This window comes from Prosopis cineraria, unplaced genomic scaffold, assembly GCF_029017545.1.
Source record: "Prosopis cineraria cultivar Desert tree isolate PC_DT_omini unplaced genomic scaffold, ASM2901754v1 PC1, whole genome shotgun sequence".
Classification (NCBI taxonomy): Eukaryota; Viridiplantae; Streptophyta; class Magnoliopsida; order Fabales; family Fabaceae; genus Prosopis; species Prosopis cineraria.
This window is the reverse complement of record NW_026555332.1, coordinates 45227654-45288601: the sequence shown is the minus strand read 5'-3', so window position 1 is coordinate 45288601 and position 60948 is coordinate 45227654. Positions and strand designations below refer to the sequence as shown.

At 32.9% G+C, this 60948-nt stretch overlaps 5 protein-coding genes and 1 pseudogene across 10 annotated transcripts in view; 1 reads left to right on the top strand and 5 right to left on the bottom strand.

Annotated features, from left to right (window-relative positions):
* Positions 1 to 295: 295 nt before the first annotated feature.
* On the bottom strand, positions 296 to 6262 carry LOC129321494 (protein NPGR2). Of its 2 annotated transcripts, none has more exons than XM_054967277.1 (6): positions 5842 to 6262; positions 5156 to 5436; positions 4239 to 4500; positions 2721 to 3937; positions 1183 to 1336; positions 296 to 694 (listed from the first exon to the last, which is right to left on the bottom strand). In XM_054967277.1, the coding sequence occupies exons 2-6, from the start codon at positions 5411 to 5413 to the stop codon at positions 369 to 371; spliced, it is 2217 nt and encodes a 738-aa protein (XP_054823252.1). In that variant the 5' UTR covers positions 5414 to 5436; positions 5842 to 6262; the 3' UTR covers positions 296 to 368. The 2 variants fall into 2 exon arrangements, with proteins under 2 accessions (XP_054823252.1, XP_054823245.1); XM_054967270.1 differs by having other exon boundaries at positions 5954 to 6262.
* A 16731-nt stretch (positions 6263 to 22993) lies between these two features.
* On the bottom strand, positions 22994 to 24171 carry LOC129287781 (uncharacterized). The gene is made up of 2 exons (XM_054924030.1): positions 23930 to 24171; positions 22994 to 23806 (listed from the first exon to the last, which is right to left on the bottom strand). The coding sequence occupies exon 2, from the start codon at positions 23794 to 23796 to the stop codon at positions 23287 to 23289; it is 510 nt and encodes a 169-aa protein (XP_054780005.1). The 5' UTR covers positions 23797 to 23806; positions 23930 to 24171; the 3' UTR covers positions 22994 to 23286.
* A 10648-nt stretch (positions 24172 to 34819) lies between these two features.
* Positions 34820 to 41492, top strand: LOC129305704 (succinate--CoA ligase [ADP-forming] subunit beta, mitochondrial-like; annotated as a pseudogene).
* On the bottom strand, positions 39513 to 43491 carry LOC129305702 (long-chain-alcohol oxidase FAO2). The gene is made up of 3 exons (XM_054945702.1): positions 43167 to 43491; positions 42752 to 43024; positions 39513 to 41342 (listed from the first exon to the last, which is right to left on the bottom strand). The coding sequence occupies exons 1-3, from the start codon at positions 43368 to 43370 to the stop codon at positions 39615 to 39617; spliced, it is 2205 nt and encodes a 734-aa protein (XP_054801677.1). The 5' UTR covers positions 43371 to 43491; the 3' UTR covers positions 39513 to 39614.
* A 7617-nt stretch (positions 43492 to 51108) lies between these two features.
* Positions 51109 to 55443, bottom strand: LOC129306075 (glutathione gamma-glutamylcysteinyltransferase 3-like). The gene is made up of 8 exons (XM_054946418.1): positions 55301 to 55443; positions 55030 to 55186; positions 53941 to 54179; positions 53693 to 53856; positions 52994 to 53045; positions 52430 to 52657; positions 51752 to 52276; positions 51109 to 51516 (listed from the first exon to the last, which is right to left on the bottom strand). The coding sequence occupies exons 1-8, from the start codon at positions 55373 to 55375 to the stop codon at positions 51451 to 51453; spliced, it is 1506 nt and encodes a 501-aa protein (XP_054802393.1). The 5' UTR covers positions 55376 to 55443; the 3' UTR covers positions 51109 to 51450.
* Positions 55444 to 56379: 936 nt separating this feature from the next.
* LOC129293406 (glutathione gamma-glutamylcysteinyltransferase 1-like) overlaps positions 56380 to 60948 on the bottom strand; it is a 4651-nt gene continuing 82 nt past the window's right edge. Inside the window, exons 1-9 of one of the 5 annotated variants that reach the window (XR_008589154.1) lie at positions 60786 to 60948; positions 60345 to 60501; positions 59558 to 59796; positions 59090 to 59253; positions 58424 to 58475; positions 57820 to 58047; positions 57244 to 57741; positions 56841 to 57008; positions 56380 to 56732 (exon numbers count right to left, since the gene is read on the bottom strand). The exon at positions 60786 to 60948 is cut by the window's right edge and continues 82 nt beyond it. Coding sequence is in view for 4 of the 5 variants with exons in the window: in XM_054931365.1 (XP_054787340.1) it covers positions 56895 to 57008; positions 57244 to 57741; positions 57820 to 58047; positions 58424 to 58475; positions 59090 to 59253; positions 59558 to 59796; positions 60345 to 60501; positions 60786 to 60860 (1527 nt within the window). In the remaining variant the exon portion in view is untranslated. Of the gene's footprint in view, positions 57056 to 57243; positions 57742 to 57819; positions 58048 to 58423; positions 58476 to 59089; positions 59254 to 59557; positions 59797 to 60344; positions 60502 to 60785 lie in introns of all 5 variants that reach the window. The other 4 variants (XM_054931365.1, XM_054931382.1, XM_054931352.1 and 1 more) reach the window with 4 other exon arrangements.

Genomic DNA, 60948 nt, shown 5'->3' with positions numbered 1-60948 from the left:
TATTCAATACGAAAGCAACAAGCCTTGTCTTACCTTAAAGTCAATTACATGGATCGCATTATATTATTTGCTCTATTCATCACCAACTCCCCCCATATCCCAAAAATATAGTCAATTTAATAATTAATAAAAAAAAGTGTTTGTGGATTTAGACTGCTCTGAAATTATCATGAAAATAAATTCTTTAAAAAAGTTATTTGATGATGTGTGTGTGTGTGTGTTTTTTTTTTGGGGTATACACTCAATCAATAATTGAAGGGGGTGGCAGCAGGAAAAAGAAATCAATCAAAGCAAATAATGAAACAAAGAGTTTCTTATTGACCTTCGAACTAAGTCAACAACACTTAAAAATGAAGAAGTCGTCGTCGTCATCTGAAAGGTTCAACAGGCGAGGTTTCTTCAAGAAAATGAGCGGCCTCGAAACATTCCGCAGCTTCCATTAATGACGAGACCGAACCCTCATCCCTGTGAACAAGGCCAAGATTATACCATGCACCAGCATTCAAGCTATCATGGCGCAGAGCATCCATCAAAAAGCTTCTCGCTACAGCATGTGATTCCTTACTACCACTGCACCGTCTCAGAACCAAGGCAGTGGAAATCAAGCTTGGGACATAATTGGGATCAATGTTCAAAGCATCATCAAAAGCCTTCAAAGCCTCTTTGTACAAACCCTTTGCTTCACACAGTATTCCTGTAAAATCAAACAAGACAATAAAGCCCATTTATGCAAGTACGAGAAGGAAAACAACTGTCCGACTACTTCACTTCGTGACTTATTTCTGCTACTTCTGGCTCAGAGGATAACATATAAGTGCAAAAAACAAGATGCCTCTAACTTTGTCATCTCTCTCTCTAAATGTTTATCTGATATCTGGTACTGCCCTTTTCTATAAACTTTGTCATCTCTTTAATGCACTAAACTTGTTTTTAACTTTGATTAGGCAGCCCACACGAAAACTCATTGTCAAACATTAAACTACTGTAATTACACCTAAAATGGAATCAAATGTGGCTTAAAAGGAACTCCTAGTTTCTAGCCTTCATTATTAATAATCAATCCGGTATTGAAAAACGAACTGTACAATCATCAAATCGAAGTGATGTAAATTATTTCCCCCTCACAGAAAAAATAAATGGAAGAAAATAAAATTCATACAGATAAAAATCATGCATATTTACCTGTTGTATGGCATCTGGAAGCAGAGTAAAGCTTGATTGTCTTAGACTTAAAAAGACACATCTCAGCATCATGCCACTGAGACAGGCTTATATATACACAGGCAAGATCATGCCATACTTCGACTTCCAGGTTCCTAGCATGATCTCTGTTCTCCTAGGACAAGTAGCACCAAAAAAAGAAAAAAGAGGTAAGCAGCCAGCAGTAACGGTTCTTTTCCAAACAAAATCTCTTGGATAAGCAAAACTAAAAATGAGTCCAACAAGAGAGAGAGACATGAAAATTTCTATACACGCACCCACGCGGACATATTTACAGATTTTACTTATATCAATGGAGAAAGGATTTTGCTTTTAAATTTTCAGATACCAACAGCTTCCATAATTCAACCTGAATGAAAAGAGCATGTGCTTTACATACATGAACCACATAAACCTAAAGCATCTGACAGTCAAACACATTCATTCACCAAACATGCCTGGGACAGTTGGGCATCACTCAAATAGATCCAACAAAAAAGATGTCAAGAATAGTCACATCCCAGTAGATTTCAAGTAAGAAATGAATCTACCTTATAGACATCAACCATTCAACCATGGAACCTATACTTGCATCATAAATGGTTTAAGCAGACCCACAGAAACTGTAGAGGCAAATGCAACAGGATGATTTCATCAACCATTTAACAAATCATTTGGCATGAAGCATGATTCATTTACAAGATACATCCCAAGTTTTTGTACTTGAACCATGAAGAAAGAGTCAAAGAATTTCAATGCAGAACACAGTTAGAACCCATTCATTACTAATAAATAATTTGAATTTGTGTAGTCATGCTTAGATTCTAATGCTTTCCCATATTTTGGTTAAATGTTCTTCACTTCAGGCCACTACAATGACCTTTTCATATTTTAGTGGGGAGGGAAACATGTTGAAACTTGTGACCTGCCCACTCTGATACCATCATAAAATACGTGCTCTTTAACAGTTAAAATTCATCAAGGGCATAAGACTTCAGTCAGTTAAAGGTTATAAAAAGTATATAATGGAGAACTTAGCAAAAATTAGAATATCTAGAATGACTTTGAAGGTAGATCATATTTCGAACATTCCCAACGTCCTTGTCAAAATATCCAAAACTTTTAGGAACTTTATGCATCCAACACTTGCCTTTCCAAGCATGTATCCATGTCAAACTCATTGTTACTACAAGGTCTTTACACTGCATTTTTATTTTAATTTTATTTAGCGATAATAGCAGATTGTGAGTTTTCAAATAATTATCCAGTATCCACTAACAATAACTTCCTTTTTAAAGGTTTGCATCTTGGAGACAGCCAAGACGCAAGATCCACATTCTGCCATTCGTATCACTATGGTTAGTTACAGACTAGCAGGTTATCCACATTTACAGACAGGTGATCGTGGAGATTGTATCTCTATGTGAGACCATATCCAGCCAATTCATGCAAGAACTAGTCCCAAGAACAAAGGCTCAAGATTTGTAATTAATCAGTGTCAGTTGGTACTATCAACAAACCTTTAATAGCTTCTTCCCAGAACCAAATGCTTTCTTTTGAACTTGAAAAACAGCAAGAAGTTGCGTATATGTCTCAATGGCACTCCTTAATTGGCCCTGTGCAATTTGAAGTTTAGCTTTTGTTCGCAACAAATCCCCTTGATCCCATTTCCCAGTCTGATCCAAAGCAGCGTTGATAATAGATTCAGCATCTGAAAACCGTTTTTTAGCCGATAATATCCGAGCTAACAACAGCCATCCTTTGACACTAGACCCGGCTTCTAGTTTTAGAAGGCATTTTGCATAATAAAGTGCAGCATCTAACTTCCTCTGTTCCGCATTTTCTAAACTTAGATGGTATAATACATTGTGGTCTCTCATTCGAGTCATTTTGCCAGCAGTTTCCAAAGCACGAAGTGCCTCAGATTGACTCTCAAACCTCTCGGAATCAGAAATGGCTAATTTTGAATTTGCTGAATTTGAAATGCCAAGTAAGCAATGGGCTACACTTTCTAACTTATCACATCTATCATCCAAGCTCTCAAGCACTCTGGAAGCAAAGTTTACCCCTTCTTCTGCAAGACAAGGGTTCTTAGAACATATTTTAGATGCCATTAACAAAGCTGGAATATGTTTTGGATCCTCTTTACTACTCAACACTTTTCTGAGAAGATCCAGAGCTATCAAGTCCTTTCCAGCACCAAAATAACAGAGAGCAAGAGTAAAATACCTTTCTCTTCGGTTGACAGTCCCAGGGAGCAATTCTTTATATTGATAAGCTAGAGTTGTCAAATCCCCAGAAACAGATAGAGCAAATGAAAGATGGTCTAAAATTGAAGGATCCCACTCAATTCTTTTTAAAGTGATTTTTCTTACCAAAATCATCAAAAGAAGTATAGCCTCTTCTATGTTGTTTCTGGGCACAAACGAGCTGTCCATTTGGGAACGGAGATTTGGGGGGCTTGCTTCCCCCCCACTATATAGAAGAAATATGACGAACTCTTTCTGAATCTTTGCTGTAGTCTTTGCATCAAGATTCCATTGGTGAAGGAGTGCCCGCCTATAAGACACAATAGCTTCACGTGGACTATCAGCAAGTTTCCATAGTTCTGGAAGCAACTCAACTGCATTGCTCAGAGTCTCCTGCAATTTACATTCAGCACCAAAGTTTTCAGGCAAACCTTCAGGTAATGAAGATTCAACTATGTCCAGAATAACTTTGCAAGACTGGGCAGCTTCTGCAAGAATAATGAAATATACATTAGATAACATGTTGGCTTCTTAAAATTAAATAGCTCTGAACTTCCACTAATTTCAATCTTCAAAAGATTAATTGGCTACTGGATCTAGTTGATAAAGTTTGAGTACGAAAGGCAGATTATTTAACAGCTAACAACATTGTCAGCCCCATAGTAATGGAACAAGTTCCAGATCCCAAATTGTAAAGCAGACAAGTGAAGCTAATACAATAATATGGAAGTGTTTATGCATCTGATTTTATTTTTCTTATAACTCTTTGAAGTGAACAAACAAAGGTACCTTTAAATCTTCCAAGAGCCTGCAACGATTTTGCTTTCAGGAGGACTGCTTCCAACAGCAGGCCAACAGCATGTATTGACATTGGGGGTGCAGCATAATGCTGGGAATGTCTCTTATGTCTCTTAGGTTGTTCTGCCCTTTGGGCAAGGGAAATTTTGATTTTAGGAGTCACAGAACCTATATCTATTCCTTCAAAAACATGTAAAGCAGCTTCAATGTTGCCTTTCTGAAATTCATATCTTCCCAACAGAGCTCTAGCTTCCTGCATATTACATACACAGAGACATATTACTCCTGAAAAGGGAGCCTGGCCTATGAGTTTATGGCTGTAATTATTTCAAGATAGATGAATAGCTTATCAAGCACCAATATGATATCAACTTGCTCCAAGTGAACAAAATGAGGTCAGGCGCAGAATTATATGTCAATGTAAACTACTAAATTGACCAGCATAAACATCATATTTACAAAACATGATAACAATGTTGTGATTTGTCAAGGTTACCACCAAAATAACAAAGGCTAATCATAGCACATAAGCTTAGCGCATGATAGTCTATTTGATCTGCAAGAAACCACTGCCCATATCACATTTAATGCCACAATCAGGTAAGGCGGAGATTGTGTCCACCACCAAGGTGCTCGAGGCTCACTCAACTTTCCACTGATGAAGGAATAGGAAGAGAGATAATACACACACACACACACATTTATAGTTTATGTATCAATGATTTGCGTCTCGAGAAATAAAGTAAAGAAGAGAAACATGAAAAAAAATTTCTTGGGCAGATGCACGTGCGTGTGTGTGTGCGCGCGCGCGCGCGCACCCTTGACAGCTAATAAGGAAGAGAGGAGCTTATGGTAAAGACTATGTCTGGCAGCAGACTTTAAAGCGTGGAATTTTGAAGAAAACCAACCTCATAATTCAAGAAACCACTCTCACGAAGGGATGATTCAGCTTCTTCTATATTACCAGTGTCTGGCCTCTTCTTGTCAACTTGTCCAGCTGGGCAAGAATCCCCACTTATTGAATAATCCTTGGTTGCAAGAGATTCAGATGAAGGAACCATTTCGTTTGCTCCTCTTAACTGCTCCCCTGAACATAGGCACTTCATTATCTTCCGCAAACTCCTGCTGATATCGCCCCTCCTCCTTTCTCTGATTCTACTTTTCATACTGTTTCACTTGACTCAAGAATCTGTCATGGAGCGAACATTAGAAACGAACCAACCAGTCATGCATTACTCCTACAATACAACCATCCCAAAACCAGTAGTTTCCCATCATATGATCAAAAGAACAAGTCATTAACTTCAGATCACCGTTCATAAATATAGAATGAGCAAAAAGTAATAGAATTACGATTGCCAATCAAATCCGTCATAATTGTGCTGTATGGGAAGTATAACTGAACTTCCATAAGCGGAAGCACGTTTGGCTCGAAAAAATTAAGACATAAGAGAAAAATTCATGTCCAGCATGCATCAGACTGCAACAGAATTTAAAAAGTGAGACAGAGGCGACAAAGAGAACCAGGATGACAAATTCAAACCGATCCCAATGACCCACCCAACATAGACGAATAAAAACAAGATATTCTTACACAATTGGCTTCTGAAGTCACTCCAGAAAAGCAGTAAGAACCCTAAAAACCAGTGGAACATTCCAATCCCCCAAACCAAATACATATGAGAACCAAAAGAGAGACCACTCGCCTTTTAATTTTCCAAAAAGAAAAGCAGTATCTCGGAGACCAGGGGATATGAACAGAAAGCCCCATTACTGAGGAATATCAGCAATCAAAACCAGCTTTGAATTCTCTGAATCAAATAAAGCATCTAAAAGCTTCGGGAACCTTTCTTTCTTCCCTGGGCTTTTTCTCTTTTTTGCTTTTTTTTAAAAGAAAAGTTAATAATTAATTGGGTGAAATTGTTGCACAGTGGGAGAGGGAAGGAATGGAATTGGCAAGGAAGCGTAAGCAAGAAGATCAAAATTAGAGAGAAGAAAAGGGAATAGTAGTTAAGACGATGAAGAAGTTGAGGGAGGAGGGTAAAACTAAAAGGAAGGAAGAGAAGAGAGTGAGGATTAATTTGGTGGGTCCCACTGCAGGTATCGGAGTGAGGAATTGCATCCGACGCTCATTTCTTGCCACGGTGGATGCATTTTGGTGCTGAATGCGCTGGCGGTAAACGGTCATTAACTACATTCTCACCACGTCACCTACCCCTATTTCTCCTCCCCTGCTCTCTTTCAAATAAAAATAATACTTGAATCTCTTTTAAAAAACACTAAACACCTTTGATTCAAAATATATAATATTAAACAATTTTTTAATTTTTATTTTTATTTTTTTATTCCTTATGGCCATACATGTAAAAAACTTAAAAATATAAATGAAAAGATGTGAATATTTAAAAAAATAAAAATTTAATTAACATTTTTTTAAAAATTATAAATTATTTAATAATGAAATATATTATAGTCAGGAGGAACTAAATAAATTGTGTCTCCTATAATTTAGTTCCTCTAGCTAATTTACTAAATGATACTCCTCTTTTATAAGATATTTTTAATTATTTTACTTGAACTGAAAAAAATAACTAACTCATTAAATATATTTTAAAATGATAAAACTACAACTTTACTCCTATCAAAGATTGAAAGAGATAGCTCAATATAAGATCAATCACAAAATTAAATTCACATCAAGGATAAAATTTAAAAATAATGATAAACATTTCATGTGGCTTGTATTAGAGGCTAAAAAGAACATAGTTGCTTATGATTGGAAATTAAGGGGGAAGTGTATTACTATATTGCAGTTCAAGAAATAAAATAAATTATATGCTAGGGTTCTATATGTTCCATGAAGCACGAGTAAGAGATCTTCTTTTATTATTTACTATGATACAAAAATAATGTGATTTATTATAAGTCGTATGATAATGCAACTAGAAATAAATTGTATATTTTCTATTAATTATATTATTTGCATATAAATAATATTTATTTTACTAGAAATTTTATGTGTTTAATCACATAGATTTACTAATTTAATTGGTTGTTATTCTAATAATGCTGCAGGCATTTTTTGTATGTTACTTGTTAATTCCATTTAATTGAATTTCTTATATTCCAAACAATATTCTGTTTTTTTTTCTTTATTGGATGACTCTATATAATAGAAAAAGAACATCGAAAAGGTATGTAAAAAATAGATCTTATTTCTGAAGCTTTGGATAGATTATCTGTCTCCACCCTGCGAGCAACTTGAAGTAGTCTCGTGAAAAAAAAAAAAAATTCCTACTCTTTATAAGTTATAAACAATTCAGCTTAGATCAAATTTGATACCATAAACCAAAGAAGTTTTGTCTAATTGATTGTTAAAATGTTATAAAAACTTTGTATAAATTTACGGAGTATAGTTGTGGGTGGGTTTTAAATAAACTTAAAAGTCAATTGGTTAGTTGATAAACCTCATTATCAGGCTGGACAATGCACGCCATTCTTTAATACTGAAAATGATAATTGATTGCACCTAGCTCCTAGAAGCTTCGGATTTTCAGTGCCAATTATCTCTCTCTCTTTTTTTTTAATCTCTTAATTGAAATAGGGATGATACGTGGGAAGAGAATGTCTCCATTTCTCTTCCACCACCCTTGGATTGTAACTTTTTAATGGCTTAAATTTAATTTTTCATAAAATTATTATTTTAATTTTATATAAAATATTATAATTTTATATGATTTAGATTAAACTTTAATCATTTAAATTTATTTATATATCTTTGTATAAATAAGATAATAATTTTATCAAAGCTTCAACCTGAATCGTTAAATTTTTTATCCAAGGGTGATGGGAGAGAAATGGAGGAAAATGGAGACACCCTATTCCCTGGTACATGGTATCAATCACTTTAGTGTTTTCTAGCTTGAACCAACCCCTATAGTCGAACCATCATTCAGAGAAAAGAGCGGTATAATTTAACAATTTGGCCTATCCTGGTAATTAAATCGAGTTTGTCTGCTTTAACCCGAGTGGTTCTTGAAAACCCAAAGAAAAATTAAGGATTCAAAACTGTTGGATCATTTTGACCCATTTTTTAATTTAAATATTATTTTTATTTAATTATTCTGTCATCAATTGGACCACTGGTTGAACCGGTTAAACAATGAGAACCATGTTCCTTTAACATTTTCAGTTTATCATCTAGTCTAATTTTTAAAACACCGTATCACATATAAATAATATAATTTTATGAATTTTATAGTACATATGCGTACACACATATATGTATTAGTAATTGATCATCTAAAAAAATATATGCATTAGTTATTATTTTACAATGTTTGAATAATTACAGGGCAAGTAACTTTAGAAAAACATGACAATTTAAAATTAGTTATATTTTTTTCTTAACCTTTTTCAACTTTTTTAAGAGATTGTAATATATAACATCCTAGTTTTTAGGATATTATTTAATTATAGAAATATTGAGGTTTGATTGAGGTGATAAAATTAGGTTGATATTATTTTGAGATTTGATTGAAGAATAAATTGGTAATTAAGGTTATTTGAGGATAAACGCATGTTTTGGGCACTTAGTTATGTTTGAATTAGGCCTAGGATGATCTAATTGAATTAATTAGGGTTCAAAATAGATATTAGGCTGAATTTGGCCTAAATGGTAAGATTAAATGAAGTGCCTTATTTTTTTGTCATGTGCCATGGTGCACAACACAAAATTTACGTAGGAAGGAGAGATTTTTAAGGGTGTTGAGGTGATTTTCGGTGGTTTTGCTAGGGTTTGGGAGTTTCTAAACCTAAAGCATGATTTTGAGTCTCAAATCACTTAAGGTAACCTACCTAATCTCATTCCTAACTTCCACTCCTCTCTTTTAACGTGCTTAAATGGTGTTTGAGCTTAAGGTTTCAAGTTTGAGCAACTCCAACTCTTCGGTCCAAACTAAATGAGTGTTTTAATATATATATATATATATATATATAAGTGTTATTTAGATGATTTTAAGGTCGTTTAAGGTAACAAGAAGGTTAAATCCAAAACCTTAGGCTTGGTAAGAGAATTGTGATGATGATTTGGGTGTTATTAAGGTTAAATAAGGATAATATAAGTGTAACAATGTTTATTTGAGAGATTAAATAGTTGGAATAGCTATGGGTTAAGTAGATTAATTAATATAACCCTAGGTTTAAGGTGTGATTAAGGTATTGAACTTTGATTAGTGTTAACTAGTATTTTATTAACTATAATTAGTATTACATTATATGTAGATTGTGGTAAAAACATTGCTGGCGGTGAAGGTTTGCTTACTTAAACAACGAGGAGCGGATATAACCATTATTAATATGTGAATTTACGTTTTTTGTGATTTCTATGTGTGGTTTTTATGTGTTTGGAAACTAAATTGTATGTGAAAAACATGTTCAATATTTTGGAAATTATTTACACTAATATTTTTATTCAAGAAGTGCAGGGCACCTTGTACTAATAAATAGGTCATTTTTTTCTTAAATCATTGTTCAAAAGAACAAAAATCCCCCTTCGTTAACAAATGACTAATAAAGGGAGATTTTTGCTTATCTAAAAAATGATTTAGGGGAAAAAGTCTCACTTACTAGCACAAAGTGTCCAATACTCTTTAAAAAAAGTACAAAGACAAAAATATATTTTAACCCTATATATATATAATGCTTGTTATGAAATTTTGTGTTCAAAAACATGAAAAAGAATTTGGATATGTTTTTCTTATTCATATATGCTTTAATATGCATGACTTGTTGGGAACGATATGTGTCAAGGATTTTTGTTCGAAGATCACATACCGCATGATATGCTTTTGTTGGACCCAATGAATGGCAATTAACTTGGACCAACTTACTTTTGGTTGGGTTTATTAGCTATGAGCATGATGTTTGAAGGGATATAAGGTGTGGTCATTCATTTTGTTCAGATTATTTGAATATTTTATGTTTGAAAACATGTTTTAATATACCCACTTACCAATGCATAGTAAATTACATCACATGTATCATTGCATATTAATTTTGATTACTAAGACATTTGTGTCTCACTCCTTATAGTTACATTTTTTCAAGGAAAAGTTCAGTTAGAGAAGTACCAGAAGCGTAGCTTGATGTGAGTAGACACTATTAGGCCTTGTCAGCCTTCTTTTGATTAATTTATGTGTAACTGCCAACCTTAGGACATTTATTTTGTAAATAATCATGTAACTCTCATACCTTTGGTTAACTTCCTATATGATTGCCATGGAGTATTTTTTGAGACTGTTATACCCTTTTGACATGTTAATATCATTAATTTAGTGTTATGAGAGGAAAAGTATTTACATTGCCTATGTTATTACACTTCTTATACAACTTAACTGTGGGATTTTTGAATACATATGCCAATTTGATATGGTAGAATTGTTGCTTGAAATGTATTTGAGTTAGTTAAATGTTCCATATAATGACAAGAGGCTTTGGTTTTGATTTGTGAGACGTTAAATTATTGAAAAGTGGTGCTTTACCTCTTAATGTGTTTTAATGGATAAAATCCTCGTCTAGAAGAATTTGTATACCAAACCAAAGCCATTAGCTAGATTTTAAAATATTCTTTATGAGAACACTTGGAATCTCTCAACTCAAAATTATGTGTGAAAAGTTATGGCAGGTTGAAGTTTGATTTCTTTGTCTAATTTTATCAATAGCTAATAAGACAATGTGTGCCACAGCACATGTGTGTCAACTATGGAATATGGCACAAAAGGGAGAATTTTCTTTTTGTATCATGATGCTTATACCACAGTGCACGACCCTTATTGAGGGATTCTCCCTCTATATCTTTCACCGAGAGGTAAATGTCTTATTTCTTTTACAAAAATGCCCTTACTTTTCTTATTTATTTGTAGAATGGTCCTTTTATCACACATGCAATTGTGATTGATGTAAGTATCTTGTCTTAAATTAGTATAATTAAACAATTTAGTTAATTTGCATATAATATTGTAAGTATATCTATTGTGATTTGGTGTCATCAAGCAAAGATAGTTTAGATTGTGTTGCCTGATTCACACCCAAGAGTTTGGGAACACTTATAGGCTAAGACATGAATATATATCTTAGAGGTTCTCCAAAGAGAATAAATGCTATATTGCACCTGTATCCATAAGTAAGAAAAACTTTATATTTCATTGTAATTTTGCTTTGAATTTGTTTTCTCTAACTCCCATTAATGTTCTTCTACAATGGCTACCAGCAATTGGCACTCCTTACCATAAAGAGCAATATTGTTTTCTTATTGTGCTCCCCTCACTATAAAGTGAGGAATGATTTAAAGAAGATTGGTGGACCAATAAATATCCCTTTATTATAAAGCATCATTTGTCATGTTTAATTAGTGGTTGTTGACTTTATAATTTTATTGCTAGGGTTATGAGGATGTAGTGACATGCCGAGATGGAGAAGCACACCTATAATTTCAAAGACCCTGTATGGATCATGCTAAAGGTAAAAGCATATTTTTTTAGAGATAAACCTACTTGATTTTTAAAACTACTCATTTTGTTATTCTTTTACAGAGTTGTAGATATCTAAAGAAATATTAATTATGTGGCTTGCATATCATATCGCACATTTCAACATCATCAAGCATGACATGATTTCATTCACTTAAGAGGTAAATGTATTACTTTTATTTTTTTTTCTTCCTTCAAAATTTACTAATACTTTGGTTTTCCTTTTAAATATTCAAACTTATTAAACCATTTCTTGAGGAGGACATTGATGAAGTCAAGCAATGATGGATAGAGTTTTTTTTTTTATAAAGCTTTACATAGGACAGTACATAATTTTTTATAAAGCAATTATTATAGTTTGATTAGTTTGTTGCAATTGTACATAGTTTAATTAGTTTGATGAAATTGTACATACATAGTGTAGAGTTTATATGAGTTACTTATTTGAATTAGATATTATTTCAATTGATTCATTTATATTAGTTATTCGATTATGTTAAATTATACTAGACTAGACTAGCTAGTTTTCTTTGCAGGTTATATGAAAAATTTATCCTAGAAAGCAGAGAATTCTAGATAAAATGAAATAAAATATTAAAAAAGGATACTTTCTAAACTAGTTTATAAAGTATTATCTTTTAAACCGATTAAGGTCAAAACTAATTTAAAAATAACTACTTTATAAACTAGTTGTAACCTTAACCAATTTAGAATATGACTTTCTAAACTGCTTATTATTACACAACTGGTTTAGAAGATGATTTTATTTTATTTTTTTTGTTTTAGGTTAACTTTCTAAATTGAATAAACGAATGGTTTAGGAATTTTTTTAAACTAGTTGTTTAATATATTTAGAAAGTCCCATACTTTCTAAACTAATTTTGATATGCATTTTTAATTGGTTTAGATAAGCTTTTCTATACTAGTGATCATATCTAAGACAAATCTCAATATCTACAATTAAATCTCACCTTCAAAAGATGGCCTTTGAATATCATCATTTGACATCAATATTTTGGTCATTAACACCCATTCTCTTCGAAAATCACAAAGCAGTAATAATATACTTGGTTTCTAATGAAAACCCTTCAATCGACTTGATTCAAGTATAATCTCAAAAAAAAAATGTGAGGTACATAGTTTATGACCTCAACTATCCAAAATCTGTATTGAAAATAATATTTGTCAAGCTGGCTACAATCTTCATTTTTCAAGTAGAATCTACTCAAGCTCTCTTCCTCAAGTACAATATTCTCATACCACCACAAGCTCTTGACTACTAAAAATGGAACCTCGATTATTGACAATGAAATACAAATATGCTCTGATAGAGGAAACGAGCTTAGGTACCATGAAAGAAATAGACATTTACAATAGAACCATGATCAATGTTGGGTTGACAAAAGTGGAGAAGAAGAAAGGGAAGAATAGAGAATTTATGGGGTAATGATTGGATGTAGTGTAAGCCAACAAGGGAGATGATTGGAGATAGGAGGAGGAGGAAGGTTCATTTTTGTTTTCAATTTTTGCCTTATTTTTATTTAAAATATGCCCATGTGTCATGAGAACACAACAATTCATGATCAATATAATAAATTAATAGTCAATATGGTTATTCTATTAGTTTAAGGTGACATTGTCCCATTTTAAAAAACATTGAGACAACATTACATTAAAAAAATACTCTACGATACCAATTGTGCTTGTGTAGAAATTTTGGGAATAGATTTGTGTAGTAATTTATATAAAATTATAAGTATCAAGGTCAATCAAATCATATACAAGTCCTTTCTATAACTAGGACAAACTCTATCTAAATATAATTCAAACATTATACAAATATGAGATTCAATGCTTCCTTCATACAAACTATGTCGTAACATGACTCTAATACCACTTCATTCTGATATCACTTGTAAGAAATGTAAATAGAACAAATTCTGATACCACGTATAAGATCTTGGGAAGTATCTTAAAAGAACAAGAGATTGAATAGGCATATAAAAACTAAATAATACATATAGGTGTAATCGGGAATACCACACAACTTAAAACTCTTTTATTAACATTTTATGTATCTAAAAAAATAACATTTTTATGAAAGCTCTTTTTACTTTTTTTGCAAATATTAGCGGTGAAAGTCACATTAAATAAAAGAAAGATTGATCCACATATCCTTATAGTTTACCTTAATTTTAAAGCTAGGTAAATTTCATCACACCTCCTACTTATATTCAGTGTTAGGGTTCTATTTAAAATATTGCAAACCAACATAGCAAGTAATAGAGGACAAAGTAAGAAATTGATCAAAAAAAATATGGAAGATATTATATTCAAAATATATTAAGCTTTTAAATTGAAGTTGCCCTTTTTGGTTAGATAGAAAAGCAACAAACTATAGAGAAAGGAGTTGATACCATTGTTAAAGTTGCTGGTAGCAACTTTGAGTTGTGCAAACGAAAAATTTATCCATGAGGACTTGAAGTAGCAAAAATCCAAATCCAATGTTGGGTTAGAACTAAAGAATGTAGATCATAGATGAGGTGAGTTTGGAAATATTTTTAGATGGACAATTAAACCATGTATGAGATCCTCTTTTCATAAAGTAAAGCAAGTCATGTCATCGAGAATTTTGTAGCATTCGGTAGACACTCTAAATCAAGAGTGTGGGGCTATTAGCATATAAAGAAGGGGCTTCATATTCTAAACTTCCCTGTCAATCCTCAAGCATGCCTCTGCTATCATTGGTTAGTACAATGGATAATCACGTTTAGATATTTAAAAAGAACAAAACACAAAACTTGTTTTTTGTAACAAAGTTAATTACAAGCAAGTTAATGAGTGCAAATGCAAGGATGTTTAAAGAATCAACCATCTAGTTTCCCTTTCAACCATGCGCATACTTAATCTACATGGCAAAAATAATACACATATATATAACCAGTAATTCAAGCGGGCCAGACTTATTCTGGTCAAACTCAATTCGAGCTGAGCTTATTTGAATCAAGCTTGAAGTATTCCACCCTCTTAAAAAATTTCATATAGCCAAGCTCGACTCTAACTTTTTTCGATCGAGTTCCAGCTTGGCCAAAATTACCAACTTTATATATATATATATATATAGTTGTAAATTTCAATAGTCAGGCTCAATTCAGATCGGGTTTAAAGTATCATACTCCCTTAAAAAACCCATATAGTCAAACCCGGCCTTAAGTTTTTTCAAGCGGGTTTGGGCTGGCCTGAATTACTGGCTCTACACAGATATGCTGACTAATGACACACATAAGCCTTCATTAGTTAGCTTCAAAGTTTAATGGTGTTAGAGGCGCACGGTGTATTAAGTTTGTTAAAATTGACCTCGTATGCTTCAAGCTATCAAATGTAGTCCTTTGAAGGATATCAATCAACACATTTGGTGGCAAGTTTGATAAAAATTAATCTCCAACAAACTCTAGGTGCCTTTAGTGGTTCAACAGTGTTTGCTCCCTCCATGATCCTACAAATCTCACCCCTTCCATTCAAACCTTAGTAGTTAGTGACTAGAACTATCCCACCTTTATTATTCTTATTTTTTGTTATTGCTCATTATTTTATTTATTTTGAATGCAAATGAAAGTGGAGCCTTAAGAAGGAAAGGAAAAATTATTAACATACGAGGATTAAAACATTCTTAATCAAATCAACTTGACCTTGGAGTACTTGAATCGACCCTTTTTCCCTCCCTTATCGAGCCTCTTCCCACTTGAAATGTGTCTCACACAAAACACCCACACCCACTTTTTGCCTTTTATATTACAGGAGGATTGATCTTACAGCCCTTTTTTCAAGGGGTGAGGAGGATGTCACTTGAATTACAAATTCTAATTGTGTATTATATATAAAAGATAGGAATTGAAAAACTCATCAAGTCATTAAAGAAGTAAAAGTTCCACACATGTCAAACTAAACTACTACCTCCTATAAATTTAATTACACATATTAATGCTCCATACAATATTAAGGGAGAGCATGCCGTCTAAAATGGAGATTGACTTTGCATGGCTTACTCTTTCTTTAAAACTCTTCAGAATGAGAATACATAATAAAATGAGGAAATTTTGGGGGTGAGAAATGAGAAGTCTGGTGAGATGCGTGGAAAATGGTGATAATATTTGAGAGTGGTGCCAATTAAATGGCAACTCCGGGTGCTGTCAGTGTTGTATAAAAGGACATGTGAGGTCAGGAACGTAGCGGGCCAAACATTTTTCCAAACAAAAATGAATTTCATTTCAAACGTTACATCATCCCCTCACCCCATGTGGCCCATCCCCATTATTTATTCTAACCCTCGTAAAAGCGTTATCAGTACATTGCCCAGGTTCCTCAAATTGATGAAATATAAAGGAGTTGAGACTTAAGATATAAATTTTGGAATCGCGTTCGGCTGATGAGCACGCCTTCTGAAATGATCCTGGCTTTTCATTTTCTTGTCATTGATCTTAAATTGTTTTTTAAATGTATTTATATTATATTACATTTATCAAAATATAAAAATGATATTATTAAATTTGAACTGTTTTTTACCCATATGATTATATTAGTAGATAAATACCACGTTATATGAGATTTTTACAGTCCAAATTCAAGTCTTTTATGTTTATTTTACATTTGTTACAATAAAAATATCTAAAAATATAGAAATCTTTAATAAATCTATGTATCATCTATCTAGCCAGTATACATTTAATTTAAATGAAACAATTTAATATTAATTTTTTAATAATTTTTAAAAATTAACTATTCAAATGTACTTTAAACAGTATTGATGTAATCTGAAAGTTTTAATTTAATATTAAAATTTGTATATATTTTATTTTAATAAATATAATATAATTAATATTAAAATTTGTATATATTTTATTTTGATAAATATAATATAAAAAAATTAAAAAAATTTAAAATCAACAGCAAAGATGACTTGAGAAGAAATGAAAGGCGAAAATCACCCCATAACGTGATGAGCAGGCGAGATTGATGAGCATCCAATATGATTCCAAATTTCACAACAAGTGATATTTACAGATTATGAATAATATAAAATCTTGTGTATTTTTTCCTTTTTTTTCTTCTTTCATCTATTCTTCATGTGTTCAGTAAAATTTAAATATGATAATATATATGATCCTTAAAAAATAAATAAAAAAAAATCATTACTTCCAATTGCATGTCGCGTGCACGAAAGATATCAACTTAAAAAAACTATGTGATTCGTAGTACTTAATGTATCAATAATGTTATGTTTTTACTAACTTAAGATTAAGTAAACCATTACAATTTAATATCCGAGTAATGAACAACTGTGGAAGTAAGAATGGTTTGAAAAGGATATAGTTTCAAGAAAAAGTGATAGTAATTTTACTTAAGACAGTTATAACCTCTGCGACAAAAAAAGTAATTATAGTTTATAGATTTTTTAATTACTTCTCTGATAATTTAAATATTGATTATGATTTTTTTCATCTCTTGGAGAAGGGTCAGAATCAAGCTACAAGAGTCCAAGTGAGTGTATAAAAGCTTGTGAGTCATGGGATATTGTAGTTTTGCATCTTTTGAATAGTGGATCTTTTGTTGGGAAAAAAGAATAGTGGTTCTTTTCTATGAATTTTATAGTATTTATAGATATAGATTTTGCATCAGTCAACCTTAAAAAAGGAATAATTGTGTTTGAATTAGTGTTTGCAAATTAAATTTTCTAACTAAAATTTGGTTTAAGTACTGTATAATGATTTATGCTTGGACTTTTTTTAAAAATAAAATTACACTAGCAAATTAAAATTTATTTAGATGACATAATTCAAAAGTGTGTATATGTATATATATAATGACAGGGAAAGGTATGAGCTTTGCAATATGTGTAATTTGATCTCCTTAAGAAATAAAAATATCAAAATTTTAAATTACAAAAATAAAAGATATTTGATATATTATTAAAAATAAATATTTGCATACTAAAATTTGATTGGTTTTTTTTTACCTGAATTGTTTGGATTGATACGTTACATATCGTGTATAATTAAATTTATTAATGAATAAATACACATATAAATTACAAAACATAAAAAATGTAAAATCAAGGTTAAGGAAACTCATATACAAAAAAGTAATTTCTCCTCAAACCAATGTCAAGGGAGTAAAAAAGCAAAAACTACTTTACTTCAAAAGTCATCCAAACATAGCCTAATTCAGTTGAACAAAAATCACGTTTATTATAGTAATTGAGTGGAGGACTCACATATTTTATTTTTATGTCAATGGTGTTTGTTTTCATTTCAATATAATGTCAGTAAAAAACATTCGATTGATACGTTACATGTCGTATATAATTTGTTTGGTTGTTTTTTTTAACCTGAATTGTTTGAATTGATACGTTTACATATCGTATATAATTAAAAATAAATTACAAAAATTAAAATTAATAATATATTAATTAAATTTTAAATCAACATGTTTAAGATTTGAACGGACGTGTAGCAATATTTAACTCGACTATCAAAACAAATACTTGGTCCAAACGAAAAAAAAATTAAAATTTTTTTTATCTTTGTATTATATAAAAACAAGTCATAAGTAAAATCTCATTTTGTTACCTCAAAACTCATTTTAAATTCCATATAATACAAATCCTCACTATAAATTACTCCTCATAGGAGAAATCTCAACTCCAGGCTCTACAACCTCGAAAATATTTAACGCAAGAACTCGTATTATAAGTTAAAATTGCTAGGCTTTAATATATATCTCCAGCATAATTCTTTCATTCTGACAAAAAAAAAAAAACTTAATTCTGTTAAAATGCTGAGACGTGTGATATTTAGATCATTCATCTCCTATATTGAATTTAGTGAGTTTAAATTTAATATATATTATATAAAAACGTTATTAACATGTGAGACAAAGCTAACAAATCCTAAAATTTTATTTAAATTAAATTCGATAAAATATATCGAAAGTAACGGTGTGTCAAGAAATCATTTTCCACATTGTTAGTGGGAAGGTAGATAAGAAGTGTCAGGTACATGGGAGCGGGCATTAGAAAATGAAATGGGTACACATGAAAAGCGTGGGCTTTGAAAGGACCGAACCAGAGTCTTGGAGTTATCGGACATTAAATTTCCACAGCCCCACATTACCCACTCTAATCCTTGACCGCTAGAACAGCTTGGAGTATTCATGCTTGCTTTGTTAGTCCAGTATTTTTTTTTTAATTATTATTAAGTTAAGATATAAGTAATTTAGTATTTGTAATTTTTTTATTTCATTCCTTATATTTATTAATTAAATCCTTGTATACGTGAATTTAAAACTTTTTTCTCCCACTCATCATAAATTGGAACTAATGGTAAAAATGGAAAGCAATATATATTTTTATATGAATAAAGATTTTATTGATATGAGAATTATTATTAAGAGCTATTGATATTTTGGACAAGAGGAAATCATTAAGAATAACTACTTTGTGTCTTAAATTATAAGATATTTTTAAATAAAATTATATATACTAATAAAATTTATTAAATACACTTTGTAATTTTATTTTTTCAATACAATAATATAAATATTTAAAATATCCTTTATTTAATACTTCATTTGTAAGATAATATATTAAAAAGAAAGAATACATAGAAAGATAATATTGAAATTTTTTTATTAATGATACTTTATTTTTATCAAAGTATCATATATTTTGAAATGCTAAATTTTCACAAAAAAACATTTTATAATTTGGTATAAAAATTGTAGTACCCTTTCTAACCCCTGTTATAAGACGTTAGGTGTCCTATGATTGAAGGGCACTGTTTAAAAAAAATTAGGTAGTCCTTACAATTATATCTGAGAATGATTTTTTTCCCTAAAATGACCCTGTTGTTATTAATGTTTAAATTTTATCCTAAAGATGATCATTTCCTGCCGCTATTTCCAATGGTTAAAATTGGAAATCTCAGTTAAACGCACTTTAAAGTTTATAAAATTTTCTTATATTTAAGACAAAAAACTCAGTTGCGGTAAAAAAAGAGAGAGAAACAAAAAATTCAGTAGTCATTGCTTAAGTGCTAGATTTGATGGAGGAGCAATTCCTTTAGGTTCCATCCATAAGAGTCCGTGACACTTGGGGGAGATGTTTTGTCATTTGTGATCTTTTTATAAGGTGCCTTATTAATTATTTAAGGGTGAAGAAATTTTCAATCCCTCAGATTTCTATCAAATTAATAATTTATTTTCTCAAATTTAATTTTTATTAGTCTAGTCTTTACATTTTTTTAAATTATCATATTATATTTTTAAGTTTTAAAACGCAACTTGACTTTTAAGTTAATCCAATTCCAATGTATAGTGTCTGTTTATAACTGGACATGTATGTGTAACTAAGAGAAAATAAATTGGCTTTTATATGAGTTCATTTTTATTAGTATAGTCTCCAATGTTGTGCTTTGTTTTTTTTTAATTTTTTTGGACTCAATTTTTTCTATCTAAATGATTTTTTTTTCATTAATCTACACGACAATCATTAATATTTTTTTGTCAATGTTGATATATTACAACAGTGTTATCTTTCTTTAAACAATAATGTCTAAATCAATAACAAAAACAAATTCAAGGGACCAAGTTAATAAAAATTAAATTTGAGAGATAAAATTGATAATTGAGACAAAATTAATGGATTCAAAATTTCATTATCTCATTTATTTATTGCATTTTTCCTTTATACCCTTATTTAAAGTTAACTTAGGAAAGTGTAATTTTTGAACGATGTATTGAATAAAGTAAATTCTTTACTTTTTTTAAATAATGTTAATGAGTTTTTATGATTTTTCTTAATTTTAGTAAAAATAATGCTAATAGATTATAAATAGGATTGTAATATAGGAGGTCTAATCTAGTGGTTCGATAAGTTTTTTAGAAAATTGTGCTAGTATAAATTTAGTTTGATTCACAAGGTTTCAATTTAATTTCTATCACCCAAAGCCAGAACAAAAATTCTATCATCTATTTGGATATGTTTTTTGGTTCTCGGCTTGTGTTGCATCATCTATATATATTGATCTAAATAAGTAATATCATTTGTAAAATTTATATTAGATGATACAACAGCATAACAAACAGTTCGTAATTAATAATTTTTCCGACGACATTAAACTGAAATTGGAATATTTATTCAAATCTTGGGGAAGAACGATAGGTAATAGACGATGAAAATTGTGGAGAATGTGTATGAAAAATGTTTTTGGAATTTCATGTAACATACCAAACTTTGGAAGGGTCGATTCCGTCTCAAGGTGTGGCATCCAGTGTCATCACCTGAAACTTCCTATTATTCCCTCCCCTTATAATTTTATTTGGAAACTTCTTCCATTTTTTGTATTAACTCATGTGGCCAATTATTACTCTTTTTACGCTATAATATAAGTCATAGTTAATTAATTCATAATTTACTAATAATATTAATTAAAATTTTAAATTCTTAAAAATATTCACATATTTTCATTTACATTCTCATTAAATACCATATATAATAACTTCGATAATGGTGATTAAAATTTCAATACTTGAATTTTTTTAAAAAATAATAAATAAAATAGAGATATAATTAATAAAATGGGTATTAAAATTGTTCAATACCCTATATTTTGGATTATGTAAGATTTTTAAAAGATATTTTATATTATGATAAGGAGAGAGCGTCACATATATACCTTGAAAATTCTCCTCTTGGAAAAATGCCCCCAAGTATTAACCACTTCATTCTAATTGCTTGTTTCGCTGAATAATGGAATATATCGAAATAGAGACGTGAGAAGACAAGTTATCACACGTATATCAATTTGGGATATGCAAGAAAACAATATACTGAAAGCAACGCGAAATCACCCTTTATTTTTTTATTTGCCTTCACTCTTTATTTCAAAATTTTTGATCTCCATTAATATGGTTGGCGACTTATGCACTTTTTAATTATTGAAAATTTAATTGTTATTGCATGTTTAAGGTTTAAATTCGAAACCTCTAATTAAGTTAAACTAATATCCTAACCGATTAATCTATAAATGCTCATCCTCTTTATTTGACAATTGTTAACTCGATCCAAATTGAATTAGAAGGAATTTCGTATTTTGAAACAATTATTTTAGAGGTGAGGCAAAAACCTTGCTCCATCTATTTTTTTTTTATAAATATTTTCAGCATCACATCACAACAATCAATTATCTCTTGACTTCGGCCCGAAAAAAATCAAATTTTATTGATTACAACGTAAACGTGGTCAGATCGCCTCTCCTTAGTCCTTACCTTCAATGGAAAATATTATTATTTTAATGAAAAGACATACAGTGATATGGAATTACTTAATTAGTCAAACATTTAAATTTAGGTTAAATTCATAAAAACACTGCTTAACACTTTAAGGAAGGAAAAAAATTTAGGACCACAAAAGTTAATAAAACTCTCCCATCATGTATTTAACACAATTATATATGAAGGACTCAATTGTGAGATCTTTAATTAAGTAACTTAAATTCAAATGGAGCTAAAATTTTGAAGAACACAACTTCGATTAGAATAAAGTGAAGTAGGAAAATACAAACAAGAATATGTTAAACATAGAGAATAACGTGGATTCTCATCAGAAAAGAATGATAGGAAACTAAAATGGTAAAAGGCAGGGGAGGGGTAGGTTGAGAATTAGAATCAGGAGCTGTGCACATATTCTTTCGTGTGTCACATGCACAGGAATATGATGCTCCATCGCAATCTCCAATCACCATACACATCGTCCGCTACTGGCCCCATTTACTCAACCTCATTTCACTTTGTTATACATGCTTGGTAATGCATATATGATTTATTAATTAATAATGTGAAAGCTTTGGTTAATTACCTTGAATATTAAATATCGACAGAATGGAATAAGGAGAAGGAAAGAGGAGAGGATCCAAATCCTAATTTATGGCTAGACGTTCATTATTTCAAAGTAAAGCCTCATGTTTTCCAATTTAGTCATAACATATTATTATCTACAGATTTAAGTAAATCCACCTACAAACAATCATAGTTCAGGTATCGTTTAGATCTATTGTATTCTATTCTATCTTTTCCGTTCAAAAAAGAGAAGGGGAAAAAAAAACAAATCTATGCGATCCTGCATATATGCGTGTATTATCAACGGAGCATAAAACGAAGAAAGGGGGATAAGTTCAAATTCTAACATTGAAACTTGTTTGGATGAAGAGGCAAGTATTTCTTGCATGCAAATCAGATCAGATCCAAGCATTTGAATGAACAAGAACAGGTAGATCGATGCCTGCATGGATGGGCAAAACCACAATCGCAGATTTGGCGATTCTCACACAAAATCCTACGAACAAAAGTAGGGGAATCATAGGAACCTACAACAGAAAATTTTCCTATCCTCTGCATCGAAGGCAGATATATCCAATGGGATCCCTCCACGTGTTATCGTGGGGGTCACAGTTGGATCACAAATGTAAGAACCGAGAGAGCTGGGTGGGGTTCACAATCCCAGGTACGTGGGTCCCGCTCGCTCTCATCAAGTCTGCTAGTTCTGCATACCTTCCCTGCTTCTCCGGCTCCGCTCTCCTGCTCGCCGGCTCGCCTTCTCCTATCTGGCTCGACTTCCCTTTTCTCTTATCGGCCTCAGTGGGACCCTCAGCTGCTCGGGCTGGATCCCAAGGTTCGCCGAAGAGAGTCCCTTTGGTGAGGAACTCGTGGGCCAGGAAGCCCGCCAGTAGCTGATTGGACTTGGTCGGTTCCAAGCCTTTAACACTGTAGCGGGGTGGCTCGAAACCAGCTCTCGGCTTGTCCAGCTTGAGCAATTTGCTTGTGCTTAAAGTAGTTGGAGTGTTGGATGGGCTGGGCTTGGGCCTGTCAAAGCCTTCCTCTCTCTCTTTACGCTTGTTGTTGTTATGAGGGGAAGCGCCAGGCGTTAACACACGCCGTGGGGGCAAACGCATCGTTTTGGTATTCATGGCTGTCTGGCTGCATGCCACGTCAACGCCCAAAGCCCGAGAAATATTTTTTAAGAAAACAAAAAGTGGTCCAAATTTTAAATTCAAGAAAAAGGGGAAAGAACCCCAGGAGGGCCAGAACAGAACAACTAACCTGTTGAGAGAGTTTTGATTGAAAAGGAATGGGAAGGCAAAAGCGTAAATTAACCAAAAAGAGAGGGCAAACACCAAGAGAAGTGTGTGATTAGGAGGGACGGATCAGATAGGGATGATGAGACGGAATCTGGGTTTGGGAAGTGACGCAGCCACTTGCAAATTTCTGGCAATTGAAAGAGAGAAGAGGAAAAGAGATGAAGAGAAGGAAAGAGACGCGAAACAAACGGGTAGCGAAGAAGAATGGGCGAGAGGTCAGGGGCCTTCTTATTTATAGTGGTACAAATAACTAATTGCCATTGCAACTCACGAATATTGCGACTCTGCCATGTAAAATGACAGACTCACCCTCTTTTTTTTTTTTATTATTTATGAAGGCCTTTTTTATATATTTTTTCCCCTTTCCAAACGATATTAATATTAATATTAATGTATCAGTGTTTAATGAGGTGTGCCTGTGCAATATTTATGTAAAAATGAATTCAAAATTTGTGCAATGTTTTTTTCTTCTTTCAATTTGCACTGCACATTTCATTGAGTTAACATAATTTTTTTAATTTTTTTAATATTTTAATAGGATTTAAATATTATAAATATGAATATGATGTTTAGTAAAACTTTGAATTATCATATATTTTACGCATAGCGAAGAAGGATTTATTTTCATGTATCCATTTAAACAAATTTTCAAATATATATAATTTTGAAAATTTTTTTTGCCAGAAATTTTGAAAGTTTTAAATTGGATTAAAATTATATATATAATATAATTAAATTCTTGTCACTTGAAATTAATACCAATAATTTTGTGGGTGAGAATTAGAAGATATATTCTTATCTTATATTAAGAATTAAGAATTAATTATCATATTAAATATCATTAATCACGTCATATATTCACCAAATCAATGATAATACAGATCCTTGCTCAAGAAAGGTGAAAAGCTAATATAGAAGCAAATCAAACATCCGAATCCTTTCACTTGCTTATGGATACATCATATATGGATGTTTTTAAACAAATATGCAGATTTTTTAAGAGAGCATCTTTTGTAAAAGTGGATTTTCGCCTCTTTTTTGTGGATAGAAATTAAGAAACCCTTGGAAATTGGAATGGTTGGATGGTTTGTGTGGAATGAACAGATTAAATTTAGGTTTAAACTTTTTTTTTGGGGGAAAGTTTTTAGGTTTAAACTTTAATGCTATACTTAAAGTCACACCAAACTCTATCTTGACAATAATTAAGTATCAAAATCAACCTAAAACTCAATTCTAAAAACAAGTTTTTAAACATCTTTGCATCGATTTATTTTTCTATTATAAGTATAACATGTTCTAATAATGTCGACTTCTAAAAGTGATTCTTCAATCAACATATTCTTTTAAAAATATTAATACAGACTTTAAATTTTAAAATTATCAGGAAAATCCCTGTTTTGGCAAAAGAAAATTTGTTTCGCTGCAATGTCAAATGTTTGGCTTAAAGAAGTAAATTCGGATGGAATTAAATTCCTTGTAATTAAAAATCCAGATCCGGATGGAATTAAATCTAAATGGACGCGAGGGTTTTTTTTTTTTTTTTTTGTCCACGAGACTAAATTTAATTTCAAGCATGTTATTAGGTAAAAAGATGATTTATTTTCTCACTATGGTTAAAAAAAAAAAAAAAGTTCTCTTTGCTGCATGCTACAGAACATGGGTAATAAAACTTTTAGGCCTCAAAATTCAATTCAACTATATAGTCTCCCAAGTTAATTTTTTTAATCATGTTAGTTTCTTAAGTTCACACTAATTATCAATTTTGTTTTTACTGTATACAGAAAAAGTAATACTATTAAAATCTGCTTATGTGAATGAAGAATAATAATGGCATGCATATAAATTAATAAAAAATGTAATTATTTATATAAAAAATTAAAAACAAAAAACAAAACGCAACATAAAAGATTATATTAATAAAAATTAAACTAATTTAAAAGTTAATTTATTTTTATTTAGTTACACATACTCTTCAAATCATTTATATATTCTATACATTAGATTAATTTAAGAGTTTACTTGTGTTTTAAAATTTAAAAGAATAACGTGATACTTTAAGAAAACATAATATAATAGATTAAATTGATAAAAATTAAATTGATAACAGATATAAATTTGACAGAGTGAGCATTTCATTATCCCCACAAAACAACTTATTAATAGTCTGATGCTGAATTGCAATGGCCGTTAAAAGGAAAACTCAACCCTAGATTACATATACTCTCATAAATCATATCATAATGTGATATTAACAGCCGGTGAGTCTCGAATTTGAAAAAAAAAAAAAAACTTCATTTTAATGCCAGTAATATTCTCAACGTACAATAAAATATTAACCTCTCTGGAAAATCAAAACACAAAAGAAGGGTACGTTAATTAAAGAGAGATCACAAAGTGGTGTGCTTTGGAGGGCCTTACAAAATACAAAGAAATTAAAGGCCGATGAGCTATGAACGGAACATGGTTAGTGATTAAAAAAAGCCATTAGAGTGAATCAGTTGGTGTCCTTGTCATCACGGTGAGAGCTATGAGCTATCCTTGATTGATAAAGAACCTCCTTCCAATCACATCTGACAACTCACATCAACCGTACATCATTTTTTCCATTTCTTAATCATACATCATTGTATTAATATTTCTTTCTCCATACATTTTATATAATAAATTTAATCATGAAAATGTTGAAAAGGGAGAGGCTAAGTGTGTGTTTGCTCTTTGGCCCAAAAAAAAAAACACTGTGTGTGTTTGCTTGAGAGCTTTTCTGGTGAGGAGAACAGAAAGAAAATGTTTCTTTATTAAATTAAAATCATGTCTTATCTTCCTCTTTCCTATAGTAAAATAAATTTTATCACTTTATAAAATTTAATATATCATTTTTTAATGTATAAAATTGTAATATTTTTTCATTAGACACACTTATAAATTGTAGCATTGATATTATTAAATCTATTCCTTTCTCTTGAACCAAATATGTCCTTGAGTAAAGACTCAAGACTCAACACCATTAATTTGATGTACTGTCCGCGTAGCTGAAAATTGGCGAGTGGGGTGACTGGTTGAAATGGCCAAAGTCGTCACCGGATGGAAGTTAACATTATGGATTAAATAGGCGACATGCCTAATTAAGTTGGCTTGTAAAAGAAAAGGAGACCTGTACCTGTTTCGCTATCTCCGCACAATCTCAACACTAGCAACGCCTCACAGATTTGCATCTAGCAACTTAGCAACTTTTGAATCGATGTATTTAATCTTGTTTTGCACTCACACCACGATTTTTAGCCTCTACTCTTGCACCACTATTAAGCTTTTTAGATCTCGCATTTATATATACCTACTTTTTGTAACACCCTCAAATTTATAAATTAATTTTTCACAAATTATTAATTCAACAAATTTTTTTTTTTTCATTGAACCCTTATCATACTCTTATCATGGTAAAAAAATTTCTATCATGATACATCCAAGATAATATATACAGGTTTTAAAATATCTCAAAAAGCAATTAGAACCATGAAGGACAGACAGGATCCTCATGGCATGATATTTAAATCAGGTCATGAATCAAGAGGGACAAACATAATCCTCTTAGTCATATAAATACATTTAATAAAAAAGATTAGAGTTTACATGTTGTCAAAATAAAGTATGTCCTAGGTTGGCACAAGATACATTGCATAATACAAAATGAGAGGCAACATAAAAAATGGTGTCTCGTATACCAAAGTTACACCTTGGTGCTTTCTCGGCCGAACTCTCTCCTGTAAAAATATTAACCACGGGGAATGAGATTTAAAAGTCCCAGTAACAAAAATTAATATGTAATGATGCATGCGGATGTAACTAATCATGCGATTGTTAAGTGGGCACACAAAAACATTTAATCGAACAATATTTCCAAATAAATCGAACAAGTATTTAATTACATGACTACACCTTATATCCTCCTTTCGCCATGCTCAACGCCAAATCACCTGGCTAAAGGTGAGTTGGACCAAGCGACACACCACTCATTGGGTCCAATGAGGGCTTACCACGTGGTAATAATTAACCGAACAGAAATTTCCATTAACACCATATATTAAAACACCCTGACAAGTCATGCATCATTCAAATATCCAAACAGGAATATATCCAAACAATAATATCTCATCATGATAAACAAAAATAAATTTTTGACTCACTTGGCAATAATTTCAAACAAGTATATAACAGTATTTATTTTCAATAATTTATAATTTTTTCAAACAATAAGACAACACATAATCATTCACAAACACACTTATTACAACACATTAATAATGGTTACCTTGTGTCTTGAATAACAAGTTCCCCTTCACAACTCCTCTTTCACCGCTATCTTTGTCAACACAATCTACATAGTTATTTTATAATATTATATATTAATTTTATATTGAAATTAATAAATAACTCTAAATTAAAGAGTTAAAAAATCTTACGCCTAAAATCCATATTAACACTAATTTGAGATTTATGCCTCATTTAACTTTTTAAATTCTTTTTTAAAATTTTCATACCTTGATAAACTATTTTTAATCCTCAAATCACTTATAGTATCACAATTTCATCCATCTATATTTTAAAAATTCGTTCAAAAATAAATTAAAAATTTTAAAATTATCCTGAGGCCTCAAATCACCTTTCTATAACCTCAAAAATATCTATTCATACTTAAATAAATATCTAATAATTAGAGGCTCATCCCTACATCTCAGATTTCACATAAATTCAACCATATAGATCTAAATTTTAACTCAAAAATTCTTAAACATGAGTTTCAATCTTTAAGAAAATATTCTATAATATTTATTATATCCCTAAGAGTTTTAAGTTATATTTTTAATCCATCATATCATCATATTAACTATCCTATAGAAAAATCCTAATCAAAATATTTACTCTATTCTACAAAATAATCATATCACTAAAAAGCTAATATTATTTAGAAAATAACTATAAAATTAATTTTGTACTTAAATAATTTTTTAAATGCTAATCTAAATAAGAAAGTTGGAACATACCTGAAGAAAAAGAAAATAATCTCCCCTTGCGAGAAAACGCCGAGCAACGTGAGAGGAAGAGAGAAAAATAATATAAAAATAGGACTGTGGGTCTTAAAATTATATTAAAAAAAAACTATAAGTTTAAATTTAATTATTCAAACCTTTGAGTTGTTACTTGCAATTTTCACAAATTGCATCTTGGGCCATTAGTTGAAATTTTTACAAATTACAAAAACTTTTCTTTTGCTTCCTTCTGTATCTCCTCACCTGTGCCTCCTCATTTTATATGTGGAGAGTTGCCTCACCTTCCCACATCTAATCGATGTGGGACTTTTACAGTCTCTCTTTTTTTTTTTACTTTCTTTTCTTTTTAACTCACACACACACATAAATTTTTTTTTCTAAATCTTAAAATTATATCTTAATAAAATATTTCTTATATAATTTTAAACCTAAATTTTTAACTTATAATTAAATACCTAACCATATTATTATTTTCAAATTACCTCAAATAATATAAATTCTTATTATTATCATCATTTTTTTAATAAAACTTAAATTTCATAAAATTTTTATCTAAAAATTAGGATGTTATACTTTTCATTTACTATATTATTCAGCTAATTAGATCACGAATGATGAAGAAACGCCATCTATATGACGCACTTCAAGTCGCTTGGAATATTAGGCTTTGATGCAATGCAACTAGGAAAGCAATATCAATTGTGGTGTGCAATTCTTCATGTATGATCTTGGGCCTACTTCCAGTTGTAAGATATACTAATATTTTCAATCATAATATTGAAATTAAAATTGAAAATAAAAGTTGGATTTGAAGGGCTGCCCATTTAAACACGTTTTTGTAAAAGTTTGGGTTTGAGAAATTAATAAATTTTTGAAAAATTGGGCTTTGGAACCCAGCTTTAATAAGCCCTGAAAAAATAAGCTTAAGTCTGAGTGGCCCTCCAAGCAGGTTTCATCTTTTTTTTTTTAATCAGCTAAGGTCAAAACACATAGCTTAAGTCATTAAAGGAAAACCAAATTCCAAATCCTAATCAATCTTGTGCCTCACTCCTCTCCTTAGTCTCCCTCCCTTCTCCTGTCGCACCTCTTGATTTAAACAAGCTTGCCTGTGTCTTCATTAACTAATTAGCTGTTCTTAACCTCTCAATCTTGCTTAGTCACCCTCGACCTCTTGATCACAATCTCGCCTCCATCATGATGTAATGGTGCCACAATTTGTCATCTCCATCTTGCCTTTGTCATAGTGCCTCTGGATCTTGATCTAACCTTTGTTCTCCGTTCCTATACTTGACGCCATTGGTTTTGGCATCTATGATTATGTGCCTCCATGAACAAAGTTGTGTCCCTAATGATGCGTCTTTGAGATTGAGATTTTTGCTTCATTGAATGAACTCACTATGTCATCCGTTGAGCTCCTCATTCAAAAGGTACTCATTTCAGATTTGAGTAGAGCTTTAAAGACTGATAATGAATCCAGATAAGCCACATGCTTCTAATTGTTGTTGGGTTTTTTTTTTTACTCTGATTTTGCAATATTAAATCTCGAACTCTCAAATATTTATTCTCATTCTAAATTTTTGTTTTTCCTGTTGGTTCTTTCTTGCCTTATAATTTGTGGCTCTCAATCACGATTTTGATTTTTGCAACTCATTTAGCTAATTGGCTATTTTATTTTTGATATTGAATTTCTTTTTTTAAAATAAAATGGGTTTACGAACTTAGCCCTGAGCCTTATAAATAAAGGTCAATTTTTAAAAAATGATTATTTTTAAAGAAATCGAGCTTAAGGGTTGAACTCATATGAGCCAGGCTCACTTATTCTCAACTATAATTTAAATCTGAATTAATGTTGCCGGTTAAATCAACAAACCATTAAACCAGTGCGTTGATTAGTTTAATAAAATGATTTGTTCATGATCATTAAAATATAAATGAAATCTTGACCAGCCTAATAATCAATCTAATTTTTAGTACCTCGGTACCAATTATATGGCTAATTTTAGCCTTTCAGATCCATTGGTCATCATGCGTTTTGAGGAATCTCCTATGGGTTTAAAGGATGCTTTCATGGGAGGACTTGGTTGAAGTCTCCTTCCTCACGCTATGGTATTAGCACTGTCTAAGTGCAGATAAAATTGACATTTTTTCTAGAAAAATAAAAAAAATGTGCAATGATATTTTTACCCATGTGAAAAGCCGAAAATGGAGGGTTTAAATGTCTAAATAAACAATGGGAACTTAGTGTATTATCTAATTCAAGTAAAAAAAAAAACTCATATTGTAATCGATGCAATCAACTAATTCACGTGAATAAGATGAAATTTAAATTGAATTGGATACTGTATTAAATGGGGGGAAATCTCATTATTTTTTATTTGCTAGATAATCATAAAACTTGTCTTAGAGATGTTGGTTATCTCAAGATAACATTAATTTGTTTCTCGTTTGATTACTTATAGGTATTCCCTTAATAACTGCAGTCTTGTCACCTATTCTAAATAAGACTGGAATCTCAGTTTATTATCTTGTAAGGGATTAACTTATTTAGTTAGACTTAATTTCTATTGATAACACTAATTTTTTATTTGGATAAAATAACACTAATTTATGGCTAGTGCATAAATTAAGACGGAGTAGATATTATTGTTTATTTATTTTCGTTGATAGAAAAGGCAGAAGGAGTAGATATTATACACTTCATATTTAAACAAAAATCCTTAAAACACGTGTGCAGTTTAGTAACTCAAAATAAATATTTTATAAATCTTCCGGTCGGGAGAGGAAGAATATTTAATCCATCTTTAATGTCAACCCAATGCCTGGCTGCGCTGACGGAACTATAATTTATTTATTTTTTCTGAAGTATTTTCTATTTTTTAATCAAGTCTGCTCTATGTATAAGCTGGAAATTTTTCTTTTTGGGCCAAAACAAGCTGGGAATTGAATTTGCAATTATTTACTTAAGAAAGAAAATAGAAATTGACAATCTAAGACTTCCTAAAAATTAAAGATAAAATAATAAATTGGCACCTAAATTATAACTATAATTGAGAGTTTAAACTCATTTTTTATGCAATATTTTTTTTAAAATTTTGAAAGCAATGCAATTCAGCTCTCATCATTAACAAAAATTAACTTTAATTATCAAAAAATAATAAAAAAAGACATCAAATGTTACCAAAAAAAAAGACCAATTAAATTTTCTTGAAACTTTTTTGTAATTTTTTGACCATTTTTTTGTAATTTTTAATGTCATTTTGGGATTAACTAACAATTGAAGTTAAATTTTGTTAAGATTACATTATATTTAAAAGTAAAAAGAGGATATTATATAAAAAATAAATTTAGTATTATAGACACCCTTAAGTGTATGGTTCTAGGAGCCAATTTTCTCTTTTATTCCAAAATTAATATCAAATAAACAAATAGGCTATTATACTAATAAATTAGAGTCGTAATAAATAGACATTCGTTTCCATTAAACTGCAACGTGTAAGGTAAAAGTGAGTAGATAACTCATAACTCATTGAGCCCACTCATACTCAAACTAAATTAGTGGGTGAAGGCTTACCTGCAAATAAAAAAAAAAAAGAACAAGTAGGCCGATTTTATTAGCAAACCAATTTTAATGTAAATGAGGAGGACGAGCTATGAGTTTTCGCTGCTCGTCCCAACCCATTTATTGGCTCATATAAAAAATTTCGTCTTCCTTGTACGTTGTGCATCTCTGACCCTTTGAAGAAAAAACCTCATTTGCTTCAAGTTTTGATCTCATCATTGCTCATGCTCGTCTCTCAATGTTGTCTCTCACTATCAACGCAACTTGTGCTTGTCTCTCTCTTTCTCTCACTTTGTATCTTTACCTCTACTTCTTCAATCTTCAATGAAGACCCTCGTTGCCTGTTGTCACATGACCGAGAGTACAAGTCATTGTCCCTCTCAAGTCTTCACCTTGGTGTCGCTCTTGCTAGCCATCGCGTGAGTGTGAGTCTATGCTCCTTTGTCCCTCCCCTACTACCATTGTCTCATCACCACTGTTGCTTGTTGCTTCCCTTGTCTCTGTCGTTACTCTAGTCTCCAACGGATCTAAAGTTTGATGAAACCGGTTTATCTCCTTGACTCAAAATAGACTCTCAAATCTCATTTGCCAAATCAAGGAGATGCATGGGTTTTGAGTGGTGAAAATTATAGGGTGGAACAGCAAGGGAGACGGAGGTTTTTGGAGAAAACAAAACTCCTCTCAAGGTTAGAAAAAGGAGGGAAAAGATTAAAACACAAACAATTTAAGAAAATTGCTATTGTAGTATTTGTTTTTCTTTCAGATAGACAACAAAGACAAACAATTGTTGTTTTCCTTCGTACCTCAAAAAAACAAACTTGCTAGTGCAGAGCTTTTTTTTTTTTTTTGTGTCATCGTGAGTTGTTTTGCTTTCTCCTTCCATTCTTCGTTGTTAAATAATTTTTTTTTTAAAAAAAACAGGCTGCCCTCAAAATGGGTTAGCCTAGCCCGCTTTAACTCATACAGGCCATCCAACCGGTTTTCAAATGGGTTAAAATGGGTCAAGTATGAGCATAGGCTGGCTAAACCTATTTTATACAAGACAGGATGAGTTATGAATAACCCCTCAGGCTATCCCGTTTTGCCGGTCGCACAGCTTTAATGTTAAGATTAAGACAAAGAGAGCTTCTCATATAATTATGACTCGGAAGCGATTTTGGCGTTTTGGTGCCAATTTTGTCTACAAAGGTAGAAGAACATCACTAGTTCTGTTCTGTTGCCTGACACGGAGTTCCAAAGTTTTTTTGACTGCTTTCCAATCACGAAAATCGATTTGTTTGAATTCATGTCATCATCCTATGACTTGAAAAAAGTGGGGCAGGTACTGGCGGAATCATGATTCGTTTGCAACTGTTTTCCCCCGAACGTCGAATTCTATTTACAATTTGCTTCAATCATTTATAGTATGGCCATTCTTTTTAATTTTTTTTAATTAATATATCATTGTAAAAAAAAAAAAAAGCAGAATTGATGAATCCTGAAGCATAACTCTTACAACCACAATACATGATGAGATTTTTTTTTTAAACAATAAGTTATATTAGTGCACAAAAAAATACTGCATCTACACGATGAAATATAAAATTTTTTAACATTTATATTATCATTAAAATCTTGGTGTACCAGCCTATCATCACAATTATTTATTTCTATAAAGATGTACTGAAAAATGATTATCCAGTTTTTTTGCAACAAATCCTTTGATTTTGTGGAAAATTTTAGCCAGCGAATGATTTTTAAAGGACTTATATTATTTGAGGGCGAATGTTTCAAAAGAGCTAGAGTAAGAGTTGACTTCATTGAACTTTCCATTTCCATTTCAGTAGATGTTGAGGCTTTCAAAAACACCAACTAGGATTTATGTTCAAGGCAAAACCTATAACTTGAGAAGGCAAATATTTGATTTTATAAAAATTGGGCATGTTATTTCATGTGATATCCGAATTATAATAATAACCATAACAATCGATGACATTATTATTATTATTATTACTATTATTATAATTAGTCTTTATAGTTTTATTAGGTTTTGATTTTAGTCTTTATATTTTTTTAGTGTTTTAAATCCTTATAGTTTCAGTAATATTAGGTTATATTTATTTTTTAAGTTAATTTTAAAGACTATAAAAACTGATTACACTGAAAATAAATTAGAAAGACTAAAAACAAAACTTACTAAAATACCAATGATTGTATTTCCTTTTATTATTATTATTATTATTATTATTATTATGCTGCCGCTGCTTAATTTTCAAGCTAAACACGCTGGCGGATCTAACCCGGAACGAGGAGGCGGCGTAGAATTCGAAGGGCCCGATACCATTTCTGACCCGATTGCGGGTGCATCTCCTTCCGGCGGGGTCGCAACTCGCAACCACTCGAGATGCTGGTTCCCGAAAAGAATCGTGAACCGAAGCACGTCGGCGTCTAATAAGATATCCCGGTCGGATCTTTGAAATCTACAGAAGAATGGTGAGGGGATTGCTCAACAAGCTCGTATCTCGGTCGATGTCCGTTGCCGGGAAATGGCAACAACAATAGCTCCGCCGCCTCAACATCCATGAATACCAGGTCCCTTTCAATTTTCATCCTTATTATTCATCTGCAACTTGAGAAAGAGATGGAGTTGAAATGGTTGTTATACTGCTATTGTGCTCTGATGTCGTTGCCGTGATCGGTGGTTGGAAATCTGCATCTAGGAGTTGCCTCTTGGTTAACGACTTAGTTGCCTGCCTTCCCGATCTGTTCCTGCGGCATTTTACTTTTTTCCGTTATGGTTTCCGTGTTGTTTATTCGCACATTTCCTTGGGAGTGCAATGATAGATACTTGTGTTGTTTGAAAGAAGCCACCTGTTGGGGGTTAATGGACATATCCGGGCATGCTAATTTTTGGATCTTTTTAATGTCTGACTATTTTTTAGCCAAATATGACTAATGATCCCTGTTTTTTCCTTAAAATCAGGCAGCTCAATTGATGAGCAAACATGGAGTCAATGTTCCAAGAGGCGTAGCTGTTTCCCCTGTTGAAGAAATCAAAAAGGCAATCAGTGACGTATTTCCGAACGAAAGTGAGGTAACAATTCATACCACTGATGCTAGCATAAGTTACTGAACTGGAGAAAAATGGTTTTCTGTTATTAAAGTTATTTCCTTATTACAGTTATAAGAAGTTTAAACTTCCAAACTTCCTTTCCAAAACAGAATGCAATAAAAATACTTATTAGTTATTACTGAACTTCTTGAGCGATTAAAAACACTGTAATTTTGATTATGATGCAGTTGGTGGTTAAAAAGTCAAATTTTGGCCGGTGGACGAGGTTTGGGAACATTTAAAAGTGGTCTGAAGGGAGGAGTTCACATCGTTAAAACTGAACAAGTTGACGGCATTGCTGGTAATACATGTGACTTCCATGATATTTCAATTTGAAGGTTTTCTTGTTCGCAAATCAAATGCCATTGGCCTTCGTTATATCAGGCTATAAAGAAGTTGCGCGGGTTGGGTTTGAATGTCTGCCTAAGATCATGGTTTTGTTACTTTGGTTTGTTCCGAGTTATGACTGAATTTTTTGTATGCTTGTCTATGCTTTGGATTTGAGATGTAGTGATATTTGGCCAGATTTTTTTCCCCAAAGATGTAGGATTATAACTCATTGATCAATTAGTACCTAGTCTGAATACATGGTTTAATAATGCTAGATGATTGAAAATTTTGAGGTCATTTTGCTTAGTGCTATTATTATTATGATTTGTTGTTATCACTATCATCATTTCAGGGAAAATGCTTGGGCAGATACTAGTTACCAAACAGACTGGTCCACAAGGAAAAATCATTAGCAAGGTGTGACACCATTCAAGCACTAATCTGAAATCTACCAGCTCTTTTAGCTTCCTTGCAAGTTTTAGAGAGATTGAGATTTGGTAAAGCTGTGCAATGGCTGCAGTTTTGAAAAACTTACCTGAATGGTACTTTTTTTAAACTCGGACATTCTTTGAACTCAAAATCATAAAAACTTACCTGAATGGTACTTTTTTTAGACTTGGACATTCCTTGAACTCAAAATCATAACTCTATTTTGTTCTAACTCACACATTCTAGAGGAAATAATGTTTATTCCAGCTGATGTTTTATTTTATTTTTTTAAAAATTACTTCAAAAATATTACTTGATATATTATGCTAACAGGAATTCCTGAAAACTAGTAATGCAATGCGCTGACGTTTCCTTGTCAATCTTTATAATTTGAAGAATAATTGTGTTTTTCATCCTTTTTGTTATAAATTATCTGTTAATTTCTTTTATTTCACACACACACAACTATGTAATTAAAGTGATATATTGGCTCCAGCAGATTTTATTGTTTGATACCCAATTTTTTAATTACTACAGGTCTACTTGTGCGAAAAGCTGTCACTTGTGAATGAAATGTATTTTGCCATAACTCTGGATCGAAAAACTGCTGGTCCTGTAAGTTTCAAATTTCAGCATGTTATCTTTTGAATTTGTTTTGTACAGGCAAGTATGACTCGTACCATCTCTGATGTATGACTCCCTCTCCTGCTATTTTTTGTTTTGTTAAATTCAATCAATCAAGAGTGATGTTGCTTCTTACTTGTTTTTCTTTTGGGTTATTCAAGCTGATAATTGCTTGTAGAAAGGGAGGAACCAGTATTGAAGACCTGGCAGAGAAATTCCCAGACATGATTGTAAAGGTTTGTCGTTTTCAGCATTTCTCATGATCATATTTCTGCTGAAGCAGCGCCCTTGCTTTTCAATATACACCTGATGTGTTCATTCTTTTAGTAGGTACCTGTTGATGTTTTTGAAGGGATTACTGATGAAGATGCTGCAAAGGTTGTTGATGGTTTGGCTCCCAAAGTGGCAGATAGAAACAAATCAATTGAGCAAGTGAAGAATTTATACTAACTTTTTTGTCAATGTGACTGCACTCTTTTGGAAGTAAGCACATATAAATTTTATTCATGAATTGCTTGGTCACGTGATTCATGTCTACTTTCTACATTTTAATTCTGCAAAGATTCATGTATGCATAAGTGGATCTTCTTGAACAGATCAATCCCATGGCTGAGACTGCTGATAACCAATTGGTGGCTGCTGATGCCAAGTTGAACTTTGATGATGATGCTGCATATCGTCAGAAAGAGATATTTGCTCTCTGTGATACATCCCAAGAGGATACTCGGGAGGTTTACTCACATTTCCTTTTGTTTCTAATACTTTTTAATTTTGATATGTTTGTATGTGGTTGTTCTTGATTTATATGCTTATGATAAAACTGAAGAATTTGTATGACCATGTCAGAATTCACAATCTATTTGTGCCTTGTTATCAAGACCATATTTTATAGCCTTTAGTTTTTGCTGGGTATGCCCAACAATCCATGCCTTCCATCTGGGACAGGTGGATGCTGCAAAGGCAGATTTAAATTATCTTGGGTTGGATGGAGAAATTGGTTACATGGTGAATGGAGCTGGCTTAGCGATGGCCACAATGGACATAATCAAATTGCATTAGTCTTAGCTTTAAATGCCTCTGAAAGCCAGGTGATGCTTCAAAGGTAGCGTTGTTATCACCGCTCCCATTCTAGCATTAGTCTTAGCTTTGCTTTTATAACCAAACTAATTGCTTCTTTAAATATATCGAGTATATATAGCAGATCAATTTGGAACTTCTGGATTTTTTTTTTTTTTGCCTTCAAAAGCATGGTATTTGGCAGTTCCTGAATATGAGCCACTTTATGATATTCATTTGGTTATTCCTAATTATTATATTCATATCAAGCAGGTGATTGCAGCCTTTAAAATATTGACTGCTGATGACAAGGTGAAAGCAATTTTGGTAAACATTTTTGGCGGTATAATGAAGTGCGATGTTATAGCAAGTGGAATTGTAAATGCTGCAAAACAGGTTGATAAAGTCACCCTTTCAGCACTTGGTTTTTTTCCTATGGCCTGTTAAATATTTTAGTTTGAATGAGTTATCTTCTGTGCTAATCAACTCTTAGATGATAATGTTATCTTGTTATGTGGAATCGTATGATTTCAAATGACTTGCATGAGGTCAAGGTATGGCCAAAAAAAAAAAAAAACAAAAAGAGAGAGAGGGAGGGAGGGAGATATGTGAAAGTAATATTATTTCTCTCTCTAACTTCTATTTTAATGCTCATATTCTTGGTATCTCGTCCAAATTAACTCAATTTCCTATAAGTTCATGATTTTTATGGGTCTGTCGAGATTTTATTTCTAATTCTCTACCTCTTCAAGTTTATACTGATCTTCATCCTCACTTTGCTTATGCCTTCAAGGTCGCACTACAAGTACCGGTAATCGTGCGTCTTGAAGGCACCAATGTTGACCAGGGAAAAAGAATTTTGAAGGTAAAAATGCTTGGATTGTTTGGAGATATATAGAAATTGCTTCCCAATGGTTACTCATGTTGATGATTATTAATTATTACAACAGGAAAGTGGCATGACGTTGATAACAGCGGAGGATTTGGATGATGCTGCTCAGAAAGCAGTAAAAGCAGCTTACAGTTAAAGGAATTCTTTTGTTCGATTTTCATGAACTTTAGTTTTAGCGCTGTTGAGCTGAGAATAGGTATTGAAGCCCAAAAGTACAATGAAAGAGAGAAATTTTTGCCCTTTGAAGTTGGGGTTAACCCAGCTCTTCCAATAAATCGGTGCTTCTCATTCGTAGAAGTTCATGTGAGTTGATGCGCTGTTGCACATGATTGCAATGTGGCTCATTCGGTTGCATCAGGGAAACATGATTACGATATGATGTTTCCTAGATGCAATTAGATAGTTGTAAGCAAAGGCAAGTCGCTAGTTTTCAGATGGGCATTATTTTTTCACTATTTACTGGGCCTTGTTCCTGATCACTGTCAACGACGAGAGAACGATACTATGCAATGGGGCCGGTTATGAAGAAAGGTGCGAAATGAAGAATTTATTCCAATACATGATAATATATTATGATTATATGATTACAATAGCCAATCTAACCAATGATTCATGGTTGGTCTATTTATCCTTTTTGAACGACTCCGCAATTTTATTGGCAATGCAGTATGCGGTGGACTGGATGGTTATCATGGGATTGACGCCAATAGCACTGGGCAAAACGCTTCCATCACAGACATACAAGCTTTTTGCTTCCCAACTCTCCCCATTCTCATCAAGAGCACCTTCTTGTTCGGTAGGACCCATTCTACAGCTTCCCATTTGATGAGCTGTGGCATAGACGGTCCACAGTTCACCCCTTGATCTTGGACCCCCCACTACTATGACATTGTCCAAAAACTCCTCCACGTCTTCCTGCTTCACCCCTTTACACATCATTCTCTGTCCATCGCTCCTAAATGTTCCCACTTCTACAGCTCCTGCTCCAATCAAAACTCTCAGTGCCAATCTCAATCCATCTCTGAGGTTTTCTTTATCCCACTGATCCAGTCTGTACTTGATCCTCCCTTCTTTCAACACTTCTCCTGATCCTCTGTCTCTGGCTAGTGCAAAAACTATAGCAGTTCTTCCATACTTCGCCATCCTGTCTTTCATATCCTTTCCTGAAACCCATGGAACATATGCAGAAAATGATCCAGGCCCAACTATTGGGGTTTCTAAGATGAATCTTGGGGTGGAATTCTCAGCATACACCTTATGGATTGAGGTAATGATTCCTCCCTCATGGTTGGTGCCATCATATCCTGTTATATCTTCCGGGAAGTATCCCCAGGCAAATAGAACAGGATGGAGGTGGAGGTTCCTTCCAATGTTCGGATTTTGCAGCCCACTGGAAATCATCAGAGGAGGTGTCAAGAGAGATCCACATGCTGAAACTGTTACCTTTGATTCGATTTGGAGTTTCTTTGAAACTTTACTCCCCAGTGTTGTTGCTATCACTCCCAGGCATTTCTTTGTCCTTATTCCGCTCTTCCCATCCTCCAATATGAGCTTCTCAGCTTTACATCCAGTTAGGATCACTGCACCGTTTTGCACAGCATCAACCAACCAAGTGGAGTCCGTGCCCTTTTTATCTCCAGTTCTACAACCATAACAGCAAGAACCACAATAGTGATCTGCTGAGGCATTGATAGCAACTGACTCGATTTTCAGGCCAATATTCTCACCCCCTTTTCGAAGAATTTGATTCTGAAAGCTCTCTTTGGCACACTTATCTGTAACACCAATCCTTTTCCAGACTGCTTCCATGGCAGATTGGTATGTGGAGCTTCCATAGAGTGGAATTTTGTAGTGTTCCGACCATTCCCTGAGAACAGAATCAGGCGTTTTGATGGATGCAGACCAGTTTATGGCCGAGCCTCCGCCTACTGTTGAGCCAGCCAAAACCATCATTTTCGCATCAAGGGTTGACAAGATTCCGCCTGATTCATATAGCTCATTGAAGGAAGGGCCTTCCAATGAAGAGTAATCTTCAGGCACAAAGTAGTTTCCTTTCTCTAGAACCACCACTTTCTGACCTGAGCTTGCAAGAACTGCAGCTGCAACTCCTCCCCCACAACCAGAACCAACGAGGACGACATCACATTTGATCTTGTAAGTGTTGTGCTCTGCATTTTCACTAACTTCAAGGCCTTTTTCTGCGAGGGACTGCAAAATAGTGGCATCACTTTCATGCATAGTCTCGATTATTCCCTTCTCAAGAGGCCTCTCCTTTCGTTTCAGCTTTTCCCTTGTGTCCACTTTGTATCCAATAGCTTCCCATGCTGGGTTATTCCCATTTTGATCTATCTGCAGCAATTGGAGAATGAAAAAAGCTTAGAGCAAAAACACCATGAAGGAACCGCAAAAGAGAGTGCCAAACTCTTAGGCCTTATTTGGTATGATGGAACAGTTTTTTATGAAATCAAAGTCGGAATAGAATTGGGTTTTAAAAATGTATTTGATATAGTGATGGAATCTTAATATAAATTTATTAAGTATTTTATTTAATATAGAAAAAGACCATTTTTGTTTTTAAAAAAACTCATCCCTTTGATTGTGATGGTGCTTGTATGATTTGCAAGGTGGTGCTGATGGTCGAAGAGAAAATTATTTCTTCCATGAACACGAACCAGAGAAATTGCAATCTAAAGCCATTACATGGGTGCCATATTCTTAGATTTTTTTAGGTTCATCAATTTTAGGATGAGTGTTATCATCAAGCCTACATAACTTCAATCTCTCTTCATTGATCATAGCCCTTTTGCATAACCCAAGGCATGTTAATTGTTGATGGCCTCTCTAATCCTCCGACCACGATAGCGGAGACGGTTTAGTGGGAATGCCTTGACTGCTCCACTTTACCCTTTGATTACCATTGTCAAAGTCATCCTTGACAAGGTTGGTGATAGGGTGGTTACGATTTGAGCGATTGAGGCTAATGCTTCTCTAAACAAAACTTCAAAAGGTTAAGAAACTTCAGCAACTCATGCGCAGGAAGGTAGATCTGTTGGGTTGGAACAAGATGAAGGTGAGGGCCAAAATTCCAAGATGGAATTATGTGGGAATTGAGCCAATTTCATGGTGGTTTTGATGGAATTTGATTTTGGCTTTTTGGTTGGAATTGAAATTCTAGAGAATATAGACACTATCATGCCAAACATGTTAAAATCTAGATTTCATGTCCAATTTCATTTTCGCATTTAGGATTATCACTATCCAAACGAGGCCTAGATGATGAAGCATGGAAATGGCTTCTTTCCACTTAGAGACCACCATCATGTCATTGTGAACCCTTGTTGGATTGGATTTAATTATTTGTGTGTATTGGTTTGAAAAAATAGGAATCAATATAAACTGTTAAAATTTGATTTGAATAACAGAAGTGGAGGCAAAAGCAACTGGATGAAAAGAAATCAGTGAGAGTCAACATGAGCTTGTGCTTATCCACCTAAAATGCTCGTTAAAATAATATTTTGTTGAATACCTTTTGCTTGATTAAACGTCCAAAAGACTTTTCATGAAAAACCACGCTCTAACCCAACACGTCACGTGAGTCAGTTCCTACAGGTCATTGTCGGCAATTTTTTTACGAAGGGCATGGGGAGTAATGTTTATGAACAGAACTATTGCAAGGTTGGGTTGAAGGTTCTGACTCTGGGAATGATGAGAAGAGTTACCGTTGAGAAAAAAATTTCAAGAAGAAGAAGAAGCATTACCCTTGAGAAAAAATTATAAAAGAAGACGACTTTGATGATCACAAAGGCAATCCGCAGAGGAACGAGACGCTTTTCCCTGGACCATTTCTGCAGAATCTGTTCTCTCTTGTCCAGTGATAATTCGGAGAACTTGTGAAGGAAGGGCCACTTCCGATCGAAGGCAATACTTCCGCAAAGCAACAAAGTTCCCAATCTAAATGACAAAATCCGCAGAAATGAGCTCACAACGAACTGAGCCTCCGGTAGAATCCTCTTGTGTAACAGCTCCGCCGCCTGCAATTCATTCAACGAAGCAAATTAGAAATCAGGGATGAATCCAGCGCACAGAAACCGATCTTATCTTTGTTCAGTGCACTAACGGAATCATTTCAAACAAGGGGGGGAAGTCAAAGATGGATTTGAGAGCGAGATTGACCTCATCAGGAAGAGGGGCTAGAGAACCGGAGGTTCCGTAGAAGGACTGCAGAGAAGCATCGCCATGGTGAGTGAAAGGAGGGAGAAATGCCTCACAGATAGCAGCCAGGACTTGCATCTGGCTTTGAGATAAGGCATGGCCACAACCACCTCTTTCCTTTCTCTCTCCGCTCAACAGAGGGTGACTACTCTCACTTCCCTTCATCTCTGTCTGTGTGTGTGTGACGAGCAAGACTGAGAGGTGAGGTTTTATAGGCGAGAGAGAGAGGTGAAACAATGGAGCAGAGAAAGAGAGTGGTTATGTGATTCTAGTGGTAAAGGTTGGCGTCAGTTTTAACGTTACTCTTGTATGGGAGCTGTACGGGATCTGAATTCTGCGTGTGAAGGATCTAATAATCATGGGAGACTGACAATAAACCACCATCTGTGTTTTTAAATTGCTAAAAATATCAATGAGCACTCGGTAGAGTTGGTAAGGGCTACTGTCGGCATTCTTCAGGGCGAGGGTAGTGACAGATACGATAATTAACACGACCTCAAAGAGGTCGTCCCATCGGTAACTCGCTATCACCGTAAAGTCTCTTCACGAGAGGTTTGGATTAGTCTGGGGCAGGCAGTGAACCTAAAATACCTTAAGATACTGGATAGTTTATACAAAAAAAAAAATCAAAAACGATTAACGTTTTAAACAAATTGACAAAAATGCCCTTTATATTTTTGACACATGGCTCAGCTTCAAATGTTGAAAGATGGGCTGCATGTGGTGGAACATTAATTGTAAATATGAGAAGATCAGCTATAAATTTTGGAAGTTTGTAAAAATATCAAATGCTCACTTGCAAGTGTTGAAAGTTCTGGGGTACAGTGAAAGATTTGTTCCAAACGTGTTTTGCATTAAACTTTTAGAATTTTTAAAAAAATTCCCGAATTTATAAGGGATTTGCAATTAATCTTTTTTCTATCTTTAATTAAACTTTCAATATTTGCAACTGATCTTTTTAGGATTTATAAAATTTTCACAATTCATGACATAGCTCATTTTGCAAGTGATTTGCCTACACTTGTAAATTAAGATCTCAGTTTGCAGTTCATCTTCTGCCATTTGTAATTAAGTTGTGTGCCAATCAAGTATGTGTATTCTTGTCTATTTAATTTTTCTTTAAAACTTTGATTTTTTTTTTACTTTAAATATTCATGGTCCTTTGAAAATGATTAACTTTCTTTTGTGGTCCTGTTGTGTCATTCTCCCTAAAATCATTAAACATGTCATTTTAAAAATCTTTTAGGATGATTTTTAAGATATCATTCACATGTTTTAAAGTTATCCATTCATAATATTTTTTTAATATTCGACGGACTGAATTGTAATCTTAAATATTTTTTTGGCCATGTAATTTTAGAGGATCTCGACCGCACAACTTTAATCATTCGCGTGATTTCTTAATTTTAAAATTATCAAGTGTGATTATTTTGTCTTGACTCTTACGTGTCTAAAAATGGGAGAATGATAGAAAAGTGGGGATTAATTAATTCGTTCCAACTGATAAACTTCATAAATTTACAGATGTGTCTCTCAATTTTATAATTTTATTGTGATGAATTTGTAACATATATTCTAAATTTTGACACAAAAAGAAATTTAATTTTTCTTTAACTATATTAAAATTTGAGAAACAAATTGTAAAATTGAAAGACGAAATTGTAAATTTTTAGAATTTGGTTCTTAGAATTTAATTTGAATCGATCAATCATTTTGAAACCTCTATATCATTCTTCCATCTAAAAGTAGTAGTAATTTACAAGCAAAAGTTGGGTCCAGTGGAAGGACCTAGTTGAGTATAATATGATGAATTAATATTTAAATTCTTAATAAAAAATATACTTATATTTAGTATCTGATTTTATCTTAAATAGGATTGCATTTAATAAAAGAATATATATGAGCAATAAAAAATAGTAATAATTGGTTTTATATGATAAAGGAATTAAATGTTTGAGGTTCACGCAACGTACATAAAACAAAAATGATATATTTCTGTCTTTTTTGCGAGATCAGTCATTTAACACGTTATTTAATTCTCCGTAGAGCAAGATAATTCTGGGAAAATGAAAATTTATGGTCAAGTAAGAAAATTTTTTTGTAACTGTCATTTTAAAAAAAATTAACAAATGAATTTTTTAAAAAAATGAATTAAAAATATTAAAATCACTATTGATAAATAATATTTTTTATTTTAAAAATATAGGAAACTAAGTTGAGAACCAATGTATGCAAGCTGAAAATGATGAATGAGAGGCAGAGGAATTTGAATTTAATAACTGTATTTAATAAAAAAATTGAATATTTGTATTATTTAAATCATCAAAATTTATATCAAAGACTCTAAATTCATACTTTAATTCAGATTAGTGAATGAATAAGTTTATTTAAATCGTTAATATGAATTTCAATGGTTTGAATTATATAGACACTTAGTATAGACATTGAATAAAAATCCCAAATAGAGAGTGCTAGTATTAAAAATTTGTTTTAATAAAAAATATTGCAATTAAAATTTTTAGGATTTTAAACCTAGTTTTTTAAGGTTTCCAATTTATATGTGCAAATAAAGGCATTTTTATCTCTCAAATTTAAATTTTTGAAATGTAAGGTGTATCCGTACTGGAATGGGATGTGTACCAATATTTTTTTGATATGCATATCTAAAATATTAAAATATTATTGTTTTTTTACTTTTCTATAAGCATCTAATGCTTTTAGGTTGTAAGTCTGTACTTCAAAAATGATATTTAAAGACTTTTTAATTAAAGATTGAAAAATTAATCATTTTATTCTTAGTATATTTTTATGATTTTTTAAAATAAAACATTAGATTCAATAAATGAGATAACTTTGAAGATGCTGAAAATTTTAAAGTAATAAATTTATCCCTAGATAAACCAAGAAGCTATCATTTACAATTGAAGATTGAAGAAGTGAAGAGATTGATATTATACTTATTAGCAGACACTAAACCAAAGACAATAAGATATGGACAGAGTAAGAAATATAATTAACGTTTATATTTTGTTTAATATTATTATTAAATGACCACAAAAGCATGTAAACATATTATGCTTGTTAACCAAACAATAAGCAGTATGCAATATGTTTTGTTTGAAATTATATTTTTAATGTGTTTTATGATTTTTTTTATTAATATATACACTAGTATTGTAAACATATTGTATTGGCTAAAAATTCTAAAATGCACAAGACTTTTTTTAACTTTAAAACAATTACATATTATTTTTCTCATCTTTAAATGTTTAAAGTTAATCTGTTAATTTTTAATTTTATTTTTCAAAGTTCCTTACTGTTAATTACTTTGTCATGTTATTAACAGAGTTTGCTATTAAGAAAAACTACATAAAAACTTACATTGCATTTTATATAAGCAAATAATAAATGTATAAAAATTATATTATTTTTTAAATATTTATTTTTGTATTACTTTTAAATATTTAATTTTATATTTATTTTATTCATATTTTTTATTATCAATGGTGCATAATTTAATTTCTTGCATTAAAGAATAAATTTATATTTATATAATTCTTATCAATAATAACTTTTAGAAATTTTTCTTTTTATTTGTTTAACATAAAAGGCTATTTTAACTAATAAAGACAAATAAAATTATAGTTTTTTCTTTAAATTGTGTTAACAGCGAAGAATTAAACAAAGTCCAAATAGGAGAGTATATTCATGTGTGTTAAAAGTAAAATATATATATATATATATATATATATAATTTTTTCTCTCCTTAATTTGTGTTAAAAAATAATAAAAATATTTTTTATATCATGTGCCATGCACATATTTCATTAACTTGACATGAAAAACTTTAAAATGATGAAAGTTATATACAACTATCTTAAAATTTATAAAAAAATTATATATTTTAGCCTATTATATTTTATATTTGTTAGAAATGAAAGCTTCAGCATGTTAAATACAGTCCACTACTCTAGAAGTTGAGGGATTATCTTCTCTTTACATTTAATGTAATTTAATTTCGTACTGTTCGGTCTTGATCATCTTGTCATTCAGCGGAAAAAGACTTCCTTGTCCTATCCGGGAAGCAATCCCCTGCAAGAAGATAAGTGGGATACGTTTTTGGGTAACTAGTTTATGTGTTTAAAAGGATAAGCTTAACTACTTAAGGCATGTAAGATTGGACTTGCGATGGAGAGAGCGGTTCCTCCCTTTCTTTTTTCTTCTTTGACCTTCCTTTTTCAATCCCCACCATTGATTTTATTTTATTAAATACATTTATTTTAATTACAAATTTGATGAATGGTGGGGATCAAGAAAAGGATAAAATATGAGGAAAAAGAAAGAAAGGAACCCTAACACGATTTTCTCACATGTGCAAAGGTATTGCTGTATGGACATATTTGCCTTCGTAAATATGAAGAGACAAGTCCCCTTACATGTGATCCAAATTGTTGGGACTTAGAAGCGTGATACAGAACAGCTCCAACAAACCTGTTTTTCTTTTTTGGGGAAAAAAAAGTCATAAATAAAGGATGCACAGTTTGGTGGCGCAAATATGGGCGAGCTTAATCAAATAATAAAGTTACAGCTTGCTTTCGCTATACACATGAACACTGCAAAAATCTCTCGTGTCGTAGTATGTGTAACATTTCATTGAACCCTACAAAATTGACTCTGTGGTGGTAGAATAGGATTGGTGAAGTAAGGTGATTAGAGCAGGGGATATGCCAAGGTCCAAGTGGATTCCATGAATATCGGTGCAATTAATGAATGAGAACGGACGTACACAGAAATGAAGCAAAGGTTGAAACTTGAAAGAGATGGTCCATATGATGCCTCAACTACCACCAAATATGAATGAATTGCGTGTTCAGAATGTAATGAATCTAAACTTTGCCAGCCAAGCAGCCTCCTGCTGCACACGTACTGGTGGTCGGTCTCTTTCTGCTAAAACTCAAAACGTGAACCTTTTTTGCCCAAGAAACGACAGGGCGTTTCGTTAACTAGAGCAACTTGTGTGCATTGCTTCCAAACGATGCTACTTTGGAGCGAAACTATGAAAGGCGCCACCACCGCCGAACGTGATTCCCATGTGCGATGCTCTCATAGCCAAAAGTTTCATTTTGTTCTTTTCTCCCAAGTGGCTCCCTTTCCCTTTCTTATGGGATTCCATGTGATTTCCTTTTATTGTTGTTTTTTTGTTTAAATACTAATAAGTCAGTTGACAGATTAATCATTTGATCTTTATGTATTGGATTTGATCATAATTCAATCTTTAGACTTTAATTTGTTATAATCAAATTCTTATAATTTTAATTTAATTATATTCAATTCTTAAACTTTAACTTGATGTAATTTAATTTTTTATAATTTTAACTATTTAAAATATTGATCTTTATATTTAAAAAATAAAATTATTTCTTGATACTTAGAGACGTTGAAATTTGAAAATGCTGAAAGACAAGGATTTACTTAAAAATAAACTTTTATCACTGACTTGTATTACAATACACTCAAACGCTCGTAACATTTTTCATAATTCTTACACCCTTGCAGACGCTGCAGTTACACACACTCACAATTGCTTTGATCTTCTCTCTCCTTGCGTCACTTCATTCTTTCTTGCTTTCGTCTCCCTGCACACACCCCTCTAAGTAATGCAGATGCATATTTATGAATTAGAGGTCAGTCATGTCGGTAAAATCAGTTATCCAGCAGCATCTGGACATTTCACTTCTTCACCGTCATTGCATTTCCTCAGCAACGTCGGCGAGGGAGAGAAGGATCTGGAGAGAGAGAGGGAGAGAGAGGGAAGCGTTGATATCTAACAAAGAACTAATGTTTTGAAATTTAAATTATACAAAAAATGTTTAGAAACTAAATTACAATCAAAATTTTAAAAAATGAATTATTAATAAACTACATAATAATCAGATTATTTAGCGGTCCTCATTGGGGATTTGGATATTTGAAAGGCATTTTTGTGTCATTCTCCAATTAAAAATACAAAAGAAGAAGAATGGATGGTCAAAATTCCTTGTCAGTTGCGGGTCATGCCGCCATACAATGGCCCGCTGCACACAACGCATGTTTTTTTAATATAGAGCTGTATAAAAGTCAAGGCACGTACAATCGAATCAGTTATTAAACCGATCATGATATTAGGTTATAGATTAGTGATTCAATTAGGGTTGAATTGAGAGTTGAACCGGTAACAAATCGATCATGATTAAAATAATATAATTTAAATAAAAAATATTAATTATAAAAACATTCAATCAAATCCAACCAGTCAAAAATCTAACAGTAATAAAATACAATACTTTAAATATCTATTATTACAATTACAACTCTTCAATCTCAAAAGTCTAGAGAAGAGATGGAGATAGAGCTGGAGAAGAGATGGAGATTGAACTGGAAAAGAGACGGAGAGTCAGAGACTAAGTTGGAGAAGAAATGGAGATAGTAAAGACAAAGATAGAGCTAGAGAAGAGACGGAGATAGAGCTGGAGTCTGGAGAAGAGACGCTGATTAGGTTAGGGCAAGAGATGAGAGACACAGATGAAAGGCCAAATTAAATGCTGTCTGAAAATCTAGATTGGACTTAGCGTGCTCTACCTCTAATTTTTTATTTTTTGACTTTAGTTTTACTTTTTTTTGTTATCTTATTTCTGAACTTAGCACTCTGAAAATCAAAAATGAAAAAAAAATCCCCAAAAAAAAATAACCTGGTTAACCTAGTCAACCCACCGAGTTAACCGGGTTACACCAGGTTAAACTCGAGTTAATCGGGTTACACCTGTTCATTCCCTCATCGGTTTAGGAGTAAACCCAAACCAGACAAGGGATCGGGTCATCGATTTCTTGGTTGACCCGGCCAGTCCAGTTCGGGTTTCAATACCATGACAAAGGTCTTTCAATTCAATCTGATTTAGTTTAACTGAAGATAAACTCAATTCTATTCAATTTGAATAAAAATTAGTTTTTCAAAATCAAAAAGATCAAAATTTTTTTGGGATTGGACTAAATAAGATATCAAACATTTGAACCACTTGGTCCATTTCTATCCTATAAATTTATTTAATAGAATTATAATTAATTTATTAATTATTATAATAATACGTTAATTTATAATAATTAGTGTTTTCTTGTGTTTTATACTTGTGAAGTTATAAATATTGAGCAAAATTTCAACATTGACTAACCTTAGGCTTTTTCTTTTATTGATGAAATTTGTTTTTAACTTAGTTTAATAGATTTTAGATATGTTAAAAGTTGTTTAATGTTGTTAAATGTTATTTAATTTAAGTCATTTTTGATATAACTGAAATAATTTTTGTTGTTGGACATTGTTGCGAATTTATAATTGTTGTTATTGTGATAAATTTTATATGACTATAAATAATTTTATTATGTTAATTATACTTATTATGTTGAAATAAATTGTTACTTCTCACAGATGAAAAGGAGAAAAAACAAAGTGAGATACTAGATAAAATCAGGACCAATCTTCTAATCCTACTAAATCAATCCAATCCTATTCTACTTCAAGTTATACTAAACTAAGTCTTAACTAGATTACAAATTATTTAACTCAATTCTTTTTTGAAAAGAATCAGATTTTAAATCAAGCCAAACTCTTGTAAGGTCAATCTTTTGTGCAGCCTTATTTTTAAATAACCAGAAGGTAAAAAAAAAAAAAAATCACAGGCCTCAGAAACAAATCTTCTTCGCTCTATTCGCTTCGGCGTTTAATTGTTAAATTATAGCTACTTATTTTATAGTCATCTTATATCCGCTTTCACTTTACTGCGCCAAACCAATCATAAAATATATTATATTAGAGCAGTCAACTAGTCAGAATTTTCTTGTATTTGATATATATATATATATATATATATCGTGTGTTAACTTTTAGATTAATTGATGGAGCATATAACAACAATGAATTAATGTCAACTTTTACAAAACGGTATCTCTGATAAGAACTAGTAATCCACCACTGGATTCTAACAAAAAATGCTCCATTTTAAATGAAACTAATACCAACTGGGAGTTCTTTTCCACATAAATGTATGAATTATTCCCGTATTCCGACCACAGTCTTCGTGTTATTCATGAGAGGAAGGAACTCATGAAAGGTCGAGGCACTTCATTGATCCCATGTCCGATTGCATGCCCAAAAAGCCAAATCAGTGTCTTGTGCAATTATTGCCAGTTGATACATAGCCCAACACCAACAATATCATGATGAAGGCGCGGCACCAATATCAGTCATGAGAAATTTGAGTTGCCCTCGCAAGAACAAAACCTGCAAGAATTCATCAATCACTAGTTAAGGATCAGTTCATTCTCATTTTACTCTACGATCAGTTAAAGCAGCAATTTAAAAAATACAAAAATAAAGAAAGAAAGAAACAAGGGAAAAACACAAGTCTATGTTCAATCATAATGGCCTCAAGTAAGCAAGTATAACCACAGACATGAAAATAACCTTTTAAAAAAAAAACAAAACAAAAAAACAAAAAGGTAACATAGGTTATTACCTCTTCCTGAAGCAAGGGAGGAAGGTTTTCAGTTGTTACAATGTCTGTAACTTCCAGCCGCAGCTTTTCTTCTTTAATGCCTGACCATGTATGTAAGGGCAAGGCCAACAAAAGCACTGTTAACACATCTGCAGTGGATGGGTGCAATCCAATGCAGCGTCCTTCATTGGAAATACACAAACTATATGGCCCGCTTTGACACAGAGGGACCAACACATCAACTCCTTGTTCTCCGTCGCCACTTTTGACAGTTCCAGAAACCAATGCCACTGGATTTTCAGTATCGGTATGTAACTGTTGCACATTTATTTGAGTGCAGCATTTTCCACCTGACGAACCTAGCCTATCACAACCGTTCAAAAGATCCACCCCTTGGCAACAAAGACTTGCAGCGAGTGCAGGTAACATGTCTTCGTCTTTATCACCAAGGTTTGCATAAGGACAGCAACATGAAATTTCAGAATTCAACCATCTAGTTATATATTTGAAGAGTGCAGTTGCTCGAATTTCTTCCAATATGTCTGCCTGAAATTCCAAAGCTATCAAGAATTACAGTTCTGTATGTTAAATTTTTTCTTCAATATATAAAGGTTCTGGCACGAAAATTAAAAATTTTAAATTTCTTCAGTAGTGAACAAAATCCTTTATTCGTAAAGAAATGAACTTTAGGCCAAAAACCTTGATGGCAAGCCTTCCACTCTCTTCTTCACTTAAGGTGAGATTTCCATCCTCTCGTCTACGAACTTCAGCAATCCATGTGATAAAGCCTCTCAATTCAATAGGAGGAGACTTGAATATAACAGACAGCAGCTTCTGAATGTCATCCAAATCCTCTGACTTCACAAGGAGCGGGACTTCTTCAGCTAAGTATTTAGCAACACTGTTCCAACCTTCATGTCTACAACTCTGCAGATAGCATAAGTAGAATTATAAAGATTGAAGAACTAGTAGAAGTAGAATTATAAAAAAGTAAAATCATTAAAGAATCCCTTAAGAAATAAAAAAGAGTCGATAAACAAAGATAAATGACATTTAGCATACTCCACGCAATTAACATCATGCAGAAAGCTGAGACTTCTTATAGTGCATTATAATTACAAAAGTAAGAACTACTCGGAGTTGAATTGACTTTTCTATAGTGAGTCAAATCAAATTTCCTAAACAGTTCACATAAATTCATCACTTTAGAAACTCAGCACGTGTTCAGATGGGTAGACGAAGGATAAATTAATGTCACAGTACCACTGTATAAAGTATTGATGTTGCTCTGTTAGATCTCGAAATAACCATGTACCTGAAAATTACACATTTCCAAATGTAAATGGAGGAAAACAACAAAATCATAACATTTTCATCACAAAAGCTAGTACACCTTGGTCGTGCTGACATTACCTAATAATACAACTTTCAAATAGCGATTTGAGATAAGCTAAATGTCAGTTCAGAACGCCTAATCATACAGAAATCCAAAACAACTTTGGTGGACAGAATGCAGAGATTTATAGACGTTAAAAAGATTTAAAACATGCTAAGTGAGAAATACATATCATAGATGACTTAAAACATTTGATCTATGTAACTTCTAGCCCTCTCCCTTGCAAATTAACACTACTGCCTGAAAACAATCAAACAGAAAACACTCTACAAAGTTTTCCTTATTTTAACTTCTTTCTCATTGTTAAGAAGACTTTGTCCTTCACCAAGAAGAATACGAACATACGTCGTACACATATGAAACAGGGATGAGATAAATGTCAAAGCGGTCAGACATCAAATATTCATAATTTACACCAAGTTAACTTCAATATTAACACGGGGTGCAATCTCTACTTCCAAAGCAGAGAAACGACCAACTTTGTGGAAATTAAAAAAAAAAAAAAAAATATATATATAAGGGTCTTGACAGAAGCATGCAAGGAGCACTATCACAATAGATCTTACCCCCTATGTTGTCCAGTTGCTTTATCAACAGTATTCATGGCCTCCCAGAGAAGGGTAAGTGGGACCCAGTGAGGAGGATACTTGAAACGTGCAACATCCAGAATGAGGACCATATCTCTTTCCACGTGGTAGCCTCCTAGTGGTGAAAAATGACCAGTTCCAGTCTGTTGCAAAATGATAAGGCATTTCGCATAATCTCTATAATAATTGACGTTAAGATATATTTAGCATGTCATTGACAATAATACCTGTTTAAACACTCCTCTGTGGTATGATACGATCACATGACAATCCTCTGAAGTACTACATGAAATTACATTCTTGCGAAAATCATCTATTGTGGTTTCATTTGCTCGAAAAGCTTCAACTTTAGCTCCATTGCATTGAGCCAAGCACGCAACTTTTCCAAATGTAATACCTTCCTCTTTAATCTTAACCAAAGGCTCACAACAATCCAACATGGAATCGTCAAACCACCTCCAAGGGCCTATTAAAAACCAATATAAATATATAATGGTACTTAATTGAGACATAATTAGTATGGGGCTATTAGAACAGAAGTGCCGGCTAGTTTAGTGACTTTAGTCTAACAAAGTCTCTGCGCAGCCAGCATGGCCAGAAGAACATCAGATAAAAGCCCGTCCTAGAAGGATCTATGAGAGGTTCAAGAAACAAGGAAATGTGACCCCCGTTCAAGTATCCCAATGATTTAATGAAGCTTCACGCTAATAAAACTGAGAATTGAAATTAGAAATTATGAGAGGAAAACCAAGGTTGCTAACTTTTTTTTTTTTTTTGAAATTACAAGACAAGCCTAGACTTGGAAATTCCTAACACTAGAGGAAAAGCAAACAAAACAGATTACACATTTCTATCCAAATGATAGAAACCAATACAACCTGGTGAGGGTGTATTCAAAAGGACAAAGTAATCGGTCACATTATGTGCCACGGTTGCTAACTTTTACTGGCCAGAAGGATTGCTAACTGACAACGGGCTAACGTGTATAGAAATTAATATATCTTAGTACTTTATGTCACATATCCTTGCAACTTTAATACTTGCCATCTGACACAACGAAAATTAATACATACCATAATGCAACGCAATGCAACTTAGCAGCAATCTCAACCCTGACATAATTCCTTTATAACAAGCATAAGAGGGTACAACTGTACAATTGCCGCTTTACCAAGGAATTAATGAAATAAAGAGAATTCGGTTCCCTTTTTGCCATTCGAGTCATTTTAGTAAGATGAAAGTGACGATTCTCTAGAGTATAGAAACTCTTTATAAGATATTACCTAGAGGGAAAGGAAAGCATTGAGAAAACACACCTTTCCATTTTCTACCAGGGTCAATAGCAAGTGCATTAAGGACGACTGCAAGAGTGGCCAGTCCACAGTACGCAGGTTCAGATTGCGTTTGATGGTATGAAATTAATTTGAAGAAGCCTTCCATGGTTCCTTGTCCAAAAGCTTCAGCAAAAATTTTCTGTATAACCTCACGATTATTCATCATATAAAATCATTTGAAGAATTCATCTAAGGTGTCAAAATAGGGATTTGATTTGATTTTTTTTTTTTTTGGGATGAAGTAACGATATACCTTTCCTTCGGGAGAAGCAAACTCGATTGCGGGAGGAGAAGGGAGGACTCTGCGATAGAGACCTGGAGTTGCCATCTTCAGTCTTGAGACGACTAATACTGACGAGCCTTGCTTCGATTTCAAGCCCTTTTGAATTTATTCGAATTTCCACGTGGAGCGCGGGCCCCGTTTTACGTGCACATGGAGCCAGTGTTTAATATTGTTATTTGTTAATGGCGGATCAAGTTCTTGTTTTTGACTTCTGAAAGTCTGAAACACCGTCAGCATTAATGTTAAGGAAAATGATAGTTGGAATGGGGACTGAGAGAATAAATTGTTAATATTTAAATTATTTGAAAAATATTTTTATGAAATATTCTAAAATATTAATAACCTTTTGAAAATTATAACCCTTCCTTTTAACATTGTAAAATTTAAAATATTTCCATTAAAAATAATTTTAGAAGAATGAGTGATAATTTTGGCAAAGGCATTTTAATTTACAACTCTTTTGGTTCTATTTTTTATTATAACATTGTTTTGAAATGCACACCTTGGTCTTGTCTCGTCATCATATCAAATTCTTGTTTTTTTTTTACTTCTCTTTGGATAAATTAAATCATTCATTAACCCGCAAAGTATTTCTAAATGCAGACAGGAAATAGTATTAGAGAAAAACCATACGGAAATTGAAGAAACTTTGTTTCGCTTATCACTTGCTTGTAGAAGAAACGTGAAAGGTCAGTAATGGATAGATTTGCAAAATATGATTCACATTTCAAGAGAAATCCATATCCCCACATCACCCTGAGGGATCTAACATGCACGCCACCAATGTACTAGTGTATTACCAACTATAAAACCACCTTCAATTGTAGCTGCGCTATTCAAAATGTGTTTGGTTTCACAGAGTTTTAATAGTACCCAACATGAAACCAAAAACGCATTTAATAGATGAGTCACTCAAAATACAAAGTATATGTGAAAATTTTGTACAATTTTTTTACCAATAGAATTTCTTTTTCTCAAATAGACAGTAGTCACGTCAAGTGACTTTATAATATGGGACAAGTTAGTAGGGTCAGGAAGGGAGCAAGCAGTTTTCTAGATTCTTGAATCTCATTTGCGCAGAACGTCTTCAGCGATAAATTCAGCAGGTTGTACAACACGATTAACCTAAATCTCGAAACTGACCCCTTGGTACTCTTCACGAAAGCGGTTCCAGATGCCTGTTATTTTGGATTCATAACTGGAAACAAGAACGCGTTTCGGCAAGGTGTGCCTGAATTATTGAATTCAATGCCTGCTGACACGAGATCCCAGCTTAGAGATTTTGGCTCGTTGAAGATCACGAGAAAAGGAGATGCTACGAGAGAGGTGCACCGAGATCTTCATCCACCCTGTTCTCTTGACATTTCTTTAGCATGTGAAGTTGACGTCTTAAGTGCAAAACCTGATATGGATATATTTATGATAAGAAATGAGTAGGAACGGGATAGGGTAGAATTAGCAACAGAAGCCAATATTTTGCAAAGCGACAACAACGGATTCAGTTAATGACCAGTTCATTCATTATAGGCAAGTACCCCCAGATTGTATAGACAATAGTCCAGGTTTACTTCATAGGACACTTTGAATGGGGACCAGCGCAGGAAAAATAGTCGAGGCATCTGTTGAACTCAAAATTGTCCTTGCTTAAGCACTTCCTAGGACTAACGTTCACAGTTCCCTATTGGTGAAATATATTGACATCGGTGAATCGGTGAATAGCAAAGACTGCGTAACATGAAGGAGATATTATTACTCAAAGCATGCCTGAGCATCAAAATTAAGAAATGATGATTCAAAAATATTACTCAGGCAATAATGAAAAATTACATTTACTAAAGCAAAACTGCAAAAGTTACCCCTTTTTGGCTGACAAAAGTTACCTTTTTTAACAAAAGAAAATAAGAGCTTCTTACCTCTTCTTGCAGCAACGTAGGAAGGTTATCAATTGAAACAAGTTCATCTATTTCCTTCAAAACTTGCCCATCTTTGATACCAGCCCATGTTGTAGATGGTAACGAGAGAAGCAGTGCTGTTAGCACGTCACTGCTAGTTGGGTGCATCTCAATGTACTTACTCAGGCCAGAGCAATCACAACATGGTCCTTGAGAAGGAAACAAAACATCAACCCCTTGTTCACTGTTACCGTTTACTACAGTCCCACTAACCATTGTGATTGGCTTGTCACCCTCTGCTTTCAAGCATTCCATACATGTTTCTCTACAGCAATACACTGCCGATGAGCTAAGCTTCCCACCTAGAATTTCTGCTCCTTGGCAACAAACATTTGCTGCAATGTTAGGTAAGGTGTCTCCATGACCTGAAAGTGATGGCAGCTTGCAGCAAGAATTTGATAGAAAAGAAGTGACATGTTTAAAAAGCTGTGTCTCCTGCACCTGTTTCAATACTTCTGCCTGGAGAACAAAAAGTACTCGTTAAAACTCTAAGCATAAAATAGGATTATGACAATTTGATAAAAGTATAACCATAACCTTAACAGAAACCCTAGCTTTCTCCTCTGCACTCAAACTTGGACCACCATCCTCTCGCCTCCTGACTTCTGCAACCCACTTAATAAAATCCCCAAAATTAGATGGAAGCGAATTGATTACAACTGAGAGAACCTTGTGAACGTTTTTCACATCCTCTGATTTTAGTAGCAGGGGAACATCATCCATCAGGAATTTTGCGATACTAATCCAACTCTCATGTTTGCAGCTCTACAAGTTCAAGAATAACATATATCATTAGCAGAAGTGCAGAATATATACAATGGTTAGCATCAGCAATCAAATTAACTAAGCATGACAAACACGAACAAAATATGCACGCAAACATATATGCATATATAAGAAACTGATACAGGATGGTAAAAGGATTATGATTTAAGGGACAAACATTAACAGTGAAAGAATCTCCATTCGTACATTTATGCATGCACTATACTTCACTCTTCTTGCTTGAAATCAGATTGGAAAAAGAATAAGCATTCATAAATCAATGTAGGTAGAAACTATTCAACAATTTGATGCCTGCAATAAAACTCTTGACTGTTTACTTTGAGTGTGAGTGACTTTATAACAGGATGCAACATACCAGAGTATAGAGCATACCAGGGTCCCTGTGAGGCCTTGATATAAGCATGAACCTGAGGACAGAAACCAATAGTAGTAAATATAATCCCCCATCAATCGTGTTACTTCTTCATTTACCAACGGAAAGAGGTAGACTTTATGATAGAGGAAAATGACATGAAGAAATGAGCGAAATGTATGCAAATAAAATGCATTCCTTTTTTTTTTGGGGGGGGGTGGTGGGGGCGAGGGAAGGTATGAAACAGAAAACAATGAATTTGCTCAGGTCAACAAAAACCAAGGTTGAATTTTCTATATTACCCACAACAAGTTGCTTTTTAGACGATACATGTCTCATATTTCAGAAAGTCTCCCTTACCTTGGTTTTATAATGCATAATTTGCATGCTACCTCCTTTTTCATAAAGATAAATTACTATGATTTAATTTCAACAGGTCTTCCAGTTTTGAGATAGCCAAAAATTATTAAAGAATAGAAGAAGCATCATACAATTACCAGATCCAATTGCAAAAAACATCTTCTATTACATGGAAATCATTCTTTTTCCTACTGATAAGTGATAACACCCGTCCTTGAACAAATAGTGATGTAAATGCAGATCTCAATAATTTTTACCATGTTAAAGTAACCAGAAAATTTTATAAAAATTAGATACAAGAAAACTTACCCCCTAGGTTGTCCAATGTCTTCAACAACATAGTTCATGCCTTCCCAGAGAAGGGCAAGTGGGACCCAATGAGGAGGATACTTGAAACGTGCAACATCCAGAATAAGTGCCATATCCTTTCCAGCATGATAGCCACCAATAGGAGAAAAATGACCAGTTCCGGTCTGCCATGAAAGTTTAATTACTATTCCCACTACCATTCCATAATAGAAGAAATCAATATTGATTACCAAGGATATTGGGAGAATAGTATATGATAAGTTCATCTTGTACAGCTCGAATAGAAATAACCTATCACTGGTTCTAACAGATATGGGCAATAGAAAATTTTCAACTTCTGAACCTTGTATAAACAATGGATCCAAAACCATCAATGGGAACATCATTGAGTAGGAGATGGTGAATATCAATGAACAAAGCAACAAAATTTTGTCATTTTCTATTGTGTCAAAGTAGTAAAATACATACTTGATGGAGAGCAGCTCTGTGGTAAGAAGAGATTATATGACAATCATCAGAAGTCGAACACCTCTTGACATATTTACGGAAGTCATCAATGTTGCTTTGATTTGCACGAAAGGCTTCAACTTTTGCTCCTGCACAATGAGCCAAGCATACAAGCCTCCCAAATGAGATACCTCTGGCTTTGACCCTCTCCAGAGGTTCACAACAGTCCAACATAGATTCATCAAACCATCTCCGAGGACCTGTAGACAAATTTGCCAAGAGCAACACAGTTTACAACATAAAACAAAACTCAGATTGATCTTATTCAATTCAATAACTGAAAAGGAACATGCTGCAGTCAATGAGAATATGAAATTCAAAAGACATATTAGTTGACAAGGAATTTTTCTGCAGATGATAAGGTATGGTAAAAAATTGAAAAAAGAAAATAGCAGCCACTGGCCCCACACTATAACAAGACTGCAAAATGTCAGGATCCAACCATGGAAAATAAAGAAAAAGTAACCTGCAAACGAAGTACATCAGATCGATTGAGAAATTCCTCTTGAAATGAACAAATAGCATAATCTATTTCTAACAATATTTTTCCAGGAAATTGAAAGAATCTTGAGCATTATAAAAAATAAGATCAATTTAAATAAATAAAAAGCTTGGCAAATCTTGATGAGACACGACAGCAAAATCGCATTAAGTATTACTTCCTCGATCCCTTAGAATGAAGGAAGCTATCGTCTATGGAGTCAAGATGCATCGTGAAGTATGACAGCTCATGAAACAATACGCGTACCTTTCCATGTTCTTCCAGGATCAATAGCAAGAGCATTCAAGACCATGGATAAGCTTGCCAATCCACAGTATGCAGGCTCTGATTGTGTTTGAAAATAAGAAATTAATCTAAAAAAGCCTTCCATTGTTCCATTTTGAATGGCTTCAACAAAAAGTTGCTGAAAGTCAACAAAATTGGGTTAATAGCTCGTGAATTAAAAAAGATGACAACGTGCACGGGAAAAACCAATCATAAGAATTTCTGATTAAAGAAACATTCAATTACTACTACGTAATTTATTCCGAAGCCTGAAGCCGCATCATCTTCAACTAGAAATATACATATATCTATATACATACATAATTTGCAAAAAGCCCGACAATCATCCCAGAAAGCTCCCCGACTTAAACACACACACACTGACAGAGAAATGCGAGTGAGGGCAAAAAAAGTGTGACAGACCTTTCCTTCGGATGAAGCGAATTCTACTGCAGGCGGAGAAGGAAGTAACCGCCTGTACAGCCCAGCCATCGCCATTTTCTTCGATCAATTGACTGTAACTTTACAGTTTACACCGACCTGAGTCAAATTGCGTGGTAAAAGAGATATAACGACTCTGAATCAA

Coding starts and splice junctions, on each gene's coding strand:
- LOC129321494 (XM_054967277.1), bottom strand. CDS start 5,413: ATGAAAAGTAGAATCAGAGAAAGGAGGAGGGGCGATATCAGCAGGAGT. Junction 4,501..5,155: donor GTGGTTTCTTGAATTATGAG/GTTGGTTTTCTT, acceptor TGTAATATGCAG/GAAGCTAGAGCTCTGTTGGG. Junction 695..1,182: donor TTCCAGATGCCATACAACAG/GTAAATATGCAT, acceptor TTGATTTTACAG/GAATACTGTGTGAAGCAAAG.
- LOC129287781 (XM_054924030.1), bottom strand. CDS start 23,796: ATGAATACCAAAACGATGCGTTTGCCCCCACGGCGTGTGTTAACGCCT.
- LOC129305702 (XM_054945702.1), bottom strand. CDS start 43,370: ATGAAGGGAAGTGAGAGTAGTCACCCTCTGTTGAGCGGAGAGAGAAAG. Junction 43,025..43,166: donor TAGCCCCTCTTCCTGATGAG/GTCAATCTCGCT, acceptor AATGAATTGCAG/GCGGCGGAGCTGTTACACAA. Junction 41,343..42,751: donor TTTATAATTTTTTCTCAAGG/GTAATGCTTCTT, acceptor CAATTGCTGCAG/ATAGATCAAAATGGGAATAA.
- LOC129306075 (XM_054946418.1), bottom strand. CDS start 55,375: ATGGCAACTCCAGGTCTCTATCGCAGAGTCCTCCCTTCTCCTCCCGCA. Junction 55,187..55,300: donor TTGCTTCTCCCGAAGGAAAG/GTATATCGTTAC, acceptor GAGGTTATACAG/AAAATTTTTGCTGAAGCTTT. Junction 53,857..53,940: donor ACAGAGGAGTGTTTAAACAG/GTATTATTGTCA, acceptor ATTTTGCAACAG/ACTGGAACTGGTCATTTTTC.